The sequence below is a fragment of the Prunus avium genome, chromosome 2 (genome assembly GCF_965620075.1).
Source record: "Prunus avium chromosome 2, drPruAviu1.hap1.1, whole genome shotgun sequence".
Classification (NCBI taxonomy): Eukaryota; Viridiplantae; Streptophyta; class Magnoliopsida; order Rosales; family Rosaceae; genus Prunus; species Prunus avium.
This window is the reverse complement of record NC_142285.1, coordinates 29,733,909-29,794,856: the sequence shown is the minus strand read 5'-3', so window position 1 is coordinate 29,794,856 and position 60,948 is coordinate 29,733,909. Positions and strand designations below refer to the sequence as shown.

The following is a 60,948-nucleotide window of genomic DNA, read 5'->3' as shown; positions in this document are numbered from 1 at the left end:
CAGACGTATTACACATATATAGACGACGGGTTTTAAAAAAACGTCGTCTAATGCTAGCAAGAAACAGACGCCGACGAACTTGAACCACGACGGTAGTTAAAACAAGCGTCGTGGTATATTTTTATAGACGACGGTTTGTTAAAACAAGCGTCGTCGTATGCATAAAAAAGATTTTGAAATCCCAGTTTATTTTCAAGAACCCAGAATATATTCAGAACACAACATATACATTAATACTAAGCACGAAACCAACATATACTAAGCATGAAAACATTAAATCCATTCCCGATTCATAATAACAGAGAGTATTAAAAGATCCGACAACATTAAACCCTAAACCCGATTCATGAAAACAATAAACATTAAATCCATTAACCCATACCGTCGACAACATTAAAACATCACAAAACCCTTTACCACAGAACTGAATATCATTCAATGAATTTACAAGCATGAGATTAGGGTTTGCACTTACAGGTAGGCAGAGCTCACAGCTTATGGCCAACTTGGATTCGACGGAGAGACCAACTTTGAATTAGAGTTGAAGTGAGAGAGCGGAGCGAAATGTTTTAGGACACAGAAATTTTAGCAACTTGTATAAGAGTTAGAGCGAAATCTGAAAATTTTAGGTCGAGGTGAAATTTTTAGAAAGCGCGCTTTTTAAAAAACATCGACGGAAACAAAAACACAATCGTCGTTAAAAGTTCAACCTGAACATGACGCTTATTTTAAAAATGACGTCGTTGTAAATATCCTTACGACGCAAAACCAAACTACCGTCGTTAAACCCTAATAGACAAATATAACCTAAACCCTAAACCCTAATAAATAAAACCACAATTATATATATATATATTTTTTAAAAATAATTTCTCCAAAGGGATTAGGGTTTTATGTCCTAAAATATCTCGTCCATAAAACCCTAAACCCTAATCCCTTTTCTAAATTTATATAAACCCTAAACCATGAAAGTATAAGTGATGTTGTGACTCATGAAAACATTTCTCTTTTTGGTTTTAATTTTAAATTTGTATAACTCAAACTTAATTTTTTAAAGCTTAAGGGGGAAGAAAATATCTCAATGACTTCATAGGAGTTGACGTTGCATTTTTTGGATTTATTTTCAATTTATTATGAATATTTCGAATTAAATAGAATAAAATATTATTAATAAAACCCACAAACCACGTCGGCGTTAATAAATTAACGACGTTTTAAATTATAATAAACGACGTAATTTTTAAACAAACGTCGTTTAAAGTTAAAACCATGGCCATTTTTACACAGAAAACGACGTACAAACCATTTTCCACGACCTAAACGTGTATAATGTAATTAATACACGTCGGTATATTACAAAAAACGACGTGTTAAATAATATACCATGACGCGAGAGATTAATTTATCGACTTATTATTTTGGAGCATACTACGACGGTACCTACAACACTACTGTCGTGTTTATTTACCACGTCCTAAGTTCAAATTACCGTCGTATTTTTTCAATTTATACATCTGCCTTCTCTGTAAACCGCCGTCTTATTTTTATAGCTTTTTAAAATTAATTAATTTTTCTTTTATTTTGGTAATATCTTTCTTAACACAAAACAAAATTTAATTCTCAATCCTCAACAACATTTTCATCTTAAAAGGCAAATCTCTTCGTGTTAAATATTGATCAATATTTACACAATATATGTACACAAATTTGGCAAATACATCGTGGTTTCTTTTCTGCCTTCACCCTCAGCTTGTTCAACTGTTTCTTCCTCTCATATGCAAGCTGGGCCCTCTCCTTCCTCTTGTTCTCAAGCTCCTGCACAGCCACAGATGAATATCTAATAATTTCAGAAAATCAAAATCAACAAAGTGTGAAAAGCTCACTCCTCGATTCCTGGTTACATTGTAGTCCCCTCTTCCACAGTGATCAACTTCAATCCTCCTGTGTAGCAGGGGGGGAACCAGCCTTAGAACCTGTTGTGGGTTGTGCGTCTGCAAACCCATGCAGGTTCTAAAGCTGGTTCCACCCTTGCTACACAGGAGGATGTAGCAAACCCATGCTTGGTCTTGTGAGGAATCATTCTGCAAACCCATTTGCTTTCAGAAAGACAATTTCTTGTGAGGAATCATTCTGCAACCCTAATTGAAAACTGAGAGTTAAAAAACGCGTGAAAAAATCATATTTAAACAAATTATCGAAGTACAACGTCGGTTCTAATATACATAGCGACGTCATATTTTAATAATCAACATCCGTTTAGATAAACAAGCGCCGTCATAACTACATCGGAAATCCAAAAGTCATTTGGCGAGTATTAAAAAGAGAACGACGTCGTTTTCAGAACCCCAAAGTAACCACGTCGGTTTATTAAAATACACAGTCGTTCGGCAGTTGTGATAACTACGTCAGTTATGAATTATTTACCGTCGTTATAAATTTATAATACGACGGTTTGTAAACCCTTTTACGTCGCTTGGTAAAAACTATGACGTTGTTATGTGTGTACAACGTCATTTTAAAGAAACCAAGGTTTAGAAATGCGCTCTTCGTAAATCATCGACGGAAAACAATAAAACCGTCGTTAAATATGACATCTATACCCTAAACCCTAAACCCTAAACCCTAAACCATAAAATATAAACCATAAATTATATATATATTTTTAAATAATTATAGAAAAGGATTTATGGTTTTAGGGCCTAATATATATTAACCATAAACCCTAAACCCCAAAAATAAACCTTCATCCCCCTAAACCCTAAACCCTAAACCATTAAAGTATAAGTGATGTTGTGACTCATGAAAACATTTTTCTTTTTGGTGGTAATTTTAAATTTGTATAACTCAAACTTAATTTTTTAAAGCTTAAGGGGGAAGAAAATATCTCAATGACTTCATAGGAGTTGACGTTGCATTTTTTGGATTTATTTTAAATTTATTATGAATATTTGAATGAAATGGAATAAAATATTATGAATAAAACCCACAAACCACGTCGGCGTTAATAAATTAACGACGTTTTGAATTATTATAAACGACTTAATTTTAAAACAAAACGTCGTTTAAATTCTAAACCATGACCATTTTTGCACATAAAACGACGTACAAAACATTTTTCACTACCACAACTCTTAACTTCTCGCCGTCTAATATCAAAAAAACAATGTCGTCTATAGAACCAAGAGCGTCGTTTGAACAACCTTTTACGTCGCTTTTTTAAAAACTGTGACGTTGTTATGTGTCTACAACGTCTTTTTGAACAAACTACGGTTTTTCACAACATGAAAACCTCAACAAATTTACAGGGACGTTGATTTCAACAAAAACTTGCGAATTCTAACCAATTTTGTACAAAAACTTGTCTAATTCTAACAAAATTTGTACATTTTATAAAAATGTTTAAGTATGCTAAAATTCCTCTACTCCATATGAACACACACAAACTCTGCCCATTCTTTCCTAACTTCTTCAATGGCAGCTTGGGGGTATGGCGCTTGATCCTTTCCTTTGGCAAACTGCAGTCCATAAACAAAGATTAATCTCACAGACGACGCTATTATTCATTCACCGACGTAGTATATATATTCAACGACGGTATTTTTAATTTACCGTCGTTGATAATATAAAAACCCACATAAAAATAAATCTGAAAATTTTCTTCTTACCATCTTCTCAAATTCCAGGGAAGTATCCTTTATGATGTCTCTCATAAAGCACATGACATAATACCCGCATTCTACACTGCTTGGTTGCTTTGGAGTGCCGGGCAGAGTTTTCCAGAGAGGTGTTTTACGGCCTACTCTGCCTATGTGTGTATTATACATTTTTAGAGTAGAGTTCACAATGTTTTTCCCGTCCTCATCCACAACCCGATTTCCAGGCAGTGGATCCAGAAAATAGACGGTTTCCTTCTTTGCTCTTACAATGATCAAGACCCAATGACGGCTGCACAAAATAAATATAAAGGTTAAATAGTGTTATATGCAGAGCATCATACAAACAAAATCCTGTTTTTTGTTTGGAGACTAACCCTGGATTGTAAGGCATCAGGAAAATCTGTTCACCATCTGTTTTTTGAAGACGATTGGCTACGAGACGTGATCTTTCAGTTAATGAACCAGCGTCGGCACTAACTAGAGCAGGGTCTATAAAGCCAACCATATTCACCATATTTGCAGCTTTCAGATGATCAAACAGGCACCTAAATATATGAATTGAAACCATGAGTGTTTTTTTTTTTAAACATAAAGGAGAGTGTCAAATGAATATTTGATAAGGACAAACCTCATATATACTGCAACGATAGTAGCCCCAATTTCTTCCATGCCAGCAAATTGGGTAATATCTTCATGCAAGACGAAGGTGTTACGATCTATGCCAAACACCTCCTTCTCAATCATAAAGCTCATAGCCTTCTCCTGAGGCTTTAGTGTCGATTCAACATAACTACAAAGGGATTGTAAAGAAGATGGCAACTCCAGCTTTGAATAATCTGGTACTTCAGTACTCTGTTTGAACAAATAAAGCAACATAAAGTGACGTGGTAAATAAATAACAACGACGGTTTAAATAACAAAACGTCGTCTTAAAATGAGTTACACGACGGTAAAACAATACCGTCGTAATGAATACTTTATTACGTCGTTTAAATAAAACCGACGTCTAATTCAAATGCAAAATTCATAATTAATGAATTTACCTTTTCAATTTTCTTTTCTCCAACACTGGATTGCTGTTTTAATAAATAAAGAGATATATATATATAAGAAAGATTGTACAATAATTTAAACATTCAACTAAATAAAAAATGGCGTGGAAATTTAAAACAAACGACGGTTGAAAGAAAATATAGACGTCTGAAAATTGAAAAAGAAATGAAAAAGGCAAAGTTAAGAGAATTTACCTTCTCATCTTTCTTTTCTTCAATCTTTTCACGATCCCCAGATTTCTGTTATAAGAAATAAAGAAATATATATAAGACATAGTACAAAAAGGGCAAAAAAAAAAAGTAAATAAATTAAATTAAACCGTCATGGTAATAATAACAAACGACGGTATTTAAGAATTACAGACGTGTATATTTAATCAAACGACGGTAAATAATAAACGTCGTGGTATTTCATATACTACGACGGTATCTAAGCTTGTACAACAATTTAAACATTCAATTAAATAATTGCAGACGTGTAACATTCATTAAACGTCGTGGTAATTCCTTTACCCTCCGTTTGGATGAGGGAAAATAACGCGGAATTTAGCTAAAAGTCGGGAATTTAAGATGAGAAATTGACAATTCCCTTGTTTGGCAATTTAAGCGCGGAATTTATTAAATGACGCGCGGAATTTATTAAATGACGCGCGGAAAAAATCATGGAAATTGAGGCATCAAATTCCCGAGTTTAATTTCCACCAAAATAGGCGTCATTTGACAATTTCCACAGTGCGGGAATTCATATTTTCTGTTGTGCCAAAATTTAAGTAATAAAAAAAATGCCAAAATTTTCATGAAAAAAAAAAAAAGAAAGAAAAAAGGCCTTGTCGCTCTATAAAACCTATGAAACCCTGAACAACAGATTGCCTTGTCGCTTTATAAAAAAAGCTGCGAGCCAGAGAAGTAAGAAGCATCATAAAAAAACTGTGAGTCTCTGTTCTTCCTGTCTCTGATCTTCTGCTCTTCTGCTTTCTCCAACTCTGTATGCGTCTCTGTTCTTTCAGGTTCATGCATATCCATATACTAAACAACTCTATATATGTATTTATTTGTTATAGAAGAGAAAGGGTTCTGCTTTTTGGGTTCAATTCTATGTAGTTGTTGTTTTGCGTCACTGTATGCGTCACTGTAGTTGTTTTGTGCTTTTTGGGGTCAATTCTATATATGTATACTAAACAACTCTGTATGCGTCACTGTAGTTGTTTTGTGTTTTTGTGTTTTTGTCTTCTCTGATTTCTATATCGTTTCCTGCTCTGTAGTTGTTTAATTCAGACATATAAACAGGTATGGCTACTGTTAATATTGATAACATGTTAACGAGGTTAAGACAGAAGCGTGCTATAGTGAAGAGAAGGAAAATTATTGTCTGTACAATGATCTCTTTTATGGTTACACTAGTACAATGGTATTATGATAATTTTCGTGTTAAAGAGCCTTCACATGATTGGGATGAAGAAAGGCGATCTTATTTGAACCGTATGTACAATGGAAAAGAAGTTGATTGTATTGATCAATTTCGAATTAGCAAAAGTGCATTCAAAAAGTTATGCAGAATTTTAGAAGAAAATGGTGGGTTGGTTCGAACAAGAAATATTTCAATTGAAGAATCTGTAGCAATATTTTTGAAAATAATTGCTCACAACTTGAAATACAGAGTCATTGGTTTTGACTATTACCGTTCAATCGAAACAATTAGTAGGCAATTTAACAGAGTCTTATATGCCGTGATGAGAATTAGTGAAGAATACATAAAATTCCAGCCAAGTACTGTTGGGAGTTCCGAAAGAAGCAAATGGCAATGGTTTGAGGTACTTATATAACTAGAAAAAAAAAATAAGAATTTTATTTTATTTTTCAACTAGTTATCTTAAGTTTCATACTTATACTTTTTTATATTTCATGTTTAGAATTGTCTTGGGGCACTTGATGGAACTCACATTCCGGTAACAGTGTCAGCAGAAGAAAGACCAAGATATCGAAATAGGAAGGGCGATCTCTCCACTAATGTTTTAGGGGTTTGTGCTCCAGATTTGAGATTTATTTATGTATTACCTGGATGGGAGGGCTCTGCATCTGATGCTCGTATATTGCGAGATGCTTTACGTAGGAACAACCGATTTCATGTTGCAAGAGGTAAGTTTTAATACTAGTTCTAAATTAGATTGATATTATTTCCTCTCTTCTTCTTTTTTTTCAATACAAGCTAGCTCTTTATATCTAATTTGCTTTTTAAAATTTCTTATTGTAGATAAGTACTATCTTGTGGATGCGGGTTATACTAATGGACCGGGGTTTTTAGCACCGTATAGAGGAACTAGATATCACTTGAGTGAATGGAGTGGGAACAATCGACCTAAAAATTACAAAGAGTTATTTAATCTACGTCATTCAATTGCAAGGAATGTAGTTGAAAGAGGATTTGGACTATTGAAGAAACGATGGAGTATATTACGTACACCTTCATTTTTCAACATCAAAACGCAGGTTAGAATCATAAATGCATGCTTTGTATTGCATAACTTCATTCGAACTGAGCAAGCTAATGATCTTGTTTTAGAAGTTCAAGATTTGGAATTTTTAGCTTCTGTGGATCATGACATATCAAATCATTCGACATTGGAGGGAAATAATGCTCATGATAGGATTGCAAGTGTTCAAGTTACTGATCAATGGACAAACTTTCGAGACACATTGGCAGTAGAGATGTTCCATAATTATCAAGTGCAACGAGGCATCATTAATTCTTGATTTATTGTTCACACTTGGACCTTTGTTTATCTTGTTTCATGTACTTCATGGTTTTTTTTTTGTTTTTTTGTTTAGAAAAAGTTAATCAGAATGATCATTAATTCTTATGTTATTTGTTTCTATGAGTACTTGACTATTCTATCACATGTTGTCATGCTTACTGATGTCCAATGTTGGGATTCTCTACCTAATTTCCTTTCTAATTGTATTTTAAACGTGCAAAAGTGAACAAGCAGGGGCTAATTGTATGGAGTAGTGAGTGATATATTAAGTCAAAGTGGATTCAGTTGGGATTCAACAAAAAAGATGATAAGCATAGATGAAGATCATGTTTGGGAAGAATATGTGAAGGTAAATATATTAATTAAAAGTTTTTTTTTTTAATCATGTGCTCTGTTTTTTTCTGTTGTTAAAGAGTACTTATAAGATTCTTATTTGACTTTGATTATTTGTTTGGTAGTCTCATGACGATGCTAGAGGTTTTCGATTTAAAGTTATAGAAAATTGGGATGATATAGTAGATTTGTGTGGCAAAGATAGAGCCACTGGAGAGGGCGCTGAAACAGGTGCAGATGCAACTGAGGTTATGACTCCTACTGATGAAGTTGATCATGTTGATTTGGATGGTGATACACAAGATTTAGAAGATATTCATGTTATTGATGATATTTCACCAACCTCAACAAATGGTCAAAAGAGAAGAAATCGTGCATCAAATTCTTCTGATATTCTTCCTACAAAGAAAAGAGGTGCTGTCAAAGATGTTATTGCTTATTCGATTGCTAGAATGGCTTTATCATTTGAAGAGTTTATCCGTGCTGATACTAAGAACCTTGATCCAGCAGAGGTATATGCTGAAGTACAAGCAGTACCAGGTCTTAGTGAAAATGAACAACTTAAAGCATGTGCTTGGCTGATAGAAAATGACAAACAATTTCAGATGCTGAAGGCACTCCCAATTGAGAAAAAAAAGAGTATGTTGCTGATGTTTATTGCACGTGGGGAGTGATTTGGTTTGCTAATATGTTCTATTTGTTTAAGTTGAGTTATTTAGTTCATCAAACGATATGTTATTTTATACTTCGAGGAATACCTTCTATGTCGGTTATCAGTTTTTTTTTTCTTTCGAAATATTTAATTTCTATCATTTATAATTTACATGAGATATCCAAACATTGAAATTTTCAATTTCTGTCATTTACGAAATCCGACATGCATAAATCCAAACACTGAAATCTTCAATTGCTAGAAACTGAAATCTTCAATTGCTAGAAATTGAAATGACGGAAATCTAATTTCCGTCATTTTAGAATTCTATGTAATTGGCAATTCCTTCATCCAAACGGACCATTATTGAAAAAAAGAATTGAAAAAAGCAAAGTTATGAGAATTTACCTGTTCAACTATCTCAAGTATCTTTCCTTCTACTCTCTTTTCAACTTCCCCTGATTTCTGTTATAAGAAATAAAGAAATATATAAATGACATTGTAGAAAAATTAAAACAAATAAATAAACCGTCGTGGTAAACATTAACAGACGACGGTATGAAATAATTACAGACGTCTGAATAACATCAAACGACGGTTTAATAAAGAGCGTCGTGGTATAACTTTAACACGGCGGTAAATATAAACAGAGAAACAGAGAATTCAAAGTTCAAAGACGTTACCATTTCCTCCTGCTGTTCCCCATTCTTGGCAGTATCCTCCTCAAATTGTAGGGCTCTAACATCAAGTGCCCCAGAACAGCTTGCTTTGTCAGACATTGGATTTTTGGGACTTTGCCCTTGGATTTGGGACAATGTATTCAGTTTCAGCAGGCTTGGATCAAAATTGGGGATGATTTTTGAAAGCTGACTCAGCAAATTTTCCCTCTCAGCTTCTACCAATTGCTTCGTCCTAGCCTCCATCTTTAAACTCTCTTCCCTTGATCTAGCCTCCATTTTCAAAGTCTCTTCTTGAAGGACAAGTCTTACACTTTCCTTCAATTGATCAGCAAACCTAACCTTCTGTTGTCTAGGTAAATTGAAGTATTGCTTAGGGGAAACCCCAGCCCCTACACCTCTAACTCTTCCTGGATGCTCGGGACCCAAAGCCAATGTCAAAACATCATTGGATCCTGACAGAGAAATTGTGCCTTCAGAGACTTGCTTTTGTAAATCATCCTAACAAAAAGACATAATAAAAAGTCAGAATAAGGAAACAAACGACGGTTATTTATAAAAAATAGACGTAATATAATATTTCACACGACTCAATAACATAACAATCGACGTAATATAATATTTAAGACGACGCTAACTAAATACCGACGTTATTAATATATTAACACGACGTCAATAATAATCCACCGACGTCTTATGATATAATTACAAAAAACAGAGCATGGATTCCATATTCAGACCTTTAACGACGCCTTTTAAAATATTTCGACGTAGTAAAACTTTTCACACGACGGAAAAATATAACAGCAAACGTAATAAAATTTTTAAAACAGAGTGAGTAGGCTTACAATTAATTTTGCTTTCTCTGCAGTCTTTGGATCCGGGATGTTATCATGTTTGTCTTCTCTTGCTTTTTTCCATAAGGTAGATCGATCAATATCTACCCCAGGCATGATTTCCTTCAAGTCCTCCTTAAAACCAACATATCCTTTTCGAGACAATCATGATTGTACTCAAGTTTTTCCCTCCTCTGTGATTGTTCTTCATGCACAGCCTCAAATTCTTTAGATAACCTTGAAGCTACAAAGGCATCCCATTGAGCTTTCTCTATGAATTTGTATGTTTCAGGGGGCTGCCTTAATCTATCCTGCTCCTTGATGAATGGAAGGATATGAAACCTCGTTAGTGTAGACTTGAAATCTTTCCATTTCTTGGCGGTAGAAGATAGCACCATTTGCTTGCCCCCTTTACCAACCACAAAAGCCATGTCAACGGCTTCCCAAATCTGCTCTTTTATATCCTTGGATATTTGAACCCATTTCTTGTCCACAAGTGGGACTCTGGAGCGTGCCAACACACCAATGTAGGACTGCATCTCATTATGTGCACGGCCATAAGGTTTCCCTTCTTCATTGTACTCAACAACAGGCTTGATTTTCTGAATTTTTCTCTGCACAACACGGGGCATTGTGCTCATACCCCGACCTGACTTTGCCTCCTCAGAAATAGTTGTCGTGCTGGCTGGTTCTGTCTCAGAAGATGAAACAAACTTTATCTTCTTCGAGGCCTTGGTTTGAGGATTTACAACTCTAAGCTCCTTCTTCGAGGATTCATTTTTTTTCAAGCCAGACTCCTTACTTTGGGATTGAGAAACCATGGTTACAGACAAATTAAACCTGCAAGTGAAAATATATCAGTGAAATTAAGAAAAACCACGATGATTATTTATAAACTACGACGTATTATAATATTTCAAACGACGTAAGAACAAAACAAACGACGTAATAATAAATTTACACGACGGTAATTAATCACCGACGTGATAAAATATTACAACGACGTAAATAATAAACAACCGACGTCTTATGATATAATAAAAACAGAGTATTAAATATTACAACGACGTTAATAATGAACATTCGCCGTGGTATTGAAAATAAAACGACGTAAATATTAATATACCGTCGTCTATACCACAAAAACAAATTAGGAACAACGTAAAATATTATCAGCAGAAAAATAATTAAAAAGATTTTCGAAACAAAAACCATTGTTCAGAGAAATCAAACATGCGATGAATATATCCTTAAAAATCAAAAACAAAAAAAGGATATCATTTTAAAAAACAACGACGAACACTTTCACACGACGCTAGGGTGACTGACGAACCGTCGTGGTCTATAAATCTAACCACGTAAATAACAAGCCACCGTCGTCTTATTTAGTTGAAGTAAAAGAACCAGAGTAGTGTTCAAACTTGGAAACTTTTCGTCTTTGTCTGCAAATTTTATCAAACTTGGAAAGAAAAAATGTAAAAAGATTTAAAAGAACGAAAATGATATGCGCATGCAAAACAGGAACAAAAATCCTTCCAGAAATGCTTACCCTTTGCTTGCGATGAAAGCTTTCTTCTGGAGTTTGGTGTTTCAGTTCAGAGATGAAGACGAAGAGGAGATAAGCTTGAAAGTTTGAAACAGTTCTTGGAGAATGAAAAATGAGAAAAGCTTGAAAGTTTTTCTCGGGTTTGGAACCAATGCAAGTATGGGTCAGGAAGGGGAAAAGTTTAAAATAATAAAAAACCTTTTCATAACAACGACGCTATTAATAGTATGCGCCCTAGTATGATACATTATACGGCGCTATTGTTAACACTGCCCTATAATATTACTTTAAACGACGGTATGTTTTAATGAAACGACGTTTTGAAATCGAATTACACGACGCATGTTTCTTCAAAAAAGATGAATCGTCATTTTCCAATTTACCCAACGACCTTATATTCAATAATAACGACGTTAAAAATTAATACCACGTCGTTTTAATTACTCATACCGACGTGTAATTTTTTTAATTACACAATAAATTAATTTTCCAAAAAATTACAACGTCATTTTTATATAGCGTCGTTGTTAAATAATTTATACGACCTTATTTTAAATTTAAACGACGTGTATGTTATATATAAACGTCGATATTTTAAAAAACCGACGTGGTATATAAGATTTGTTTATAAATAATGGGTTTTCTGTCTTTCTGTCGTCTTCATTTTTCAATTAGGGTTTCAACTTTTTCTCAATTCTCTGGAGGCACATCACCTCTCTGTCTCATCTCGCTTTCATTTTTCAGTTTGGATGTTGATGTGTGTGCGCGTTTGTGTATCTGAAAAACACAAACACGCACACATCATCTAAAAAATTGTCTTTCTGCACAGAAGGAGAACAAGGTCTGCATCAACCCTCTTTCTCAGCTCCTCCATGATGGGGTTCTCTGGGTTGATCTCCATGGTCTTCTTACTCGACATGTACCCAGCCGCTCTGTTATCCCTCAAGGCCTGAGCCTTCATGATTCTTTCCATGTTGGCAGTCCAGCACGGTCAGACGGTCAGACACCACAACCTTCTCCACTCTGTCACCCAAAACATCCTTCACAACCTTGCAGAGTCCCTCAAACTTCTCCTTCAACTCTTCCTTCTTCTTTGCCTCGTCTTCACTCTCATCAAGCTTGAGACCTTCCTTGGCGGCTGAGACAAGCTTCTTGCCCTCAAACTCCTTGTGAGAGTAATTGGCACATCATCCACTTCTAAAACATTGCCTTTGTTCATTCTGGTTCGATTATGATGAGGAACAGAGTTCATTCTGGTAATGATAGACGAATAATGGCATAAAATTTGTACGTCGTTAATTTAACAAACCGTCGTGGTTAGTACAATTATGCGACAGTAGAGTTATGGATACCGTCGTAGTATATTATAATTAAAAAGTCGATAAATTTATATTTACAGTCGTGGTAACTTAATTTAAAGCGGCGATTTTTTTTGTAATTAACCGTCGTAGATTCCTTTGAATTTATGCGTCGCTGAATAAGAAAATTGGGTCGTGTTTATTAATTAATTAACACGGCGTCTTATTTTTATATCGTCGTCTTTACTTTCTACGGCGGTGATTTCATAGATGCAGTCGTTGTTTTTAGGTTCATATTTTAACTCTGAAAATACCTTTGTAATAAGACGACGCTTTTTTAATTTGGTGCGTCGTGGTTTCAAAATATCTATACATGTGCCGTTTTTTAGGTGTTTAAAGTATGTTTCTACGACGGGTTTCTATTACCGTCGTCTTTTAAAAAACAACGACGGTTTTTTGAGCTACCGTCGTTGTTTACTGGTCGTCTTTTGCCCTTTTTGTAGTAGTGAAAGAAAAGGAATGTTATAACGAAGGTTCACTTACCTAAAAACGTGGAGCAAGGAGACTCTTGTATGTACAGTAACCCTCTTTTCCGCTACTGGTGGACTGTTGCACATAAAGGCCGACAGAAGCAACGTTTAAGACCCAAAGAGTCGTTGGCCGAACGGTAAGAGGTTTAAAATCCCACACAGGGAAGATTTGAGATGGGTTCGAATTGCTTTCGTCTCAGTCAACTGATTCCATAGAAGAAAAAAGTGAGATAGATCATTAGGGACTATGAGAAAGTAACCCACCTTAATCCAGCTAGCAGGGGATAGGAGGGATCCCCATTTGCTTACCCTTATTTTTACGTAAAGGATCTAGTAGGTTGGGTAGAGCGGTGGCAGAGATCCGGCGAAGCGCTGGCGTTGCAGGAGGAGAGGAAGGAGGGAGAGAGGGAGTTGCGGGAGGCAGAGAGACTTACGCGATAGGGTTTATTTTTTGTTTTTATTTTCTTAACTAATGAAAAATATTCCGACCAAAAAAAAACTAATGAAAAATATAAAATATGAATCTCCTAAAAAAAGAAATAAAATACTCTTTTGGTCACTAAATTTTACATGAAATTTCAATTTTGTCACTCAAAAACAAATTTAACCAAATTGGTCACTTTGTTATCAAAAGTTTCCAATTTAAAGACTTGTGATTAGTTTATGTTAAGTTTGTTAGATTAAATACCATTTTAGTCACTGGGTTTTTTATATAAAAAAAAATTAGCCAAAAGCAATGCAAATGCGAAACTTTCTTTTGAATTTTTTTTTCAAATTCATGTATTGAAATAGTTATGGATTTAAATTTTTGTGAATGTTACGGTATGATAATGGGGATTATGATTTTAGCTTTTTTGAAAAGATCAATTTGCATTTTTGTGAAACTACTATATATGAACATATTTTGTCATGATAGGATTCCTTTTTTAACCTTAATTTATGCTATACCAACCATAAATTTTTAGCCTGTTGCGGTGTTCATGGGACATGTAGGGGTTGGTTCATTTTATATATGTGGTTAGGTTTGGTTCGTTTTATATATGCAGCACACGAAACCAATGTAATATCATGATTCTGATTGGTTTGATAAGGTTTCAAAAATTTAACGTGGCACTTTTAGTGGCTAGAAAAAGTGGCTGAGACTCACTCTAACTGAAATGTTAAATCCAACGTGGAACAACATTTTTCTTATTTTTGGTTATTTGACCGTGTGATGTTATTTTATTATATTATTATTATTTTTAAATTAATGTACCTAGATTGTAGGAAACCAATAAACAATATGTAATAAAATAATCTTTTAATTTGACATATCGGGTAGAATGTAAAACTCTATTATATGTCAAATTGCCACATAAGTCATCAAATTCAAATTTAATGTGTGATATTTGACATCTCCCTTGGATCAAATTCAAATTTTTATATATTTTTCCTGGCATCCAATATACATAGGACATGTGGAAATATTTTATTTTTTCGTCTTATGTGTATTAGACAATATTCCCACATGTTCTATGTATATTGGATGGTACACCAACCACATGGTGTACCCAGAACATGCAAAAATTACTCATCACGTTGAATATTTTGGTGATATGTTAAATATGGAGCGTAGGATTGACAGGCAAGATGTAGATTAAGTCTCCATGCTTGAGTTATTTGTAGTGGCTGAGCACTTTTGTTTTTTTGTCTGTGTGGTCGAAAGTGGCTGAGTACTTTGGGCTGTGACAAAACTAATAATGAGTATCATTACAAACATAGGATGTGGAGGGATTGGGTTGGGTTGAGTTGAAGTTAGATAAGGATTTGACCAAAATAAAAAGTTAGATAAGGATTACTTTGAAGCCCCTAAGTTTTTTAAATGTAGACACCTAATTACCTTCAAAACATTGTAAAATGAGTCTTCAAAATTAGAATGTCAATCACTTTGCACCCGTATGGCCAAGATCAAACTACAATTTGTTGTATATCCTTCAAAACATTGCAAAGGTAGACACTTTGCTTCTTCGTTAGTATCAGACAAAAAGTAGAGGTGTTAAATGAGTCGAGCCAAATTGAATTTGGCACAAGTTCGGTTTATTTAAAATTGATCCAAATTCAGTCCAATATGAACCTAATATGTCAAATTGAATTCGAATCAAGTCCATTTATAGGTTTTTTATTTTAATTTCTATTGTAGATGTTTCTTTTCTTTATTTTAGCGAAGCTCTTTACTCTTTCTGCAATATTAAATGCAATTTCTCATATTCGAACTAATTTAAATCATTATTAGCTAGTTAATAATATCTCTTTCAAAAATTGCTAAAACTGCCCAAAGCTGAACGCGGAGCAACTCACCTAAACGGCGTCGTCTTAGTTTTCCCTGGAATACGTCGTTCCGCGAATAAACGACAGAACCATGCACATGGTATCATCTGTCGTTACCACGCACGAAATCGCTTCTCCCAAGAGTCTATTTCTCCCCTCTCTCTCTCTCTCTCTCTCCCTCTCTCTCTCTGTGTTGGTGAAGGAAAGCAAAGAAAAGCAGCGATTTTTATTTTGTGTAGAAAAAGAAAGAGGATGGTTCTGTCGCAGAAGCTTCACGAGGCCTTCAAAGGGACCGTAGAGAAAATCACAGGTCCTCGTACGGTCTCAGCCTTCAAAGAAAAGGGTGTTCTCAGCGTCACCGAGTTCGTCACTGCGGGTGATAACCTCGTCTCCAAGTGCCCCACCTGGTCTTGGTATTTTCCTTCCCTTTGTTTCTATTTATTGTAAAAATTCGATATTTTATTTTTACTCGATTGTAATTTGTTATCTTTATGTTTGGATTGTTTATGGTTTTCATTTTTGACTAATGGCTATTATGAATTTGTTGAAAAAATAAAGTTCGGGAAGTGAAGCGAGGGTTTTAAGAGTTTGCCACTGATTTTTTCAATCAACGTGGCTGAATTGTAGGGTTAAATAAAAGAAACAACCCATCTATCAATTGGGTTTATGGGTTTTTGTTTTAAAACAAATTCAGTAAAAATACAGGAAGATGAAATTTAAAAAGGAAAAGGGATGTAAATTTATTTGAAAATAGCTGAAAGAAAGTAGAGACAAGAACAACTTTGTTTGATTAAGTATTCTGATCATTTGAATTTAGAGAAAGCAGCCTGTTTTAGAGTTTTCAAATATGCTGGTTGAATAGTTATATTACATATTTAGATTGTAGAGTCTTATTAGTGATGGCTACAATTCTTAATCTCTTTGGATTTTATTTCTTTTGTATATTCTCATCACTCTATTTTTGTTTTACGAACAAGGTTTTGAGGTGATATCTTACTTTTTGGTCGGTATTTTCCTTTCGATTCATATCATGTTAGGGAATCAGGTGAGCCAAGCAAGAGGAAGCCATACTTACCACCAGAAAAGCAGTATTTGATTACTAGAAATGGTATGATGACATCACACTATTCTATTTCTTTGCAATCCTTTTTGTTTTTTCCCACTTCCTGCGACAAATTTTCATCTTGTTATTAATAGCTACTGGGGATTATAATATTCAGGCATAATAATATTGCTAGTGCTCAATGTTTTGTATCATTTCCCATTTTAATCATTGATTTATGCCACCTTTATTGTGATCCTTTTCATGGTTTCTGTAAATGAAAGAAAACCAAGCAAAGAGATTTTTTTGTCTTATACTCTGTTTTTGGCCTCCAAAAAGTTAAAAGTTTGCTCAAGCAATCCAATTGGTTGGAGTTAATCCTCATTGAATCAAGAACCATTTGAGCTAACTGCCCAGTATTGTGTGTGTGTGTGGGTTTCTCTCTCTCAAGTATAAACTTAAAGAAAACTGCTGCCCTTGCTTATCGCTGCCCTGTACCTTTAATTACATTGGGTGATCTGTTTACTTCTTATTCAGTCCCTTGCTTACGGAGGGCTGCATCTATTGAAGAGGAGTATGAAGCTGCTGGTATGGAAGTTCTTCTTGATAATGAAGATAATGATGGCTGGTTGGCAACCCATGGGAAGCCAAAGGGTAAGTTACTTTGGTTAAAGTACACAAATATTTTCATAGAACCATTGACTCAGACTATCTCTTATCTTTAAAAGATAGAAGTTGCGAGGAGGAAAACTTACCCTCCATTGAAAGTTTAGAAATCAGCAAGAATAAGGCTGTGAAGTTGGTCCCTTCACATGTTGGAGGGGAAGATGAAGACGATATTCCTGACATGGCTGACTATGAAGAAGCTGACAACATTGAAATAGATCCTGTAAGTGTTTAATTGGTGTGCAGTGATAGTTCTTGTCTCTTTGAAACTTTATGGCTTTGTGTGGGGTCTACTTGTTGATAAGTTTCATGTTGTAGCCTGTGCAATACACATGATATAGTTTATTTATTTTTCTTTTGATTAGTAGCAACATTCAGGGGAGGGAAATTTGACCTCCTCTTTAAACAAGAGGTGTGACTACCAGTTGGGTTATGCCCTAGTCTTAGTACTTATAGTTTGTATGCAATTTTAATGAGTGCAAACAAAATAAGAGATGGAGGAGGCTAAGAGTCTCTTGTTTGGGTAGGAGTGAGGGGGATAGTTATAGAGAAGGTGATATTTCATTGAAACTTTGTTTATATATTATCTAATCTAGATCTTGAGCAACCTTCTTCCCTAGTCTCTTGCACTGGATGTTAATTTTTGCTTTCAACCATGAAAATGATGTTAATATATCGTAGAGAGCTAAGAATTTTTGGGTTTGTCTTAAATTGCAGGGAACTTATATTATTGCTCATGAACCTGATGATGACAATATTTTACGAACACGAACCTATGATGTCAGCATTACGTAAGATTCGTTTTCTTTTTAACTGTTGACCAGGTCCAATATTTTCCCCATGTGGAACTTAGAAGCATGTTGCCTTTTGGAGAAATGGTTGCTTTTTATTTCAAACTTTTTGGTAATAAAGTGTTGCTTTCTGGATAGCTCAATTATAAGGCAATTGAAGTTCACTTCAATTTGTTGGTCTGTGTAGCTAATTCTATGTTGGCATCAATAGCTTAATTGATTTTACTCACTTTCAGGTATGATAAATATTACCAAACTCCTCGAGTGTGGCTTACTGGGTATGATGAGGTTTGTTTCAGTAACTAGCTGTTTTCTTTTCCAAATTTTTGTTATTATCAAGAATTGCTGTCATTTGGTATTCAACTTGAGTGAGTTGAAGTCTACATGTTAAGATCGTTCTCTAGCTCAACAGAGTCAAGTACAAAATATTTACCTAAAATAAAGCCGAAATTACAAGAGCGGCAAACAAGCAGTCCACCATATACGAAAGAACGTTAACATGCAACTAACATTAAGTAACAGCTAAAGGAACACAATCGTCTGGAACGACAGCCAGAAAATTCACTGGAAACAGCAACGTTGGTTTCAATTCGTTCCTAGCTTGACTTATAGAGCCAAATACTCTAATAAAATAGACTCAGAACCATTTGGCTTTTCTCTTTTTGTCATTTATATTCTTTAGTAACTTGTATTTTTCTATGATCTTGTGCCTGAAAAATGTTAAAATTTATTTGAGTGCATGTGCTATACAGCTGATATATATTGCAAAAGTAGTTGTTGGAAACCAAGTTCTTCCAGCTGAGATAGTAATAAAATAAGTTGACAGCTAAGTGGAGGGTCCCTGGATCAACTTCAAGCTTGAGTAGTAACGAAAGCATACTAGCCAGCTGAGCCCCAATTAAGTCCTTGGCTCAGTTTGGCATGTATTCGTTTTTCACTTGCTACTCTAGAGTGTGCGTGTATTGTTTTTAAAGATAGGTAATATACATATATATGTCGTGCAAGAAACTTACTCCTCCCCTTATTTTCTTTGGCTTGGTGCTCAATACTGTTAGGGTTGGTACCTGTAAGTACTCTTGCAATTAAATAATTAAAGATCCAGTTCATCTTAACAAAATAAAGATGAAAAGTAAACAATCAATTTTAGAAAAGATGTTTCTGCTATTGTCCCTACAATAAAAAATAAAAATACTGTCAATAAAACCAGTGTTTTGTTTCAGTTCCAGCCTGTGTTAAGGTACCTGACTTTTTATATTTCCTCAATCCTGGTTATGCCTTGGTCTCTGGCTAATTGGTTATTAGAATGTATGAGTTGGTTTATGGTTACATGTTTCTAGACCTATTAAAATTTTATATTTGTGTTGGTATCTCAGTTTGTCTAATTTCATTTTCTCTAAAATGTAACTTTTTGCTGATATAAAGACTTCAAAGACTAATTGAACTCCATTTCTAATGCTGTTAGTCAAGGATGCTTTTACAAGCAGAGCTCGTACTTGAAGATGTCAGTCAAGATCATGCACGCAAAACTGTGAGAGCCTCAGAATCATATTATTCCTTGCTTGTATAACTGTTTTGACAGTCTCGTGTGAAACCATGCCTTATGGATAATGCCACATAAAGAGGATGTGTTTACTTCATTTTACAGGACACAATTGTTTATAAAGTGTTTGACTTATTGATGTTACCCTTTTTAGGCTACGAGTTTGTTGTTTATTGCTTAACTTCTCTAGGTAGAACTTTCCAACTCAGGGAATTGATGAAGATATTATCTAGATTCTTGTGTTCTTCCTCCTTGTTTTATTTTTTCAGTTTAGGTACTTTTATCAAGTTCTTATTTACTCGATATGCACTCACTTTCTTCCATGGGATAGAGTTAAACATTAGCTGTTAAGTGTGATAATTTTGTTCTGTCTTCTATGCAGTAAGCTGGTTATTTTTTGCGTTGGTGGTTAAATCGTTGCTTTGACATTCAATCATTTGTACACAGGTAACAATTGAGGACCATCCCCACATGCCTGGAAAGCATGCATCTGTCCATCCATGCCGACATGGAGCTGTGATGAAAAAGATTATTGATGTACTTATGTCACGTGGAGTGGAACCAGAAGTTGATAAGTAATTTCCTGTCTTGACTCACCCATTTGTATGCCTTTACACACACAGAGGCTAATTGTTTGACACGTAATGATTTTATTAGTTATTCTTTGTTTTTAGTATTTTTTTTCTATTGCTATTTGAAAAGTTAACACCATCAAGGCCCTCTGGGTCATAAGCACTGAGGCGTCCCCCCTATGGGTCGTAAAAGAATTGTTGATCTATAAAATGTATCGAGTAGATAATTGCCGATTAATAACACCAATCAAGTAATCGAGTCACATATAAAAGCTATATAATTTAGTTAAGAGTCAAAATAGGTTTGTTCTGAAAATAAGGTTATCTCAGAATGGCTGTATTGAGCATGCGGGATAATATCGATAAAAACATCTCATACTCTTTCATCATCAATTTGTCAGATATGGATCCTACAATAACATTATTGTCATGATTTACTAGACCAGTACCTTGAACTGTCAATTCAACAACTTTTTTATTGTTGTAATTTTTTGTTTTGTAGGTACCTTTTCCTATTCTTGAAATTTGTTGCCTCTGTAATTCCAACTATTGAATATGACTATACAATGGACTTTGATCTTGGCAGCTCCAGCAGTTAGCAACTTAAGCAAGGTAATTCTAGAGTAAGAAAGGGATTTTATTGTTCTTCACATAACCAAGCATTCAAACTGTCTACTTCAAACTGTTCTTCCATTGAACTGTTTAGCATTCAACTCTTTTATTCTTGCAAGTCAAAGACCTTGGAACCAAAGGTTCTGCTATCTTCCCATCATATTGTGGGACAGAGTCTCTTCCGCAGGAAGTCATGACTCTAGACCACTTTATTCAGTTTTGTAGATTTGTTGTGTTTTAAAAGTTCATGAAACAAATCTATTCAGAGGTGTTTCAAATTTACCGTAGGAAATGTACTTTCCAAAGGGAAAAAAAGATTCCATCTCTATGGCATGTCCAAAATTTTATTTCATGTTTCTAAGACTGATTTAGATGCTGGACAGTGGTTTGTTTACCAACTGGGCTTTGTATGGGATGCCTTTTTCCCCCCTCCAATAAGCAAAGTTGTTGCTGCATGTCATTGTTTATAACCTACTTTACTGGATTTCTGTTTGTATTTTCAGGGGATTGTAAATGTACTCGGACGATGTGGATCGGAATTGGAAGTTAAAGATATTATCATTGAGACTACCATACTTGACGTATCCTCAAAATCTGCTCCCAATTGCATTATGTTTGACTGCTTGTACAGATGGCTAAATTGTTTATGTTAAATTCTCTCCAGTGTTGGTATGTGTTCCAGTGCATAATCTCCCATCTATTGTTTGATAGGGTGATGTTCATCCCAAGTTAATTATGTAACTCTGCACATAACTTCTCCAACTCATATTATGCAAACACAGTATATAATATTCAGTCTTCTTCTACTGCGATTGTGATCGTGCTTTGTTTTAGTGGTCATGGAATAGTAACCCTAACATTAGGAGATTTTCGGATCAACAATTTGCTTGCTTCTGGTTCACTCGACATGTTACGTCCTCAATCAACTTACTAACTCAATTACCCTTTCTAGACATGGAAAAAAAAAAACCCTAAACCAAAGGTGTGCTACTTTTGTTCAGACCATCTTTTAACTTTGGTTCTTATGTTTTCAGTTGTTGACCGTGCGCTCCTGTACTTCTGAAGTTTTTCAATTATGAATTAGAAACTCCCTTCAAAATGGCAGATAGAATGAGCATGTGCTCTTATACTTTACGTCCTCGTAGATTCTTTTACCGTCCAATTGCATTTTTGGTTTTTGTAGTTTGGAACTCTAGGATTTAGGGTTTATGCCACGAGGAAGTGTATCAGAAATCACATGAACCAAAGAATTGTCCAAATAATCCAGGGGTGCTCAGGTTCAAAACAGATTATGTTTAGCCAATTTGCATACGATCCAATGTAGAATTATGGATTTCCCAATCCAATTCAATCTGATCAAAGGTCGACTAGGCTTATGAAGCTTTTTTCTCCTTTCTTTTTGGGGAAGAACATAAATTAGAACAAACAAAATCCCTTCGGAACAAAATAATAAAAGAAACAAGGATAGAACGCCCACAGGTCTACAAATGCCAACCACTAAGGCTTGAACCAAACGTCCAAATAAGAATAAGAAAATTTGCTGATAAACTACTAAGAAGAAATGATCAAAACTGAGATCTTCGCATTTATAAATAAATGAATAATCCATCTGAAGAACAATTACATCTCTAAAGAAATGTTGTGCACCAAACATCTTGAAAAGATCTACCTAAACATCTAGCAAAATCTGTACAGCTGAAAATTCAGTTACAGGTTCATCTAATTTCGGCAGAAACAAAACCCTCGGATAGAAAGACACTGACTACAAGTGCAAATCAGAGAACCCCATTTTTTGACTTACGAACATAAAATCTTATTCTTTTTACGATCATGCAGGCTGCATCGCCACCAGGAATACAATCTCAATGGGTCGTTTGGATAAATCTGAAAACGATAAATTGAAAGATTCCAGTGCTCCAAGCAGTTAAAAGGGGCAAAAGATTATTCTGCACTAGAAAATTGAGTTAAATTGACAACCTAGAAGCAGAACCAGCAAAACTAAGGTAATTTGCACTGTTTGATGAGGGAAGGAGAGCTGCTCCTAAACAAAGGCTTCTCTACAATTTCACTAATTTAACAATTACATGGGAATCTGCGGGAATTCATAATTCAAGTCTGAGATCATAAGCACTGGAGCACATGCATGATGCAGGTCTCATTAACGTTTCATCCATCTCCTTTTAGATGTATACAGATTTTACATCATTAGGGCCGAAACTCATGGAACACCGTGGACACTTCCTCTGTCGACTTTCAATTACTTTTTGCACACAAGGGTTGCAGAACAAGTGATAGCATTTTGTAATGACAACCTGGCATTAAGATAAAGAAAAGAAACTAAGTGCTATGCCAGAACTCCAAAATAATGATGACCACAATGATGATTATAACAATGACAATGATAGTAAGCATGAAATTTCTGACTAACTGGTCTCTAAACAGATATTAAATAACAAAAGATTTTTAAACCACAAATAGATATTAATGTGTTACCTTTCCTCATAGAAGTTATCTCAGTTTAAAATTAAATCCACAAATTTTGTGATGCTTCATGTATCATTTAATGCCCTAATTCATTACAGAAGTGCTGTAGGATGTTATAAATTTCACAAGAAGTCATACCCACCTTCACATTTTCCATGTTGGTCCACATATTTACTTGACTAGGATCCAATATTTGGACATTTTCACCTCCAAAAAGCTAAGAAATGTGGAACGGGAATTAAATAAATATAAGTTGAGTTAATAGATACCTGTTTTGTCCTGTCAAGGCAGACATCACACTTCAGTATCTCCCGGTATTCTCCAAGTTCCTGTTGAAGTTTTTCAACAATTGATGAACCCTCTGTCTGCGCTCGAAGCCGTGAAGCCTTTCTTTTTAAAATTTCCAATTCCTCCTCTATTCTTTTCTTTTCAAACCTAACAAACAACAAAATATGAGGTCACACAATCATTATAAAAGATTGGAAGGAAGCGGAGCAGAATGTCCACTATACCTTTCCCTCTCTAGTTCTATCTGTAGCTCTGACAGACCCATTCGACTTCTGTCAACTTTAGATTGTGATTCCTCTAAAGCCTCCCGTGCTTGCTGAGATGACTTTCTGACATCCGACAATCTCTTTTGAGTATTTTCCAATGTAATTGCTCTTTGAAACTTATCTTCTGCTAGTTTCTGAATCTGATCTCTACATATTTTCAACTGTAAAGAAAGTATCAAACAATCAGTTCAGCTTAACTCCATATGAATTTATTTCAAGTTTTACAGGAGGTTTAGAAATACCTGATCTTCAATTCGAGCAGCTTTCATGTTATAGAAATGAAGAGATGCATTGCCTTGTTGAATCTCCCTCTCCATTTTCCGTTTATCCATGAGTACAGCCTTCTGCAGCTGTTTAGCCCTCACACCCTCTAAAACAAGCTGAAAGAAAGGAGCGCAAATTGAAGCTTAATATTAGAACGTGTATATAATAATCCAACAATTTAGCCTACCACATGTGGACTGATGCATGCATAGATCTGCCAAAGGAAAAAATACCACTAACCTTCTGTTCCATGCATTACTGGCATTTTCAAAGGTTGACAATTATATTTCAAATATAACTTCATCCAAACAAACAGTTTGGAGGAGGCAGATAAATAAACAAAATTATAGTTTGGTAGGTGTTGACATCACAAAAAGAAAAAATATCCAATGAAAAGAACACCTTTAGAAACCAGATTCAGACTGACTGTTAACCGGGAACTAATTGCCCTGATGATCACGGTTGTTCAAACCAGCCAAATAAAATAATGTGTCTTTACCTTAAAAAGAATTTGTTGATTTCTGATTGCATGGGTTTAAACCTGAGCCCTATTTATTAAATATAAAGTCATAATCAATAAGTCAATACCACATTTGTCGCATTTGACAATTTTATATTTATCTCACGTCCCAGCCAACAACAATGAGAAACTAAAAGATTTACTCCTAAGAAACTAAAAAACAAATAAAACCAAAGGAATCAATGAAAGATTATATTAATAAAGTCCTTTCTTTTCCGAGAAAGATGCATGCTTACATTATTCTTAAAAACCATAATCAATATAAAGTAACCAATTTTAAGAAAATGTTCAAGCTTCCTAATAATACTCAACATAATTTTTTTTATAATAAAAGTAACTAACTTTTACAACAAAAAAAAGTTATTTGTTAAATATTAATAATTTTATCCTATCATATAATTTGACATTTAAAGTACAATAAATACATAGTTAACGTCATCAAAGTTCAACCATGCTAGAAACTTTATGCATAGTTATTAATTTTGTATGCTGTAATTGCCTGTGTTTTTTTTCCCTTTCTGTACTACAGGATACAAAATCTACACCACCTCAAACCTTCTGATACAAGGAAATGCTGAGTTAATCACCTTAATGTTATAGTCATCTCTCTCAGTAATTTGCTGCAGTAGATGTTGGTTTTGAGTTTGCATATCATCATATGCTTGTCCAATTGTCTGAAGAAAATCAAACTAAAATGTCAGAACTATCCAATGACAAATGAAAGATCTCGTCCACATATAAAGAAGAGAACTAACCTCAATTTCGGATAAGTATGCCTCATTTTCTTCATTTTTGGACTTCAGAGCATCAGAAAGTCTCAAAATATCCCTGAAATATCGAGAAGGAAAAAATATATATATATATTCATCTACGCAATAATCATGTCAATCGAGAACTAGGAACTGCCTAAGCAAAAATAGTCTACCAGTTACCATAAAGAACCATAGATAAGTTATAATTCCACCTGCATTTTGCTTAGAGTTTTACATTGTAACAAGCAGGTTTTAAGCCCAGATAAAGGCAGAGTGTCGCACAAGGCTGACAGCAGCATAAATTGTCAATCCCATGATTTAGTAGCCACAACCAATCATTTTTTGAGATGAAGGCTTAATTGATTATGCAAAATTATTCTGATACTTTAAATATAGTATGGAGGTTCAAAGTAAACCCTTGTAGTAGTTAAATAATAATATTTTCTCCTTACTTTACCTCACTGAGACTCGATAAGTACAAATAATAAATAAATAAATTGAATGTGAACTGGGAATCAACAGTATCTTGGGTTTCTCTGGGGTTCTTTGGGCTGCATGTGTTTTTGTTTATGCTTCTTGATCAAAAAGTAATCCGTTTTTCCAATGTATTTGTATTGTTGAGACATCTTTAGGTGGAACATTGGTTCAACGTGTTTCTACTCAATTTTACTAAATTAGTTATGTTTCCTATCATACAAAATAACTAAATAAAAAACAGTTTGACCACATCAGAAAAGTATACCTTTTGGAATCTTCGAATTTCTGTCTCAAGTCAGCAATCTCAGCTTCTGCAGCAGCAAGCCTTTGTTGAGAAATGGCCTCAGCTTCATTTGCTGTCTTAACTCGTAATTCCAAGGTGTGTTCATCAAGAGAGGACTTCAAACTTTCAACACGAGCCCATGCCTTGCATTCCAAATCTCTAGCTTCCAAGACATCCCTGCAAATATATAAACTCCACACATCAAACACATGTTACCTTTGCACAACCAAACCAACACATGACAAGCAAATCGGCTGAATTGGTAAAATCACATTAACTATTGCAATTGAGTTATGACATTGTTCAACTGAAGCCAGCATCATGTAACTGGAAATAAACGAACATGAGACCTTAAAGATTCAGTTGTGAATAATTATGGGAAACCCAACTGCATACCTTACAAAACTTGCATTGATTTAGTTAATAGAAAGAAACAATTTAATATCAAAAAATGCAAGACAATTTTAAAAATTCTTTTGATAAGTCCTGGATAGATGCTATTCAAAAAGTGCCATTCTTTGCAAAGTACTTAAATGAAAGTTGCACATAACTAAACCACCAAACACTTGTAAAGGCACCTTACCTTGGATCAGTCAACTCATGTCTATACATTTCCAAAATCAGCTTTAACTCTGATTCACTCTCCTTTAAATCTTGAACCTACATTAAATAATGGGGGAAAGAAAAAGATGACGAAGCTAAACAAATCATATCTAATATTTCATAAGAAAAAGTTGACGAGGCCATTTTATAACCCAAGAGCCACTGATATCTAATATTATATAAATATGCATGTAAGCGCATACCAAGTGAAACTTTCAGCAGATCCAACTATCAAATGGAATGTAACAAATCCACAAAACATACCCACCAACATAAGAAATCTACTATGCATGTCGAAAACAAGATAGGGACACAACCAACACTACTGCTCAAAGATTACTCTTTTTCTTTTTATCCCAAAAATGCAGGCTACTTAAAAGTGGTACTTATTCACGAATAAACTTAACAAAAAGCCTCAGTCAAATAAGACAAGCTCACTAATTCAACACTTCCACCCGGCATGCAACATAAATTATGTCACAGTAGGAAGAGACACATACCACAGCATTCAACTTTTGCATCTCAGCAACTTGATCTGTGGATCTGGCAGATAAAGTCTCGCACTCTTTCACCTGTTTGGAAAGGAAACAGTTTAACTTTTTCAATGCAACCAAGAATTTCACTGAATAACATAAATACCCACCTTCCTATCAAGAATGCTGGAAAGAGACTGCACATCAGCCTGTAAAGAATGAAAATCAGAAGCAGCCTCTTTGTATTTACGTAATTGACCTTGCATGGTACCCATTTCCTCAGGAAATGAAGAAACCAAGGCTTTAAATTCTTCAATGATTTCCTTTCTTCCTGAAATAGTGAACACAATTTCAGGGTGTCTACAGCGAAAAAATGCAGCAAGAATTCCAGAGTTAAAAGAAAGCATCAGATTTTCTCTAACCTGGTTCTCTTGACGCCTCTTCCAGCTTCACTTCAATCATTTTTCTTTCCTCAATCTGTTTCTGTATTTCTATACCCAGATCAGAAATTCTAGAATCAACAACTGCAGAAGATCTTCGAAAAACATCAGCAATGTCATTCTTCACATTCAGTTCCCTCTCCCTCCACAAAAGATTATCCTTCTCAACCTAATGATTTCAAGGAACAAGAAACTATCAGCATAATGACACTACAGTTTCAACAAAATTACCGATAGAGGCATAAATGAAACTACCGACCAGTTACAACCTGTAGTTTCTCAAATAAGGCCTGGCACTCAAAAACTTCTGACTTTGACTTTTCTATTTGATCTCTCACCAACTGATAGGCTTGGGAAGAGGAAATACACTTCACATTCTTAACCATGTTCTGCAAAAAAAAAAAAAAAAACTCCCAATTTCACTTACATGACTAAATAAGAACTCAAAAATGCAAGAAGTGAAGAGTAAAGTTGAACTCGCATTTACATAGAAAAAGCCCATAGTAGCACAGTAAAATAACCTGCAAACTAGATAACTGCTGTAATATTTTTATCCTTTCTTCATGAAGGCCTTTTATGTCCATTAGACGACTCGAAGCTTGGTCCTGCAGAGCTCGAATCAATTAACATGATTACCCCTTTCAAAATCAGCTCTCAGAAGTGAATCAAGGAGATAAAAGGCAGCACAATACCATTAGCTCCTTGAGGGTAGACTCCATATCTTGCAGATCTTTTTGCTTATCTCTAACCCTATCAACATGCTTGTTCCCAAAATTTAGGACTGGGAAAACTGCCCCTTTTGCAGCATCACTCTCTGCCTTAAGAGTTGCTAGTTGACAATTACTATCTGCTAATTCACCAACTGCAGCTTCCAACTCCCCTTCAAAATACAACCAAAACATAACAGACTTTAAGAACATTCAGTGACCTATCAAACCATGAGAATCACAACCAACCGAAATAAAATTCTTCCTCCTTTTTGAAGGACAGGTGATTAAACAACTTTTATATTTATATATAAAACATAACATTAAGAAAAAATGAAAAGAAAAAAGTGCAATGGACTGAGAACTCTCATCATAAGAATAACAACAATTCAACAAGCTCATATATATATATATATACAGAGAGAGAGAGAGAGACTCCTATTATAGGTGGTACATTAGACTCACCCATCATGGAGAGACAAAGACTCGTTGTAGAGAGACAAACTGTCCACGACGGAGAACATTAAAAACCCAAAAATCAAAACCTAACTATTACCTTCCCCCACCCCACCCCCCTCCCCCAAAAAAATAAAAAATAAATACAACAAAGAAACTAAAGGGGATGTTACCAAAATGTTTTGAAAAGAAAACCAACAAGGATTCTAACAATATTTTACCTTTTAAACGTCTAAGTTCAGCTTTATTCTTTGCATCCATGTCGTGGTGGCTCTGCAGTTCCCTTGCCAGAAATTTATGCTTCACAAACATATCGCTAAATGCCAATCTCAAGTTCTTAACTTCATTTTTAAAGTCACTTGATGTCTTCTGCCTACTTGTGCCTATGAAAAGGAGCAGCACACACAAAATCTGAGGGATAATTTTGAAAGGAAATGTTTCACAACATATGATACGTGAAATACATCTAATCTCCTAAACTCTCACCTTCTTCTGGAAGCTCTTTCAACAGTGCATCATGCAATGCATCCTTCACATGCCACTGGTTGTCAATTGCAGCTATGACATTACCTATAATATTCTTAGTCTTTTCAAAGGTAGTTCCTCTACCTTCTTCCATCTGATTAGAAATGTTATATGTACATGAACTTTCAGTTGCACCTCCTTGTGCAAGGCGGTTAAGAAAAGCATCCTGCAATGCAGATGGAGCCCCATCTGATAAACAATACAAGGCAACCTTAGCAGCACGTATATTTGAACACCCATAGTACTGATGCTTCTTACAAGTATGCAAAGTATGAATCCAGACCCCCATAAATTTTTCAAGCTCTGTGAATCATCTGATTCACAACATATATATGAAAAGAAGAAACAGCATGGTAAAGAACTAAGAAATCAGAATTGGAGCAGGGGACTGTGAGCAAATAATAATAGTACTACTTTGAAAATTAAATAAAACTGAGAGTGTAAAATTCATCTCAACTTGAGGCATTCATTAATGCCTAAAGGCTTCAAAAGAATTCTTTTAGATTACCATAGATGTACCGCCCCTAAAAACATAATACAATGTAATTGGATAGCAGGATGAATATCATGTCTAATAAGAAATAACACTACACAGTATTGAATGACTCAATCAGCATTAATTAAAAATGAAGTCCCCCTATGCAACATTCATGAGAAAACCCCCCATTACTTAGCCAACTCAGTAATTTTACAGCAACTAGCAAGTTTAGTATAAAATATATGTATATATATATATATATACACACACACACATAAGAACACACACACAGATTCATGAAGTTAGACCCAGAATTAACTAAGCTTTTTCATCATAACTAGCGCCACTGCATAGAACAAGCATGATCCTCACCATCCATGATTGACTTCTCTTTAACATCTTGCTGACAGCTCGACTCTCTTGAACGGATGGAACATGATTCCAAGTCATTAACCACCTATTGTCAAAACATATAGTCAATTTCCCCTCAAGCAATATATAGTACCATATGCATAAGCAAAGGAGAGAAAGTCATAACAGACAAAAGGGTTCCTACCTCTTCCCAAGACTTATTGACCACTGACAATGTGGTATCATATGGCTTTTGTTTGTCCTTCATTTGAGAAAATTTATTCTCAAGACCAGAGTACTCAACCTTCTGAGTCTCTAACTTCTGTAATAGCTTTTGATTTTGATATTGAAGGACAGCAATGTCAAGCTACACGTCAAAAAGGACAACATAAGTTAAAAAACAAGAAGATTACATATATCTAAAGAAAATCACCTATGTGTTTCATTTGACTTTCAAATGAATGCCTTCAATTTAAATTATCTCTTCATGTCTTCAATGAACATCCAAATAAGTACTACATAACATCTCATTTATATTCTCTCTTCTTCTCCTACCCTATCATATTTTATAGCCCAACCACCTTAACTAAGAAATGATATTTGACTAAAAAAAAGGAGTGTGTGTGTGGGCCTGTAAAGTTAATATATCTAAGGAGCGCACACATAATCCTTAAGATGGAAAGTATCATGTTTGTATTGTGTCAAATACCAGTTAACTCTACCTAGCCCGTGTTAGATGACTTTGTATCAAGCAGACCTATTAAATAATCATATTGTTTTCAAGTCAACACACATTTTTGTGAACCATTAAACTCAACTAGGATACTTTATCTCTTAGCATAAACTCATTTACCACACACCTTTAAGCAACTCAGATATTAGAGAAACCAAGAGAAAGGCACGTATCTCTAAGAGGATTCATACAATACCAGAGAAGAAATGAAAACGAAAATTTTCACATACAAGTTAAACTTGTCTTTCATTCAGAGTATTGTTCTCTGTGTTTAACACTGGCCCAATTTATCTATTATTCATGTTAGCAGGCCACATTAATTTTGTGTTGGGTTCAAACCATATCATCTAACAATTTCCATTGGGTAAAATCATCACAAACTTTTGGGTCCATAAAATCATTACAAATAGATGGGAGCAAAACCACAGACTGAAAATTTGCGCATCACAATAAAGTGGTAATTTAATTGATGAAGTAGTAAAATTCCTCAAACTAAAAGCAACATAAATCCTTCAACAATGACTATAGGGCTGAATTATTCAAATTATTGACAAACTAAATCAGCAAAATAACAAAAACCAATACGCCCAATACGAATAATCCAAAATTCAAACCCAAGCACAGAATTGCTTCACACTAAGAATGAAATACATGTGCAACTAGAAGCAAACAGGAACAAAGGCCTCACCTTTTTGTCCTCAGAAATGGGCAAAAAAGGCTGCTTCTTAGCAGTGGCAGCCGTGGGTGATAGGGAGCTAAAGTGACGGCGTTTTCGATCATGCTCACCTGTGCTCCCCATTGGAAACCCTAGAAACCCCCCCCTAAACAGTTCCACTCACATTACACCAGACCCTCCTAAACAAGAACAGCCCCAAACAAATTAATACCTTTTAAACCACAACTAGGCACACCATCAACCCCTAGCAAAATAGAACAGAGAGAAACCCTAGTTGAAAGCCCCAGATAGAAAAAAACCAACAAAATGGACAGTTCCTTCGTTTCCTTTTGTGCTTTGAAATCCCAAATTCTCAAACCCTAATTCAAAGCCCGCAATCCCTCTCTCTCGCTCTCTCTCTTAATCTTTAGAGTGTTTAGGAGTTTTGATCCATCTGATCTCTCTCTATCTCTCTCGCTCTCGCGCTCTCGGCTGTGACTGGAAGGCTCCAACACACTCAGAAAAAATAGAAAATAAATAAATAAATTGACTTTTTTATGGTTTTGTAATTTTGTACCAGAATTAAAAACGAAGAAGGACAGCATGGAATTTCGTGAATGTAAGAAGGGTATTTTGGGCATTAAATCTGGGTGAGTTTGAGTTCGGGGAATATAAGGTCAACTAAGACCCGGTTGGATTGAGAGCCTCAAGTGTGATTGGTTGATAGTGAGGTTGGACCTACTTCGGCCCGCAGCCGATAATTTGCCCACCTTCACTTGCAGTTCTGCGTGATGAAACTGCCACTCTACTTCCCTAGGTTGTTGCCAGTTGGGCTCTCAAATTGAGTGACTTTGACTGTTTGAGGAGTTAGTGGGATAAAGAACTTTAACTGAAAAAAAAAATAATAATAATAACTTAATAACTCTACAACTCTTTTAACAAATAATTAATAATTGATGCATACATCAGTCTAAATTCCTCTCTTCGTAATTTAGATTAATTTAAAGTTGAATATCTCTCATATCAAAATAAAAAATTAATAATTTTTATAACTAAAAAAAATCCTCTAGATAATCTTTTATGTAATCATTTCTCAAATTTAATCATTGACTTAATGGTAATAAATATAGAATTCACCTAAAATAATGCTCACTGATTCTCAAATCCAATATAATGCTCTTCAAACTTTAATTACATTTAGCTAAAACGATTAGAAAGATATTTTAGTCTAATCAAGTTAAAATATCATTTAATTTTCATAAGTTTTTTTGGGAGATTTAACAGCTTAAATTAGCAGCAAATCTATCTCTAAAACTCACAAATGAGAATATAGTGAACTGTTTAAACTTTAAAGATAACAACTAATGTGAAAGCTTAAACAATAACACAAGCTAATATCAAAGTGTGCATGCCTAAATTTATCTGATTAATTAAAAATAGTGAGCATTTAAAACAATATCTTGGCATAATCACTAATTTTATGCTCAATAAATAAATTCTTCAAACTTTTATCACAAGATCGCAAAGTACAACACCCAAACAAATCAATCAAAACCTAACCATTCAAATTGATGTTCATTCATCACATAAACAAAAGCAAATTTATAGAAGAGAATAGTTAATACATAACTAAAAATTCCTATAATTCACTATAATTTTCTTTTCTCTAGCAACAATATTTAACAATTAAAAATATATATATATTTTTTTTTTCATTTCAAGTTTTGCATGTCTCTTAATTTGATCATGGAAGCAATTTCATGTTTGTGAGGCTATTTCTCTGTTACTTTCAAAAATTTATACCTGTTGTAATGTTCCGGACAGTCTCTCGCCTCTGTTTCCTTTTCACTAAATTTTGCAACGCATAAATGGCTTCTCGAAATTAACTAGCATCATAGAGAGGTTGTCGTCGAAAGCTTTAATTTTCCAATAGCATCTCCAAGTTAGCAAAGAAGAAAGGATCGAAGCTTATGAAGCTACTCTAAGAGCTAGAAAGGGAGAAAGGACTGCAGCTGCGTTCTCATTGTAAATGTGAGATAAGTAAATAAGTACAAAAGTTATAAACCCTAATCTCTCACCGTAAATGTGATATAAGTATGCTACCACAAAAGCTAAAAAATCTAAATACCATATCCAGAAAGTTATGTTGAGAAAGTTTAGTCACAAGCGACTAGCATTTATAATGACATAAATTTATTATTTGTGAACTTTCTTGAGGAAAATGTATCCAAAAATAAATTTGTCAAGGAAGAGTAGCACAACTGATTGGAGGCTTTTATTACATTTTATTTACAAATTGATGTAATGTTTAGTTGAATTCAATATTATTTTTCAAGTTTATTATAGTTTATCATAAGATAATAATTTATGACTTTTTAGGTGATGTTTCCTTGCAGTGTTTATGTGTGGGAACTCCCACTGAGATATTATTTTTCATATCTTGAACCTCAATTAGGTACCGTAGCCAAATGTGCTTCCCAACATAATTCTCATTCCCATTTCATCCCATCCTCCCAAATCAAACATCACCTTTGAAAGGGTTATATACAGTCTCACCCAAATCAAACACCACCTTTGAAAGGGTTATATACAGTCTCACCCACTGAGGTTTTTCGTGTTTTCACAAAATCCCTGATATTTTGGAAATTACATTAACACCTTTTGAAGTTTCAATTTTTTCCACACAACCTCTCCCGTTAATCTTCTGTTCAAAAATTGCTAATGTCATTTAAGAAAAAAAAAAATCTACAAATGACAAAATTAACCTCAGAGATTAGACCTCAAGAGTGTATCTGCAATATGATCGTAGAAGTTAACTGTCATTTGGAGAATAATTTTTTTTATGACATCATTAATTTTGGATTGAAATTAACGGTTGGGGTTTGGGAAAACAATTTAAAACCTTAGAATGTGTTAGTATAATTTTCAAAAAATCAACATGTTTTTTGAAAACATGTTTTTTGAAAATATTAAAAATTAAAAAAAAACCTCTGGGAATGTCCGTGTAAGAAATACAACATCTATCTAGTGAGTACAACACACAATAAAATCGCTTTAGCTACAAATTTAGAGTGGTAGCAAAACAGTTCATTACTTTTCAACGTCCTTCCTAGCCTGTAAAAATACAGATGAGCTTCCGCTTCTATTGCACTGTATTCTATGTCTAACAGTTATTTAACTTTTCTCCAATTGAATCAAAAGAATGAGAAGATAGAAAAAGGGAAAACCTGGGAACCTATTCGTTGATCCGAGCATCAGCTATATACAAACACGAGAACCATACCCCCTAAAGGATGTAAATTACCCTTACTATAATATTGCAACAAAAAGCACAACAATGAGATGAAAAGTAAGCTCATCAGCCTCATTCGTCTTTCGCATGATCGCTTTTCTTCTGCCCGACATCTGCATGATTGCTCTTCTTCTGCTCCATGTCTGCATGATCGCTCTTCTTCTTCCCAACTTCCACAAGCAACGTCAAAAGAGCTTCACACACTTGAGAAGCATCTGCTTCAGAAGGGTCATCTGTCAATGAAGAATAAACCATCCAGGCGTGGTCTAATTTACGTTTTGGCCGAACAACAATGGATCCAGGAACTTCTGCATCGCAGCATGTGACAAGTCCATCACTCTTCTTGCCATATCTGACCTGCAGAAGCTGTGCACAGGCAGCCATAGCTGCACCAAGGGGAATTACCACTGGGAGTTTTGCCGGCTGGCCTGTAGAAAGAGGAGCAACCATAGGTAGCTCCGCATGTGCTACACGAGATAATGTAGCTAGTACAGCTGGAGAGATTGCAGCTTCTGTGTGAAATGAAACAACAGGGAGTTCCTTTGGCAACGGGTGTTTCTTCAAAAATTCTCTTCTTTTTTCGTAAGTCAAATCTTCCAGAGCTTGCAAATCACCCTTCACAGAAGAAGATGACATGCTATGTTAAAAAAGCATACTAGGAAAAAGTGACAAATTCATCATGGGAGTAACCTACAATATGTTTGATGACAACAGAAACTCCATAAAGACAGAAAATACGCTTTACTGTAAATGTTGTTTCAATGGATATCACAACATTTTAATATTATAATCACTATCACGCTCCTCATTATACCTTAATCACTTTGCAGATCAGAATCTCCATTAGCTTTCGTAAGTTCACATAATCACCAAGCTGTCCCTCTCGCAAGATATCCGTAGCTATTGGGCTACCACCATATGGACTTTGTGCTAACACCAACCCGGCAACCTTATCTTTCAAGTCAGGCCAATACAACGATAGAGCAGCTGCTGCATCTATTCCCCCTTTGCTATGTCCAAGAAGCAAAACACGCTTTTTGGAACCCCAATAGAATTCCTCAATGTATTCTTTTATCTCTCGAGCATTTTTCTCAACTGAAGCCTGATTAGTAATTGGCAAAAACTTAGTTCAGTAATTAACAAGGTTCAGTAATTAACAAGGTGCAAAAAAGCCCTTTCTTTTAATTTAAATGAAGAACATACCTCACTATGAATCTTGGCTATATGACAGGCCAGACCCATCTTTGAGAGACTCATTTTTGTATTTACAAAATATAGCGGTCCATGGTTGCTAAAAAGACCTATTGATTACAGAAGTAACCAAACTTCATTAGCACTTTTCTATAAGCAAAATTGAATATGCAAAACAAAAATAAAAAATAAAAAATAAAAGTTCCAAGTAATCTAGAAGTCCAGTCTCCAGCAAGACATGTAGGAACAAAAAGAGAAAAGATTAGATGGAGAGAAACCCAGAAGGCTCCCTAAATCCACCACCGGCAGCATCCAAGCATGCCCCATCAGGGCAGAAAGTGGGAAGGTGATGGAGATGTTGTTTCTTGCAATGTAATTTCTCGACTAAAGTATAATTAAAATTTTTGTGTGATATAAAAGAATGATACCTGGAAGCAACAAACAAACCATCGAATTTGGCAATCGGTGAACACCATGCCTGTCAAAGGGAATGACATCCCCATTATTATTGCCATTAACATGAAAAGCAGATATTAAATGCAGAACAAAATACAGCATATTACACCTGATATCCCCCAGAATTTCCATGAACCTTTCAGTTCCGTCTTCAACAGGGGGCATTGTTGGATCACGTTGTAGCCATCCTATATCATCTGCAGACCCGCGAACAGTTCTTCGCACCCGGTCAACAAGGCTGAAAATGAACACAATCATTACCGCTAATTTTGGAAAGTGTGAACGCTGCAGGTAGCAAGAATCTCAGAGAAAAAACAAGCTTAAAGATATACCATGGAAATTCTTTTGGTTTAGTTTCAATCTAGGGCCCACAAGGCATCCCCCATAGACTACTCTAGTAACCACTGCTGCCATGAGTCATATTCCTATGTTTCTTCGCATTAGGAGACAAGCTTTTCGAGCCAAGAATATTTTGGTGGAATTGCCAACTGGGACATAATTGGAACTAACGGTTCATCAGCATGGTTCCTAATAAGGTTCATCTCATACTACTAATGTTTCATGGTTTCTAAGGTTATGTAGTTTTCATGGAGAGAAACAATTCCTAGAAATTTGTCTTCTCTTTCTTTTTTGGTTGTTATTCATACCTCAAATCACTGTAACCATAACTAACATGCATTTCTTTAGATGACAATAAACAACCCTTCCCTGTATGATTTTCTGAGTTTCTTGCGGTATAATCGCTATCAAGATACATCATTTCCAGGTCAAAGCTTTTTTTATTTCCCCCTGAGAATTTCATTTATTTATGGCTGCGAGTTGTGCTGATGGTTAGTACATAGGCTCTTCCAACAAATTTGTTTTACTCTATTTGTAGCAATCTGGGAGTTGTGGATATCCACTTTCCAGCAAGAGGGGGAGTGTCATTAATATAGAATGTTTACAGCCTGTAAATTGATTTAAGAGTTGACTATCTTGAATAGCTTAATTGTTGTCTGATTAGCTCAGTTACTTAATACTAGGCATTTGTGTTGCTGATTTTGTCTTGGAGTCCTACATAATCCTTGATGTTCTGATGTCTTAGCATTGCCATACAATGTTCTTCTCTTCAACTAAGTTTTCTTCGGAAAAAAAATTGCCGGTCTGAAAATACTAAATTTCAGTTCAAGAATGAATTTTAAACTCATATTAATTATTGAAGGATAGCTCCAAAAAACACTAATAAGTAGTATGCTGGGAACAAATACCCTTGAAAGATAGAAATGCTGCCCGGGCCACTAGGATCAGATTTGACGAGGGCACTAGAATTTCGAGATGAATCTCCTGCAGAGCTTCTCAGTGTTCCATCAAGTACAGAGGGAGCATCTGTTGCATTACTAGATGACTCTGCAGATGCTGAGTGATTTCCACTTGAGGACGCATGATCACCAGATGTAGCAAAAGATCCCCTAGGTTGTCCAGATGAAAAGGTCACCAATTCCTGAGCATGCTCATTTGAAACCCCAGAATCACTAGAAGACAGATCTGCTGCAAAATAGCAGAGACATTTAACTAGATCAATCTAAGATCCAATGCTCATGACAACTCAGAAAAATAGATGCACGCAAGTAAAATATAAAATTCATAATAATCATAAGTTAATAATTAGTAAGGAAAAATGAAAAGAAAACTACATAAGGGACATGAGAGAAGCTTATTTCAAATGCGCCACATCATCAAATTCTACTCAGAGATGCGAGTAAGGTTGAAAGGACTCAGATGAAAAAGGATCGATTACATTATCTGATCTAACTTTAAATTAGAATTATGCTCCATTTCAAGTTTCAACAAGTGACAAAAATGGAAAAGGAAGATACCTAGCAAAAATATTCATGCTAAGGTCTGCAGATAATATACGAACTATGCTAGTCAAATGTCTTATAAGGCATGTACTTCTGCAAAATACAGTTTCATTCTCCAGAGAAAATTATATTCAAGTAGTTTGGTTGATCTTGTATGATATTAATGTCGGCATGGTAGAAACTAGTAAAACTAAGAGAACTGTACTTAGGTAAATACCAAAATAATAATAATAATAATAATCCAAACTAATGGAAGTGTAAAGAGCGAAGCTATTACGGGTAATAACATGCATACATTTCCAGGTTAATACATCTGATAACCAACTCCCAACCTCCACATTAGTCACTTCCACAACAGGCTAGGTAAATATAAAGAAGGATAAACAAGAAAATAAAAAACTGAAGCAATCTCCATATGGAACAGTATGATTACCAGAATAGTCAGAGAAACAACGTGTGAATAATGAAGTTGTCTGAGAAAGATAAGAGGCAGCTTCGTTGAGAGATGGTACAGAAGTAAATAGCTGAGGGATGACCCCATCATTTCTTAAAGTATCATTCTGAGCCTGAAAAAACAGCAGCTGTTAAAAATGAGCAAGGAATTACATTTGGAAGTTTTTCTTTTACGTAACAATACGACATAAAGAAGAAGTGCAAATACAGAGGACATCACCAAAGCTCGATAATTGGAAGTATTAAAAAAAAAAGGGAAAAAAAAAATGAAGGGGGTAAAGATTTGCCAATTCCATGAAGAGATTCATAATTTTTTTTTATACAAAAAGTCGAAGTGAAATACACAATCAGATTCAGGCCACAAAACCCATTGGTTGCATCGTCTAATTTTGTAATTTCTTCATACATAAGGATAGAGATTAGACACAATCAGCAACTGGTACCCCAGAGTCCAATAACAATGCTTGCTAGAAGCTAGTATTGGTGCTTTGAAATAATACTATATTCTCGTAAAACTACACTAAAATAGTTTATCAAAATCTCAGGAAGATCAAAACGTTTGTAATATAATTATCATTCTCCTTCCATTGCACAAATAAACATGAGCTAAGCTTTCAAAATGTAATTCTTTCTGCGAAAATATTAATTAAATCACTGTAAAATTAAACAATTTGAATGCTACAAGAGAATGATGGGTACCATCAACGGTGCGGATTCGCTGGAATTGGGGTTTGCATCTTGCATTATAGACCTCAGTTTCTGCCAAATGCAAGACAAAAACATAATAATACGTTAGCTTTCAATGCAAATTCAGGCGCCTAAAAAAACCAAAAAATTAGAGATTACAGAAAATGTTAGAGATCGCGGTGAAATTAATTTACCTGGATTAATACTGCGATTGAGAATCAAATGAAGCGTGGACGAATAGAAAGAATCACCATTGAAGTGGAATTAGGGTTTTGGAAGATTCAAATCATCAAGTTTTCTTCTCCAACGGAAGCACACAGAGAGAGACAGAGAGAGAATACCTTAACGGCAAAGCAAAAGAACGCGGCACGGAAACGAAACTACGTCGTTTTCGTTGACTTCCGGAGTTTTCGCGGCACCGCTACTTTGTAGATTTGCGTCCAGTGGTTTGTTTGGTTAGAATGATAATAAGTGAAAAGTATAAGTTCAAGTTCATCCAAAAAAAAAAAAAGTATAAGTTCAAATATAAATTAAATTATGGCATGTTTACTAATCTGATACCGATTAGGAGGAATTGAATTGATGGCATGTTTACGTATCAGTAATGGAGAAAGTAAGGAATTAGAGAATTCAGGAATCGGAGAACTATTGAATCGATATGGGAAGAATCATTCCTGATTGCAAGTAAACACAAGGGAAGTTAGGAATGGAAATCATTCCCTTTCCTCTCATACCCATTACTGATATTAAACATGCCCTGAGGAGAATTAGATTCCGGATTCTTATTGAAGTTGTTTACTGAACCATATGGATTGAGGAGAGTTAGAATCCGGATTCCTATTGAAGTTGTTTACTAAATCATACGGAATTGGGATAGGGGTTGTACTAATTACTAAAATATCCTCGTTGTTGGGTTAAAGTATATGGCAAATTTGGAAATTTTAAAATGGTGTGAGGATATAATGGGTAAAAAAGATGAATTCTTGACGGGTTAGTTCTTCATGAATTAGAATACCACCTCCCACCCCAAGAATTGAATTACTCCAAAATGAGGAATTCAATTCCTAATTTTTTGTGAGTCCTACTTACTTTTTTTAATTCCTTAATGTGAAGTAAACACAAGAATCCTTTATAATTGGAATTCAATTCATTATTCGAATTCCAATTCTTGATTAGTAAACACACCATCAATTTTTAGATGGGATGTGATATTCTAATTCTTGGAGACGAGAAAAGGAAGGAGGAATCCTCCAAATTAAAACATTAAGTCCAAAAACAAATGTTGGTTGTTGTAAAAAAATTATTGAAATATGCTATTTTGGAAATTAAAGGGTGAAGACCAATTAAATTTTTAGACTTTTAGTAATGAAATATTCTTAGAATGAAAATCTGGCCGCTAGAAAATGAGTTGATTTTTACTATATTTATTCCACTATGCTTCAATTGTTTAAAAAAAAAAAATTAGAAATGTTTATAACTTAGACTAAATAGCGAAAAATGATGAAGAAAAAAATGTGCTAGAATCAGAATAGGTTAAGAGTTCGATCCTTTCCAATCCCTTATAACCGAAAAGAAATGGTTTCGTTGATAAATGATTAGCAATAAATTGCAGTGGAATTCATAAATTTCATGTCACAGACCACAAGCTACATGTGAAGGCCAATTTGATTTTGGCTACATATCTCTTTCTCCATTCCATTTCATTAAAAATTAAAATGACCAAATTAACTCAGAATCTTAAATGCAATGTAGCATGGTAACCATTGATCCTCTTACAGGCTGCGCATGAGGATGCCTTCAAATGTAATTCCAGGGCCAAAAGCTAAGGCAAGCCCCCATTCTTCCCTCTCCTCCTTCTTCTTCTTCAACTCCTCCCTCATATTCTCCATGACATAGAAAATGGTGTTGCTGCTAACATTTCCATAGTCCATCAGAGCCCTCCTGCTGCACTCTAGCTTATCACTGCCCAGCTTGAGGGTGCTCTCTAGCTTGTTAAGAATGGCAGGTCCTCCTGGATGAACAGCCCAGAACAACTCATTGAAGTCCTTCAATGAAGCCTTGGCCATCAGCTTCTTGCAAAACTCCTCAATGTTTTCGTCAATCTTCTGAGGCAGGTCCCTTCCAAGCTTGAAGTTAATGCCTTCCTCTGAGAGCCTCCCATCAATCACATTGTGTGTGTCAGGGAGGAACTGCTGGACAGCATAGTTGAGCTCCATGAAAGGAGTCTCTTGGCCTGGTTTTGGGTTGCTTCCAACGATCACAGCTGCAGCTCCATCACCGAAAAGCGCAGCCCCAACAAGATCGTAAGGGCGTGCCTTGTTTGGTGGCCTGAAACCAAGAATTGTGGTCTCAGAAGTGGTTAACAAGACCCGGCTTCCCGGGTTGTTTTCAGCTATGTCTTTGGCAACCCGGAGGCCGGTGACTCCACCATAGCAGCCTAGGAAGTAGAGCATAACGCGGCCAACGTCGTTCCTCAGGCCAAGCTTGCTGGCAAGGTAGAGGTCACCACCAGGTAGTCTGATTTCACTTGAGGAGACATAGACAATGTGAGTGATGTCTTCAACTGGCCTACCCCATTCCTTGATGCAAGAAAGGCTAGCTTCCAAGGCCATCTGTACCACTGCAGGGTTTGCAATTTCAAGCCTTTGTCTGATGGTGGCTGAGCCCTCAGTTGCTAGTTCAGGGTATTTGTCTAGGATCTCCTTGGACATGACTGTGTATCTAGTCTTCACAGTTGTGGTTTTGCCTAGCAAAAACAAAAACAAAAATGAAGAGAAAGATAAGCATGGTGAGTCTTGCCCCTTTCAGAATATCGGGTAATGTTAAACGTACCACATTAAAAAGGAATTACATTAGCTAGCTGATCACTTAATGTGTATGATATTTACTTATTATGTAGAATTATTTGGAGTATATTTATTGACAACATCTCTAGTAGAGGTGAAACTCATTTACATAGGTGGCGGTCGCCAATGAAATCAGTAAATAGGATACGAATAGTTTTGCGAAAAAGTAATTTAGAGGGCAGCCAGCAAGTAAAGAGATGAGTTCTAAGAGATTCAAGATAATAAAACACAAATAATTTTGCTTACACAGTCGTTCCAATTTCTCCTTAATGGCAACATCTACACATTTGGTGTCACGAATGTAGCCCTCCACCAAGCAGTCCTGAGGGACCAGTTGGCTTGGGAAGGCCTTGCCCAATGCAAGGACTGTTGCCTTCCCTGGTGTAGGAGCATGCCTACTTGGTGCATGGAATTGCTTGGAAGAACCATTAGCGCCATTGCTTTCGAGCTTTGACATCTTTAGGATGATGATGATGAGGAGAAGGAGTAGAAGGCTTAGCAATGAAATAGTCTGAGTTTGTTGAAAGTTGAAGGCATGTATATATGGGGGAACTGGGCTTGGTGTTGGAGAGGAGTTGGTTTCAAAGGAGATGAACATGAAAAGAAAGAGATGCCTACTTTATTATGGTTTGGTGATTTTATGGGTTTCTTGGGGGAGTTAGGAGTGTGACTGTTTCAAGGGGAAACAATCTTCTCCTTTTGTTTGGTAAAACAATGAATGAAAAGTTGAAACCCAATGGTTACTTACTTTCTGCTTCAAAATTATGAATTGTAGAAAAAGGGTTAGAATAGTCCACTGCAAAAGAAAGGAGGAAGATCTCTAGAACTGGTACCACCAGAGAAAAAAAGAAAAAAAGAAAAAGAGAGAGAAAAAAACAGATTGAGAATAGGTAGCAGAATTTCCTACTTGTTCCATGTTAAAATTGCCCTTTAGCTAACTTATGAATTCTCCAAGTAAGCCAGCCCATTTTTGCAGGTTTAGTAGATCTAACTGTCTGATCTAACTGTGAATACCCTTCAAAACCATTTTAATTTTGTAAGAAAAGATTTCAGTTCACTGCAAATGAAATCAATAGTTCAGAATTTGTAGATTAATTTTGTAAATTATTTCCTAATTAGTAACTGATAATAGTCCCAAGTTTGTTTGATAATTTTCAAAACCACTTCTTCTGAAAAGGTTCATTTTTAAATCCACTCATTCTGAAATCTTTAAAAAGTGAGGAATTTATTAGATTCCATATGCACTCTTTACACCTTATGACACTTCTGTTTTCCTGTTGGTTGTCAACCAGGGAAAAAAAACCCTCTTAAATGATCAAATTGATCATATCCCCTTTTCATTTTTTCAGCTGAATTGTCCCTTTTTCTCCTTCAACCACCCCCATCACATTATTCAAGCCATTTGGAGCTTTTTGTCATTTGCTTTTCCATCCAGGCTTCGGTTGTCTGTTCAGGATTGGGTACATTCTAGTTAGAGCTTTGCCACTTAAAAAGGAAAAAGGAACCAAGAGAAAAGCTTGCTGCAAAGCTACATTCTCTTAAATCATCTGTAACAAAAAAGGAAAGAAAATCTCATAAACCAACCGAAGAGATCGTTTCGACGGAACCAACTAAGTAAATAAGATCCACCATTCTTCCTGTTACAGAAGTTCATAAATCTGATTCACAAAAGGAATGGAAAAGAAATGTAGTACAACAGCTCCCAGCTTAATAACCAAAACCAGGTGGTAGAAAATCATCTACTTCTGCAGAAAGGCACAGATCATATTCTCTTCTTTGTGGTGCTTATAGTTTTCCTCTGTTCAATAATCAACCCATATAAAAGTTCATCAAAATATTTTTCCTAAATTGATACAGCTAACCTTGGACCAAAATACCTTCAAAACTTCACTCAAGTTGGAGTTCAACCCTAACTTTTTTCTGTCTCTACATGATACCCTCCCTCCCTTTCAAAATCACCCTTGAATTTATATTCCAAAAGCCTGATATCATCTCCTCTCAAAATATTTTCTGATCAAGAACCCAACCCATTTTCAAAACTCTCTCAAACAATCACACTTTCTCTCTCATTGCCTCTCTCTCTCTCTCTCTCTCTCTCTCTGCATCACAACTTTATTGCCACTCCGCAAATTGAGAATCCATGACCTCAGGTTGTCATGATTCACCATCTCTCTCTCTGATTTCACTCCACAATTCCCTTGCCAATATATCCATTTTGTGTTGCACTGCACTTCCCAATCAGTGGTCATTGATTTTGTTGTTCTTGTAGTTTGTAATGGGTATGTATGAGTTTGGTTTCAAATGAGCTTTGGACTGCAGACGGACTGTATATGCTCCAATGGTTGAGATGTGGGGTCAGGGTGAAATTGACACGAGGGATCGAATAAACGCTGAGAAGAAGTGGTATGAGGGGGGCAGCAACAACTGTGTATTTACAAGGCTGAGATGTGATCGAGGAAATCTTAAAAACCCACCATTTAGCAGCAAGAAAGATATGTACAGCAGCTGAGGTCTTGACTTACAGTTGTAGTCTTGACTTCCCAGATTTGTCCAGCAGCTGCTGTCTTGGAATCCTTTTAGATAGAAACTCAGCTTCAACTGATCTTCCTGCAACCTCTAGGGCAGATTTTAGAGAATCTAAGCAGGGCAATTGCTGATAGCCTTTATTCTCAACCAGTTCATAGTACAAGCCAAATGCTTCTGAAAGTTTATTGATATCACAAAGCCCTACAATAACTTGGTTAAAATTATCAATATCGACACTTTGATGCTTCTGCAGACTGAATTGCAACATTTCACATGCCTCTAAAAGCTTTCTACTTTGGCAAAGGAAACAAACCAGTTCTTCCATTTTAATTGAGTACCCATTCTCATAGAGCATCCCTGCAATCTCAAATGCTTTATCTCGCAACCCACTACTGAAAAGTAGCCTTATAAGATGTGTTGAGAGATTAATGTTTTGTCTAATTTTTTTCTCCAACATTAAAGTGACAAAACTGGCAGATTCACGGGCACAATGCTGTTTCAAAAGTTCTGCAAGTAAAGAATGGAAAGTAGACGTTTGTGGGAGATGAGAGCTCTTTAGCATCTTCTCTAGAGTCTGTTGGGCAAGAAGGGGCTTACCCTTCTGCAAGAGGCCATCAATCAAGGATCCATAAATCTCTTCATCAGGCACAAAATCCCTTCTAAGCATCCAGACTAAGAGTTCATACCCAGCTTCATATGTACCTTCCTTACAATTCCCCATGATCAAAGTCTTGTAGGACAGAGGGTCTTGTGTTCCTCTTCTCATTAGCTGCCTAAACACTTCCTCAGCCTTCTGAGTTTTCCCATTACTAGATAAATACCCAAAGATAGGGTTATAAGAGGCAACAAGAGGCTTACAACCATCATCCCTTAACAAAATTTCTTTCTTTGATAACTCATCAAACAACTCCTCTGCTCTAGGGTAATCCCCTCGTTGACATAAACTGCGTATCAAAACACTGTATGTAGCTGAATCTGGTGGAACCTTTAACTCTGACATCTTTGCAAAAACCTTCAATGCTTCATCCAAGTTTCCTGCATTGCAATGTGAATGCATCAATGTGTTGAACGTACACGTATCCGGAGTAAATTCTCCACCAATCATTGTTCCTTCCAAAATCTCTTTTATCTTATCTAGCTTCTGCGCTTCACAAAGCCCCTTAATTAGAGTATTGTAGGTAAATCCATTTGGTTTTAACCCTCGAGTAGTCATCTCCTCCAAAATACATAAAGCCTTGTCAATCTCCTGTTTCGCACAATACCCTCTAATCAAGGTCGTATAAGTAACAACATTTGGAGTCAAATCCCCACTTCTCTTACTCATACCCTTCACCACATTATGGGCAATTTCAACCTTCCCTGCTCTACATAGCCCGTCAACAAGAGTATTATAGGTAATGACATCCGGGTCACATCTAAAACCCGACATATCTTTGAAAAAGCGATAACCTTCATCTACCATGGAGTTCATACAAAACCCTCTAATCAAAATGTTAAATGTATATGTATCTGGGGTCACTCCATACATACTGAGCATTTCATCATACACATTCTTGGCCATATTTGTCCTACCCTTTTTAAGCAAAATCGACAGAAGACTATTGAATGAAACAACAGAAGGCGATACACCAAGCGACTTCATTGTAGTAAAAAGCTTTATAGACTCTTGGAACAGCCCAGCTCGGCCATAGTTCCTTATTAAGCTATTAAAGAAGCGGTCCTCAAGTTTAACTGCACCATTAGACGTTTTTTCAATTGAAAACAATAAATTTCGTGCTGCATTGAGATTTCGGGCTCGACCCAAGATTTCAAGCATCAAGAAGTAGGATTGGTCATTGTGAGAGAAACCCTTTACCTCTACCCACTTAAAGAATTGAAGGGCTTTGTGCGGGGTTTTGATAAGGTGAAGTGTTTGGTGCACCGTGGTCTTGGAGAGAGAGGAAGAGATTGTAGAGAGAGAAGATTCAAGCTCACTCGACCATGGATTGGTGTTGACAAGCCTGGCCATATCCTTAGCCGTTTTGGTTTTTGGGGTTGACGATTTGGGTTGTTTAGCTCTGTGCTGTTGTTCATCATTCTCATTATGGTTCTCGGTTTTCTGAGAAGAATAGCACCTGGGTTTTGACGATTGTTCAAAAACAAGCAATGTAAAAAAAGGTGAAATTTGTGTTTGCCTAGTGAGAAAATGTAGGAAAGGAAATCAAATTGAAGTTTTAGAAGGCGCACCTGAGAAAAGAAGCAGGCTGAGAATTGGACTTGAGGCTGGGACAGAAGAGTTGCTTTCTGAAGACTGCTAGTCCTTGACCCTGAGAAATGGGATTCGCGGCCATGAATTAATTTGTGGTTTCTTCCGAAGCTTTTCTTCTTACAGAAGTAGGGGTGGGCATCAATCCGGTCGATCCGGTTACACCGGCCGAACCGATTATATTGGTTTGGTTTGGTTTGGGTTTGACCAAAGAAAAAGTCAACAGTTTCAAAAACCAATCCGAACCGGTTTGGTTTGGTTCGGCTGCGGTTTGAGCATTTTGTAAACTGTCCTAAACCGAACCGGACTGATTAAAAATAAATTTATTATTTGTTAAATATATTTTACATGTGGCAAGGCTTGAGTGGTTCTTTGTAATTGTTATCATGCACCATACCGCACATGATTGGATTCCAAAAGCCTGAAAAATTCATCCAAAACTAAAACTCACGGATCAGTCTTTCTCAACCTCTCTCACATTTCTCTCAGCCTCTCCTTCATTTCCTAACCCTAGCCGCACACAACACTCACTCACTACTCTCATCTCATCACATCATTCATCTCCATCTTCATCACCTTTGGCAGACAAGGTCATCACCTTTGGCCTCTTCGTCTCTCCAGTGTAACCTCTCTCTCTCTCTCTCTCTCTCTCTCTCTCTCTCTCTCTCTCTCTCTCTCAATAACTCTCATTCTGTAGATTTGATGGTTTTCTTGTTCAAGTTTCTGATTTGGGTTCATATCTCTCATGGCTTTTGATGATTTAGATACATATGGGTCTTCATTTTGTCTTTTTTTCTGGTGAAATTAGTGGGTTCTGCTATGGTGATGTGTGGGTGCAATGGGGTGGGGTGGGGTGGGATTTGCAGAAAGTTAAAAAAGAAGATGGGGTATTTGAAGAGATTTGGCTTGCTTTTGACTTTTGCTTTCCCTTTTTTTTTTCGTGACTTCCCTTTTGTTGGCTTGGCTGTGCGAAGGAGTTCTCTTCTTCAAGTTTGGTTGGCTGTGTTTTTTTCTCTTGGCTTTACTCCTTTTTTTTTCCTTTTTTTTCTTTTTGCTGGTTTGTCTTTTTGGTTGACTGGAGACTTCTTTTGTTGGTTTGTCAATTCAAGGGAAAATTATCTTCCTTTTGAATCTTGTATAAACCTGAAACCAAAAGAACTTTAAGAAAAATAGAAACAATAATAATAAAATAGGGGAAATATGGTTTAAGTTTGTTTTTTTTTTTCAATTGTGTGTTTATTATATAATAACTTGTGTGTTTATTATGTTGAAACTAAATCTGTGATTGTGTTTCTTATGTAGAGATGAAGAAATCAAATGCTATGGGGCCTTTACATATTTCTTGTGATTGAGAATGGAAATGAAGACATGCTGCTTATTGTTTTTTCGTTTTTTGGTGTTTGAAAATTCTAGTTTGATTTGTATTAATTAGTTGGATATTGAAGTTTATTTCTATTTGTATGCAAATGTGGGATTGTATGTTGAACTTTGTTTTACTGGAAATTTGGTTAACTTTCCATGTTTGATGTATTGGAGATTCGGATTATTTCATGAAAATGTTGATGTTTGTAGCTGTATCAGTTTCTATTTTAGGATGTTTGTTAATAGGTTCTTTGTTATTGTAAGACGTTTTCTTTTATGCCTAAACCGGCCGAACCAAACCGCACCAAACCGGATATGAATGGTTTGGTTTGGTTTGGTTTTCATTTTGATTTTAGCTCAAACCGAACCACACCGGACCGTGAAAGTTTAATTGGTTCAGCTGTAGTTTGAGGGTGAAACCGGACCAAACCGGACCGTGCCCACGCCTATACAGAAGGGTGCCAAAAGGCGCAAATCATCTATTTCTGTTTCTATTTTCTGCAGGTAAAAGTTGACCGGTCGATTGGTATGGTATCTAACTTTTCACAGTTAAATGGGGCTTCGAATATTTGTAAAATAATTTCCAAAAAATTTAGGCTCCATTCCGACGAACGGATTCGAAAGAAATGATTTGGAGATACTAGCAACAAGTCTAAAATTTGTTATTAAAAAAAAGGTTAGTTTGAATGTATTTAACTAAATATCTCTTAAAATAACTAGTTGTTTCGCATTCGGAATAAAATGAATAATTTGGAATTCATTTGTTTTCTTCTTTTATCTTTATTCAAATCTTAACATTCATGAATTCCATTTTCGAAATTTTAACCACTGAATATTACTTGGAAGATTGGTGTACAATGAAAACATGATACATCTGAAGTTTTTACATAGAAACTTTCCCCTTTGTCATGTTCCTACTTCCTACACTACAACATTATCAAACAAGAGAAAGGTCAACAACATAGGTACTTCAAGAGAAGGATATGTTATAATGGATGTTGAACCTATTTACAAGTCAGGAAAGGTCGTAGAGGCACATTTTCATAATCTAATTCTATCAGCCACAGGCCTGGGAGACAAGGACCATGTCCAGCATGAGAGCAGTCCAAAGCGTCAAGCAGACCGCTTATAATAATACCTGCAAAGATTTCAAGAAATTAGTTTGATGTGCATTGGTGTGCGTGTTGGCAGAAGATGGGAGAAGGAAGAGAAAGAAAACATACACATATATCTTTAGCCTGTACAGAGAAGCATATTTTTGTAGAAGACGTTCAACTGTGTACCATTCTGCGCGATCCGATCCATCTTGATACCCAATGCGTGGCATGTGGATTGAAGCTGTTAAAATTAAGAAAGAAGAATGCGACATGAGACATTTAAAAAAAGTATAAAACCGAAATGTCTGACTCGAAGTTAGCCAATGAAATCTTGACGTCCTTAAAAAGAAAAGAACTACACTTTTGCATTTCAAATGTACCATGGGGTGAAATAACAAGGCAAGAATTGCATAGTCAGCTTTGAACTGATTCAATTATAATGTTTACCAGAATTCTGAGCAGCTGAAAATGATGCCTTCAATAAGCATCTTTCTAAGTCAGGAATAGAAATCTTGCTGCGGGGTACTTTACGCCTGGGATTATAAGATTGTACAACAGCCAAAGCCACCCATTGAGGGGGATTACAGTCCATCTTCTGTTCATTCGCATCCTCTACATAGTAACAAATAGGTGAGGCAGAAAGTTCAAATGTAAAACATACTTCTGGCTGACATGATAAACAAATTCCTGCATAGTGCATATTGCAGCTAAAAGCTACTTGTACTCTTCTCATTATAACTTCGGACAGAACATGAAAAAAGAAAAATATTGCTGTGTTGTAACTGATATAATCAAATTTCTCTCCTACTTGTGCTTCTGAGTAGAAAAGATTCCTTTGTCTTATAAGCAACAAGGGTAAATGAGATAATATTTCAGGAGGAGAGACCAGAGGCTAACCATTAACTCTTACAAGGTGAAGATCACCAAGATGCAGGTCATCAAATTCTGAAGCTTGCAGATATGCATCGGGGATACTTGAAGATAGCTTGGCCAGTGCATCAAACATTCCTCCATGACCCCAGTGTCCAGAATCATCAACACAGCTGCGAAATAAACATATTAAGTCAGGTCTGGTGGTAAAACCACTGACAGCCTACATCATGCTCATACTCTGAAAGAAAATGTTTCTATAAAAGAATATTTTAGCTTTAAGATACAAACAAAAAGTTACTGTATCAAGAACGAAATAGCAGGAACACAAGAAGACACATTAACTGTTCTGACTCATTCAATGCAAAATAATGTGAACACTCAAGAGGAGGCATTTAGAAAAATTAAATTTACCTGAAAATAATGGTAGGTTCAGACGGACAAACTTTTGATGGTTGTGTACAGTCCCCATAAACAAACTGGACAGAACCTGAATCAGACATCATGTCACTATCCACAGGGCTGACAGGGTCCTCGACAGACAATGAATGGTACCCAAGGTCTTCCCACTTAGATAACTTCTCCTCCTCTGCCTTCTTCTTTGCAGCCTCACGTTTTAGACGCTTTTCCTCTAGTAAGTTTCTTCTGCTTCTCAAATCCGTATTTTCATTTCCACTTTCTTGTGATACCTCCTTGAATTTTTCAACCCAAGAGAGATATGAAACTTCATCAAAACCAGAATTGAAACTAAGAGAAGTGTTACTTTCTCCTGCAACAAGATCATGTCCATGCAAAACATCTGTTGGATTGACCTCAAATTTCCTCTCATCCTCATTTGCTATCTGTTTATTGCGCACTGAGATTACCTTCTCAGCCATAGCATTCAGTTCTGACATCCCAAACTCATCATTGTTGATTTCATCAGGATCGAAGAGATGTAACCCAAATATGATGGATCGCAAGTCACTAGGTTCAACTCCTGCTTCTTCTTTACCTTCCTGGTCCATAACATCATCTCCAATAACATTATGGCTAAGCCGCAACTTCCTCTCCGCTCTCCGCATGATAACCTATATTGACACATTTGAATACAATACATATAATGAGGTTGAATGGCCATGCCTCATGAGTCATGTATAGGAACTCTTCAACCGAAAGAAAAAAAAAAAAGATGTATAGGATCTCACCTCCTCCACTGTACGTCCTGTAACTAGGTTTATTGACAGTACATCATTCATTTGACCAATCCTGTGCGCCCGCTGAAGAGCTTGTTTGTCAACCTGGGGATTCCAATCTTGCTCGTAGAATATAACCTAGCGTATGCAAATTGATCCTAAGAATGTCAGGGAAAAAAATGTGCCTAATATAATAAGAATAGAATAAAAGTATGTCAGTACTAATGATGTGCTTTACAGAAATTTCGGGGAAGAATACAATTTGCTGGGACTTTTACAACATAGACTACTATAAGTTCCTCAACAGACTACAAAGCTCCCCAAATTACTCTGTCATTCTCACCAAGAGAAGGGTACACATTCTTAAAGTAATATGCTGGAGATAAGACTGTCACTCGTCAACCCCAAAGGTTTCTTGCTAGTGATTCAAAGGTTTCTTGAGCTACGTGAAATTGCAGTAATTCACATTTCTGACTATTGAGCATCAACACTTCAACAGGGGTTGAAGGCCATTTAAAGTTTGCACTTTCGGGATTCAATAGTACACTATTTATTACATGTCATGTCAATCTCAACTGTAAATGTCTCAAGAGAACTAAAAAGTATTTAACCTGTGGTTAAAAAAAATTTATATATAATTTGACAGATACAAAGAGATTTTAAAATGATTATGAACTTTCTTGTACTCTAAAAAATGTAAAGATTTGATTCAAAGATATAACAATAAAACCTACAGGTCCTGAGTTTCAGGTCTAAACATAAGTGATTGTTATAAGAGCAGTACACGACTGTTTGCCAAAACTCACAGTATCAGCAGCCACAAGATTCAAGCCAACTCCACCAGCTCTTGTAGAGATCATGAAGACAAAAGCACCATTTTGATCAGGTTGAGACTTCAAACCTTTTTTGGTTGATTGTGTGCTGAAACTTCTTATGGCAGCAAAGCGCTCCTCAGCCCGAATTGATCCATCAAGGCGTTCATAGGAATATTTCCTTAACTCTAGAAAATCCTGCATTGTGTATGAGAATATTAATTTGTTAAAATGCAGAGTAACAAATGCAAACAAGCTGAAGCATTTTATCACTTAGCATGAGACAGGAAAAAAATACAAAAGGAAAAAACAAACAAACCTGGAGAATGTCAAGGGTATGCGTCATCTGTGCAAAGAGAAGCACACGGTGTCCATACCCATGCAGCTTTTGAAGTAGTCGGTCCAAAATCATAAGTTTACCACTAGCCTATGAAAAGATAAGGAATGAACAGATATTACAAGCAAGCAGAAGGCATACTAAAAGTACTCCTCAGGGATCAAAGGCTTTCCCTTTCAGAAAGAGAGCAAAAAGAGCCTTACTTTCCTCTGTTAACTTCAGATGTTAGAGTTTCGACACTACATGACTTGGTATACACACCTAGGTCATTATCATTTACCAAATTAAAATCAGCGATACCTGAACAAGGTGTTCACCCTCTTCATATGGTTCAGGCTCAATACCAGGGAAGAGATAAGGATGGCTACATGCTTTTCGTAACTGTATCACCTGGATGACAGAGAGAGAAGTAATGGCAAAGGATAAACATTCAATCAAAATAAATAATTGATCACAATACTAGCTGCAATACAAATAAACAATGAAACACTGGATAAACATTCAATACAATTCTGCGTCTGCTACTACTTCATTAAAGTTTCTGCTATGGAAAAGCAATATCGAGGAAGCAAACTAGAGGGTGCTTTTTGAAAGTTGCATTTGCAAAAAGTAAAGTTTCTTCAGAAAATGAAAATGACACTAGGCAAAGGAATTTGGCTGCACAGATTTTGAAATGCATGTACCAAACTATGAATTCACAGCTACCACCCAACAGGACCTCTTAAATCCACAACTTTTCCAGAAGAAAAGTAGTGATATTGCATTGGTCAACCTGAAACCATGGGAAATAAAATATCTTCTGTGTTTTTAATTTTGTAGAATATACAGGATAAAGGGGTTCATAATACCAATGTACCATATCACATCACATGAAGGGAAGACAAGAAAAGAGATGCTTAGGGTAAAAAATCGAAAAACTAACATACAATATTCTGTAAGGATTGATGATTTGGACCTCCAGAAGAGACAGCAAGTAGTTTAGGAAGCTCCTTCCTCAGTATTGACACGTACACCTTCTTTTGCAATCCGACCAATGGTGCCAGCCTATCAAGATAATGCACCTTAGTATCATAAAACAGCCTCATCAACACCACGTCTACAAGGAAAAAAGGGATGGAGAACATACACTGTTATCTCAGTAAGCGGTGGCAGCAATAGATCTCCACTCTCAATAAGTTTAGATTTCGTACGCCGGAGCATGAAAGCTCCCAATATGCATCTTAAGCTTTTAAGTTGCTCCATAACTTTAGCTGTATCATGGCCTGTTTTGATGTCCCAGGGAAGAAATTATTACAATCAAAGCTTTCCACATCACATTATAAGAAATAGAATCCACATAAACTACTTATGACAGGTAAGAAGATAACCTGATGAAGGATCTCCAGCTTCCTTAAATGTTGCAAGGAACTCATCCAGTTTCCCATAGACTGATGGCATACAAAAATGCATCAAAGCCCAAAGTTCAGTGATATTGTTTTGAATGGGTGTGCCAGTCATCAGTAACCGTCGTGGTATAACATAGCGCTCTCTTAGGACATTGTACAGAACCTATTAAGGTCGAACCACGTATGCGTCTGGGATAAAAGTTATTATAGAAAAATAAAAAGTAGTCTAACTTTAACCCCTTTTTATCGCCACCTAGCAAAAATTTACATGGTAAATAACAATTGAAAAATTCGACATGTGAACTTGTCTTAGGCAAATGTTTAAAAATCAAAAGAAAATTCCAAACTGATCTGCAGTAAGCTGTCATTTCATTTCTAAAAGCCAGTGGTTCAAAAAGTCGTATACTGAATAACTGTATCTAGAGTATGATTATTTTCAGGACAGTAATTACTGGAGTAAATAGTATTAATTCACAATAAGAAAAAGTTACTCAGTACAAGTATAGAGTTCATTCATATATAAGAGAGAGAATTTAAGATGTCTTAAACATACACTGTAAGGGTTTTTAAGCCTTTGAGCTTCATCAATTACTGCATAACTCCATGGTATCTGAGAAAGAAAATCCTGATCTGCCAACACCATGTCATATGTTGTCAATAGGACATCAAAAGGCAACGACAATACCTGTCGACATGTCCAACTTGAAAATATCAACAAAACAAGTAGTAGCTTATTAAAGCTTATAAAAATTATTAACTATAGCGTCAAACATTAATGATGGATTACATCTATAGCCTTCCAATAGCTACACAACAGGACCAGAGCTTACATCAGATGAAGAGGACTTGTCTTTTACATGCTCGTAGATTGTCCGGCGAAGAATGCGCCTATATTCTTTATCACCAACATACCGAATAACTTTTAGTTTTGGAGCAAATTTCTCCATTTCAGAGACCCAACCATCTGTTACACTTAGAGGACACAATACCACTGTGGATAGTTCATTGATGAAAAGCAAACAAAAGTATCAGGCACACCAATACCAAAAATATAAGCTTCAAGATTTTCACACCAAAAACAGAAACAGAACTCACAAAATGGCCCAGGTGACAACTTGTGAACCTTCAAATAGCTCAATAAAGAGACGGCTTGCAAAGTCTTGCCCAGTCCCATCTGCCAACCAATCATTTAGATTCAAGTATAATGAACAAGGCAAAGAATATGTCACTTTTGCTCAACATATTTCAAGTACTTGTATCTTATTGCAAAAATTAACTGCACAAGCCTTAACAATCAACATCAGAATCTTCACTGACAGGAAATAATGCACCAGCTGAACAGTTACGTCCATTTTCCCGAAAATTATAACTAAAATTCAAACTCATAAATTCACATTCAAATTTAAGGAAAATTTTGAACTCATTCAAAATATAAGACCAGAAAACTTGCAGCTTTACCTCGTCTCCTGCAAATTCAACCAATGCATCCAAGTTAATTCATTAAAAATATTTAATTCGACTTTTTCTTTTTAAATTTTCTCGACAACCAAACACATTGGAAATGATACGACAGCTCCTTACCAAGAATGACATTGACGCCAAGATTGTATCGGCGTATGAGCCACGAGACGCCTTCGACTTGGTGAGGCTTTAGTGAAGCCGTGACGCCGAGCTCTTCAGCGCTAACACGCTCGTCGCCGGCGCGTGCGTCGTCGGAGAGTATAATTTTCGCTGCGGCTTTGAGCCTCTGCTCGTAATTCATCGTCCTCCCTCCTAGTCACACTCAGTAGTGAGAGTGAGAGATAGAGAGATGGCGATTGACTGCCTAATAGTGACGAGACGAAAGTACCCTTGATTGAGTTCCAAATTTACGAAAGTGGCAGCATTGACGGTCCAGTGATGGGTGGCGTGGTGGTGCAACAGGCGGCGCAACAACAGTAACGTTGGTTGTGGTGGGAAACGGTGCGGTGGTGACTTTTTGTTAAATTAACATTCCTTTTTTTAAAAAAATAATTAAACGCTCTAATTACGTGTCACCATTTTATTAATTAATTAAATTTATTCATCGTCGTTTTGTAACGCAAATTTGGTATATAAATTTAGTGTAACCTAATTATCAATTTACCCCTTGACTTTTTTTTTTAGCGAATTAAGGGCTTGAATTAAATTTTATTATCAATGTTTCCCCTACCGTCTAAATCATTAACATTTCATCCAATAATCCATCAAATCATTAAAAAAAATATTTTAAAAAAAAAAATAAAGAAAAATATATATTTTTGAAAAAATTAAAGAAAAAAAAATCCTATGGACCCACCCACCCCACCCCCTGTGTCTTCTTCTCCAACCTATCCTCCCTTGACCTGCAACAAAATCCCACCATTTTTTTTTTCTTGCCAAACCAGTTTCTCAAGCTCATCTTTCTTTCTCTCTCTCTCTCTCTCTCTCTCTCTCTCTCTCTCTTCCCCTCCCTTTCCCATTCGAGCTCCCCTCATCCCCCATCACAGACCCACCCCACAATGAACCCAGAACCCACAAACCCACTGTTTACCCGTTTCTATTTGTTTCCTATGATGGTAGGGTAAAGTTCCCCATTAATTCGAAGACCATGGTTTGGTCAGCAAATTAACTTTCTTTATGTGTCGAGCGTGCCACTGTTAGCAATTTTTGATTCTAACAGACTTGGGAATAAGAATAGCTTGCGCCCCAAGCTATTGACTTTGATCAAATGATTGTGAATTTGGGTGAGGAATATCTACCAAGTAAGTTCTTTTCTATGCCTTAGACTGGTAAGGACTTCATACTTTTTCTCAACATAAAACTGGTAGTTCTGGCCAGAATAAATGATAACGATTGAACTGATTTCAGGCAGAACTCCTTTTTACAAAACTCAAAAAGGGAAAACTGACTATACAAAGATAAGAAGAGGACTGTGTTTCCATTTCTGTCTGGGTAGTTGCCTTCGTTCTGGGCTGGACTGGGTGTGCATGTGCTGGACTGGACTTCAAACAACTTCAACTGATGGGTTTTAGCTGCAAATCGATACCAAAGCTTGAGTTTGGCAGAGCTTCAATCTATTTCAAGCCCTGGAAGGCTTTTGGATGGGCAGAACTGGGATTTCTCCAGTCTGAAAGGGTCAGAAGTGGCTGGACTTGAGTTGGGGGTGTACTGTAATACCTGTGCTGCGTAGTCAGGGTTCTTCATAAATTTGTTGAGTTTTTCATATTTGAAAATACTCAAACTCTGCTAGTCTTGGCTTTTGCTGAACCAAATTTGTAACGAGAGAAATCTCGTTATTGTTGACTTATGAATTGGGATTCAACTCAGAAGTAGAGGTCTAATTGCCTCTGCTGGGAGAAAACAAGATGATTCTGCAAGCTTGTTGGAAAGCTTTTTGGAGTACTTCAGACTCTGAGTCTGTTGGAACTTTGTTTTGGGATTCTGCGATCAAGTGACCATTTGAGTGCTTGTCTTTTGACTGAATTTTGGGTTGTTTTTGGTTGATTGTTGGGTGTTAGTCCTTTTTCTTCAGCTCTCATCCCTTGTATTTATATGAAATGTTCTTTGAGAGTGGTCGGCAAGTAATCAAAAGATCTTTTTAATTTTTAATTAAAACAAACAGGGGTTCCATCCATTTTCTGGCAAGAAAGCACTTAATGATTAGTTTTCTGAGGTGACTGCTTCTGCATTTTTGATGGGGCGCCATGCTTGTCCTTCCATTTTACCTGCTTCTGCAAGAATCTGGAATTTTGAGATAGCTAGTTCTCGAACAGCTCCCTGTTTCCCGCTTATCTCTCTTTTCATAAAAGCAGAGTCTGTTTATCCTTGAAAATGGCATTCCTCAAAAATATCCAGATTATCTTTAGATAAACTAAGCGGAATTTGATCTCCTGGCAACAAAGCCACTTCTGAGTTGTTCTTCTTTTGCCTGCTCCTGTTCAAACTTTATCTCGAGCCGATTTCATTGACTTTTCTAAGTCAGGGTCACGTGGGTATGTTTCTTTTTAATCCAAACCGTCAAGCCCATTTCTTCTTTCGGCTGTTTTGGCTTCTATTGCGGCCCAGTTTTCCTAACGTCTTTTGGGCCACGTGATATTGGCCTGTTTGTTTTGCTTAATGGATTGGACGTGCTGATGGGCTGAAATTGTTTCAAGCGGCCCAGGAAGTGATGTGGGCTCTATGCTTTTGGTTTTGGCATGTCAAATTTGGGCCCAAACAATGCCTCCATTAAGTTTGAACCGTTTAAAAACAACGGTTTCCAGACTTAATGTTTTTCGGCTATTAATTTGTGCGCGCCGAAATAAAACGCCCCATGTCTGCCACGTCCTCCTGCCTAGGCTTCGTGGGAAATTGGTCAGTTACTAGCTGGTCACTAGCTCGTCATTATCAGCTTTCAGGTGGCGTCTTGTCTTCCCTTTCCCACGATTTCGAGTCCTTTTAAAAGAAATTTGAAACCTCCAGTTCCTGTTCATCTCAAAACCTAGCTTTCTCAGAGTTCGGTTTTTCTCGGTCTTTATCAGAATCCTTCTCCTTTTCTCAGTTCAATCCTTAATCCTTCTTTTGTTCCTAGCCTGTAAACCTAGAAAATGTCTTCTCCAAAGACTTGTGCCCAAAGCGCTTCCACCTCAGTTCCTCCGGATTACATTACCGGAACTGGAATCGACGCTCACGCCATGGAAGTTCAAAGCAGACTTCATCCTTTTGTTCAGAAAAAATTGGATGAAAACGTCCTTCATTTGTTCGACAGTACTCTGACTTTGGGACCTCGCTGGTTTGGTTCTGTCCCAGCTGAGATAGCAGAGTTAATCAAGAAGGATGCCGAAGCACCTCTGTGTTACCAAGGGAATTCTGCCTTATCCTCTTATTCTTGGGTCAGCAAGAATTTGAGCCGTTCGTTTCCGTCCAGTGAAGTGAGGAATAGTCCTGTGAAGTGGGCGGACTGGATTGACAAACTTATTCCCAAGTTTGGAGCTCACTGGAGGCGGACAGGAATTTATGATGCAATCCTTCTGTCTAAACATTCCATTAATCGGGATGAGAACCTGCTTGCTGCCGCCCTATGTTTCTGGAATTCTGCCAGCAACACATTTGATTTCCGTGTGGGTCCGATGACGCCAACTCTGCTGGACATGGCTCAGATTTTTGGGTTCAGACCCCATGGAAGACTTGTTGATGCTGTTGGTGATTACCACCGAAGGAGGAACCAGGAGAAGCTAGCCACACCCTTCACTATCTCCCATGCTTCTATCAACCAGAACTGTTCTTTCTCTAACTTTTTGAGAAAATTCAGTGTGGAGAAGGACAAGGATCAGCAGCATATGCTATTCCTTCTGTACTGGCTGAACAGATTTGTGTTCCCCAATCGTTCTTCTGCTGTTCTGCTTGAGTACAAGCATTTGGCCGAAGCCTTGCACAACCACACCGACGTTGGACTTGGGCCGTCAGTTCTGGCTCATCTTTTCAAGAATTTGCATACTGCCACAATGGAGAGTCCTCTGAATCTATCTGCTCCTGGCTCATTTTGGATGATCCAGGTCTGGCTGCAGGTATATTTTCCAGAGTTTCGATTTCCTGATCTAGTTCTGTCCGAAAACTAGGTTCTGGCTCTTCCTCTGATGTCAGCAGAAGTGCCCAAGCGCTCTATTGAAGAGTACCTGATGTGGTTTAGGCATTGTTCCAAACGTTCTGCAGCTCAGTGGCAGGTGGTGGTCAGAAGAACATACCCTTGGTTCCAGCCTGGGTATCGGCTTTTTGAAAAAGAGCCGGAAGACGAAGCTGCCAGGACAGAATACAGGAAGATATTTCTGAGCGTATCCTTGCTGAGGGATCTGCCTCATGGAGGTGGGAAGCCACCAAACTATCATCTGGGGGCAGAAGTCTACCATCCCAATTTCTGCGCACGACAACTTGGCTGTCCACAGGTCATTCCGTTCAAATACTACTGAAGTTGCAATCGAGCCTCGTCCTGGAGAGATTCAGATAATCTGGAGGTGCACAAGGAAGCTCGTTGTGCAGTTAATAAAATTAATAACAATCTGGATGGTCTTTATCCATCCTGGGAGCTCAACTCATCCAGTTCTGCCGATTTTGATGCTTGGTGGAAGGCCAGATTTCGAAGGATGCCTGCTTCGGCCACTGCAGTTAAGGTGCTTTTTGAGGGCTGGACCTGTGGAAACGTGTTTGGCGAGGCAGAGGCCAAAAAATTCACAGTTAAGACCATTCAAGATGTCAACGATCAGATCATAGAAGGTAAATTCTTCGTTCTGTATGTATTTTCTTGTTCTGTTATCTATATTTGTTTGACAAACCGGTTCTGCCTGTATCAGACCCTTCTATGAAGGAAATCATTGGTGGACAGACGGCCCAGGCTGGAGCAATGTTTGGTAAGCTTTGATTTATCATGTTCCTTCTATTTCCTTGTGCTGGATTTAGTTCTGACTTTATATTTCTCTTATGCAGTGAGTTCTGTCATTGCCGCTGGTGATTTGGAGCCTTCTTCTGGAGATGACGAGGATGAAAACTTGACAGAACAACCACCTGCTAAGGCTGTCTCTACTGCTGGCAAGAAAAGAAAGGAAAGTTCTCCTGGGCGGGGCATTGTTGCCCAACCTGAGACTTCTGGTATAGTTCTCGTATTCAGATTCCATTTCCTTTGACCTGTTCTGTCATGTTTGCTCTTCTGACTCTTATTTGTTCTGTGCAGCTGAAAGTCCCCATTCTCCTCCTCTCACTAGGTCTAAAAGACTTAGGAAGAG

General features: G+C 36.4%; 7 protein-coding genes and 1 long non-coding RNA gene across 11 annotated transcripts; 3 read left to right on the top strand and 5 right to left on the bottom strand.

Annotated features, from left to right (window-relative positions):
- The first annotated feature begins 7,765 nt into the window (after positions 1-7,765).
- LOC148296811 (uncharacterized) lies at positions 7,766-8,468 on the top strand. Its single transcript, XM_088248635.1, has 2 exons — positions 7,766-7,810; positions 7,920-8,468. The coding sequence occupies exons 1-2, from the start codon at positions 7,766-7,768 to the stop codon at positions 8,466-8,468; spliced, it is 594 nt and encodes a 197-aa protein (XP_088104761.1).
- Positions 8,469-15,763: 7,295 nt separating this feature from the next.
- ATG3 (autophagy 3 (APG3)) lies at positions 15,764-21,675 on the top strand. Its single transcript, XM_021976858.2, has 10 exons — positions 15,764-16,053; positions 16,678-16,748; positions 17,220-17,336; positions 17,411-17,571; positions 18,066-18,139; positions 18,376-18,427; positions 19,602-19,667; positions 20,127-20,254; positions 20,754-20,863; positions 21,367-21,675. The coding sequence occupies exons 1-9, from the start codon at positions 15,893-15,895 to the stop codon at positions 20,848-20,850; spliced, it is 927 nt and encodes a 308-aa protein (XP_021832550.1). The 5' UTR covers positions 15,764-15,892; the 3' UTR covers positions 20,851-20,863; positions 21,367-21,675.
- Positions 21,676-22,425: 750 nt separating this feature from the next.
- Positions 22,426-32,157, bottom strand: HUB1 (histone mono-ubiquitination 1). Its single transcript, XM_021976857.2, has 19 exons — positions 31,652-32,157; positions 30,436-30,597; positions 30,252-30,336; positions 29,363-29,590; positions 29,098-29,259; positions 28,406-28,593; positions 28,235-28,318; positions 27,983-28,102; positions 27,696-27,882; positions 27,444-27,604; positions 27,301-27,372; positions 26,781-26,857; positions 26,180-26,374; positions 25,441-25,513; positions 25,273-25,359; positions 24,144-24,281; positions 23,860-24,062; positions 23,617-23,782; positions 22,426-23,175 (listed from the first exon to the last, which is right to left on the bottom strand). Exons 1-19 carry the CDS (start codon positions 31,760-31,762, stop codon positions 23,044-23,046), a joined length of 2,631 nt encoding a protein of 876 aa, XP_021832549.2. The 5' UTR covers positions 31,763-32,157; the 3' UTR covers positions 22,426-23,043.
- A 2,489-nt stretch (positions 32,158-34,646) lies between these two features.
- LOC110772427 (alpha/beta-Hydrolases superfamily protein) lies at positions 34,647-39,996 on the bottom strand. 3 transcript variants are annotated; one of them, XM_088249583.1, is made up of 9 exons: positions 39,733-39,996; positions 39,551-39,610; positions 38,832-38,979; positions 37,805-38,084; positions 36,667-36,795; positions 36,530-36,579; positions 36,114-36,211; positions 35,725-36,012; positions 34,647-35,525 (listed from the first exon to the last, which is right to left on the bottom strand). In XM_088249583.1, the coding sequence occupies exons 2-9, from the start codon at positions 39,593-39,595 to the stop codon at positions 34,983-34,985; spliced, it is 1,581 nt and encodes a 526-aa protein (XP_088105709.1). In that variant the 5' UTR covers positions 39,596-39,610; positions 39,733-39,996; the 3' UTR covers positions 34,647-34,982. The 3 variants fall into 3 exon arrangements, with proteins under 3 accessions (XP_088105709.1, XP_088105711.1, XP_021832551.1); XM_088249585.1 differs by having other exon boundaries at positions 37,805-38,081; XM_021976859.2 differs by having other exon boundaries at positions 38,832-38,964; positions 39,733-39,995.
- Positions 39,997-41,105: 1,109 nt separating this feature from the next.
- LAP6 (Chalcone and stilbene synthase family protein) lies at positions 41,106-43,931 on the bottom strand. The gene is made up of 2 exons (XM_088249276.1): positions 42,631-43,931; positions 41,106-42,284 (listed from the first exon to the last, which is right to left on the bottom strand). Exons 1-2 carry the CDS (start codon positions 42,980-42,982, stop codon positions 41,311-41,313), a joined length of 1,326 nt encoding a protein of 441 aa, XP_088105402.1. The 5' UTR covers positions 42,983-43,931; the 3' UTR covers positions 41,106-41,310.
- Positions 43,932-43,937: 6 nt separating this feature from the next.
- On the bottom strand, positions 43,938-47,289 carry LOC110772423 (Tetratricopeptide repeat (TPR)-like superfamily protein). Its single transcript, XM_021976853.2, has 2 exons — positions 47,137-47,289; positions 43,938-47,024 (listed from the first exon to the last, which is right to left on the bottom strand). The coding sequence occupies exons 1-2, from the start codon at positions 47,238-47,240 to the stop codon at positions 44,903-44,905; spliced, it is 2,226 nt and encodes a 741-aa protein (XP_021832545.2). The 5' UTR covers positions 47,241-47,289; the 3' UTR covers positions 43,938-44,902.
- Positions 47,290-47,513: 224 nt separating this feature from the next.
- On the top strand, positions 47,514-48,712 carry LOC148296809 (uncharacterized). Its single transcript, XR_015834080.1, has 2 exons — positions 47,514-47,777; positions 48,458-48,712. It is a non-coding gene; the product is annotated as an uncharacterized LOC148296809 (long non-coding RNA).
- A 618-nt stretch (positions 48,713-49,330) lies between these two features.
- On the bottom strand, positions 49,331-56,180 carry ASG3 (SNF2 domain-containing protein / helicase domain-containing protein). 2 transcript variants are annotated; one of them, XM_021976862.2, is made up of 17 exons: positions 55,775-56,180; positions 55,652-55,659; positions 55,289-55,367; positions 55,024-55,184; positions 54,747-54,878; positions 54,176-54,356; positions 53,935-54,070; positions 53,735-53,852; positions 53,109-53,198; positions 52,791-52,898; positions 52,466-52,669; positions 51,672-51,797; positions 50,899-51,554; positions 50,512-50,657; positions 50,062-50,226; positions 49,741-49,855; positions 49,331-49,655 (listed from the first exon to the last, which is right to left on the bottom strand). In XM_021976862.2, the coding sequence occupies exons 1-17, from the start codon at positions 55,953-55,955 to the stop codon at positions 49,631-49,633; spliced, it is 2,631 nt and encodes an 876-aa protein (XP_021832554.2). In that variant the 5' UTR covers positions 55,956-56,180; the 3' UTR covers positions 49,331-49,630. The 2 variants fall into 2 exon arrangements, with proteins under 2 accessions (XP_021832554.2, XP_088105756.1); XM_088249630.1 differs by lacking the exon at positions 55,652-55,659 and having other exon boundaries at positions 55,775-55,924.
- Positions 56,181-60,948: the final 4,768 nt, after the last annotated feature.

Coding starts and splice junctions, on each gene's coding strand:
- LOC148296811 (XM_088248635.1), top strand. CDS start 7,766: ATGATAAGCATAGATGAAGATCATGTTTGGGAAGAATATGTGAAG. Junction 7,811..7,919: donor TTTGGGAAGAATATGTGAAG/GTAAATATATTA, acceptor TTTGTTTGGTAG/TCTCATGACGATGCTAGAGG.
- ATG3 (XM_021976858.2), top strand. CDS start 15,893: ATGGTTCTGTCGCAGAAGCTTCACGAGGCCTTCAAAGGGACCGTAGAG. Junction 17,337..17,410: donor AACCCATGGGAAGCCAAAGG/GTAAGTTACTTT, acceptor TATCTTTAAAAG/ATAGAAGTTGCGAGGAGGAA. Junction 19,668..20,126: donor AAGATCATGCACGCAAAACT/GTGAGAGCCTCA, acceptor ATTTGTACACAG/GTAACAATTGAGGACCATCC.
- HUB1 (XM_021976857.2), bottom strand. CDS start 31,762: ATGGGGAGCACAGGTGAGCATGATCGAAAACGCCGTCACTTTAGCTCC. Junction 27,373..27,443: donor CCAGCATTCTTGATAGGAAG/GTGGGTATTTAT, acceptor CTTTCCAAACAG/GTGAAAGAGTGCGAGACTTT. Junction 24,063..24,143: donor CTGCTCGAATTGAAGATCAG/GTATTTCTAAAC, acceptor CTTTCTTTACAG/TTGAAAATATGTAGAGATCA.
- LOC110772427 (XM_088249583.1), bottom strand. CDS start 39,595: ATGCAAGATGCAAACCCCAATTCCAGCGAATCCGCACCGTTGATG. Junction 36,013..36,113: donor TAGCCAAGATTCATAGTGAG/GTATGTTCTTCA, acceptor ATTACTAATCAG/GCTTCAGTTGAGAAAAATGC. Junction 35,526..35,724: donor TGATCTGCAAAGTGATTAAG/GTATAATGAGGA, acceptor TCTTCTGTGAAG/GGTGATTTGCAAGCTCTGGA.
- LAP6 (XM_088249276.1), bottom strand. CDS start 42,982: ATGTTCATCTCCTTTGAAACCAACTCCTCTCCAACACCAAGCCCAGTT. Junction 42,285..42,630: donor GGAGAAATTGGAACGACTGT/GTAAGCAAAATT, acceptor TGTTTTTGCTAG/GCAAAACCACAACTGTGAAG.
- LOC110772423 (XM_021976853.2), bottom strand. CDS start 47,240: ATGGCCGCGAATCCCATTTCTCAGGGTCAAGGACTAGCAGTCTTCAGA. Junction 47,025..47,136: donor CAGCCTGCTTCTTTTCTCAG/GTGCGCCTTCTA, acceptor GTCAAAACCCAG/GTGCTATTCTTCTCAGAAAA.
- ASG3 (XM_021976862.2), bottom strand. CDS start 55,955: ATGAATTACGAGCAGAGGCTCAAAGCCGCAGCGAAAATTATACTCTCC. Junction 54,879..55,023: donor ACAAGTCCTCTTCATCTGAT/GTAAGCTCTGGT, acceptor ACATGTCGACAG/GTATTGTCGTTGCCTTTTGA. Junction 53,853..53,934: donor CCGCTTACTGAGATAACAGT/GTATGTTCTCCA, acceptor TTATCTTGATAG/GCTGGCACCATTGGTCGGAT.